Source organism: Pyrus communis, chromosome 4 (genome assembly GCF_963583255.1).
Source record: "Pyrus communis chromosome 4, drPyrComm1.1, whole genome shotgun sequence".
Taxonomy (NCBI): domain Eukaryota; kingdom Viridiplantae; phylum Streptophyta; class Magnoliopsida; order Rosales; family Rosaceae; genus Pyrus; species Pyrus communis.
The window spans coordinates 15,289,768-15,361,856 of NC_084806.1; the positions used below are offsets into that span (position 1 = coordinate 15,289,768).

General features: G+C 35.7%; 2 protein-coding genes and 2 pseudogenes across 2 annotated transcripts; 1 reads left to right on the top strand and 3 right to left on the bottom strand.

Moving 5' to 3' along the window:
* Window positions 1–2,908: 2,908 nt before the first annotated feature.
* On the bottom strand, window positions 2,909–16,132 carry LOC137732754 (uncharacterized; annotated as a pseudogene).
* An 881-nt stretch (window positions 16,133–17,013) lies between these two features.
* LOC137732755 (long-chain-alcohol oxidase FAO1-like) lies at window positions 17,014–19,209 on the bottom strand (annotated as a pseudogene).
* Window positions 19,210–20,318: 1,109 nt separating this feature from the next.
* Window positions 20,319–29,636, bottom strand: LOC137730532 (phosphate transporter PHO1-like). The gene is made up of 15 exons (XM_068469522.1): window positions 29,400–29,636; window positions 28,007–28,090; window positions 27,613–27,861; window positions 26,152–26,489; window positions 25,356–25,404; window positions 25,129–25,200; window positions 24,824–24,953; window positions 24,320–24,440; window positions 21,856–22,105; window positions 21,587–21,691; window positions 21,421–21,465; window positions 21,164–21,316; window positions 20,787–21,068; window positions 20,563–20,702; window positions 20,319–20,433 (listed from the first exon to the last, which is right to left on the bottom strand). Exons 1-15 carry the CDS (start codon window positions 29,634–29,636, stop codon window positions 20,343–20,345), a joined length of 2,346 nt encoding a protein of 781 aa, XP_068325623.1. The 3' UTR covers window positions 20,319–20,342.
* A 9,391-nt stretch (window positions 29,637–39,027) lies between these two features.
* On the top strand, window positions 39,028–39,837 carry LOC137732756 (secreted RxLR effector protein 161-like). The gene is made up of 2 exons (XM_068472033.1): window positions 39,028–39,162; window positions 39,250–39,837. The coding sequence occupies exons 1-2, from the start codon at window positions 39,028–39,030 to the stop codon at window positions 39,835–39,837; spliced, it is 723 nt and encodes a 240-aa protein (XP_068328134.1).
* Window positions 39,838–72,089: the final 32,252 nt, after the last annotated feature.

The window sequence follows — 72,089 nt, forward strand, 5'->3', positions numbered from 1 at the left end:
AACAGAACACACCTCATAATTACACATCTCTCTCTTCTATCTCAATGTGTCGTGCCCTCTCTCTATGGTCTCCATAATTGTTCAGTAAATTATGCCTACAACATGTTATCAACACACTCTTGACGCTGCGCCAAAGAGAGTTTTGATCTTCAATCAGAGGAGTATTATGTTTTAATCATTCTTTTTATGATTAAATTATTATTTTATTGATCTACATGCTATTGATTCAATTTAATTTTTTTGTGTTGAACGTGATACAACATATTGGAAATGCAATTCCGGCTTTCCGAGAAGGATCTTTCTACAAATTCAAACGCTTTTGTTGTTTTTTGCCAATTAGGAACACTTAAAATAAAAGAAGATATTTGAAATGACCATGAAACATGAAAGCATTCCTCATGATGCATGAACCCCTTACATTTATATTTACCTTCCGTTGTATATTGTATATGTTTCATATATTTGTCAATATATTATGCAATTATATTGCTATGTGGAATTTGTGAGTTAAAGCATATAAATAAATTAGAAGCAATTTGGGTTTTTCAAACCCTAGAAAATTCGAGAAAAAAAAACCAAAACTAGGATTTTTTTTTTCTTTTTTTTTTTTACAGCACCGCACTACCGTGTCACCATGTCGGACCACTGCGCTGCCCTGAAGCCTAGCCGTGTGGGGAAACGGTGTCGTATTAACACCTGGACAAGGCACACAACCCTTTGGGCTCGCTGCCCTGTTGGAAACCAACTAGGCTTCGGCCGGCCTGGGTTGCATAACCTACGGGCCTGAAGCCCCGGTCCAACCCGAGCCTATAACCCACAAGCCTTTGGCTTGTTGGGCTTGCTATCGCCCCAGCCTCGCAGGCTGGGCTTGTCCCACGATCCAAAAACCAAAGCCAGCTTGTGGTTGGGCTTTACGGGCATATCCCTGGGCTAGCTCCCGAATTGGGCCCTTGTCCCCCACACCAGTTTTTGGGCCAAAAGCCAGCAGCCTTGCTGCTAGGCTGCCTAATTTCTCGGACCATGGCCTACAGCCACATGTGGGCTACTTAGCAGCCAAACCCGAGGCCCAAAAGCCTATAGGTGTCACATCCCGACCCGTGGTTCACCACATCCCGGGCTCGCTCCACCACCGTAGCACGATATTGTTCGATTTGGACCCCGACCACGCCCTCATGGTTTTGTTTCTGGGAACTCAAACAAGAACTTCCCAGTGGGTCACCCATCATGGGAGTGCTCTCGCGCGTTACTCGCTTAACTTCGGAGTTCCCATGGAACGCGAAGCCAGTGAGCTCCTAAAAGGCCTCGTGCTAGGTAGGGATGTGAATATACATATAAGGATCACTCCCCTGGGCGATGTGGGATCTTACAATCCACCCCGTTAGGGGCCCGATGTCTTCGTCGGCACACACGCGGCCAGGGTTAGGCTCTGATACCAAATTGTCACATCCTGGCCCAAGGTCCACCACATCCCAGGCCCGCTCCACCACCGTAGCACGATATTGTCCGCTTTGGGCCTCGACCACGCCCTCACGGTTTTGTTTCTGGGAACTCAGACAAGAACTTCCCAGTGGATCACCCATCATGGGAGTGCTCTCGCGCGCTACTCGCTTAACTTCGGAGTTCCCATGGAACTCGAAGCCAGTGAGCTCCCAAAAGGCCTCGTGCTTGGTAGGGATGAGAATATACATATAAGGATCACTCCCCTGGGCGATGTGGGATCTTACACTAGGGCTTTGCCCTACCCACAACACCTAAGCCCAAATGCTATTGGGCTATGGTTTTTTGAATCCAATGCTAATTTTTGACATTTTAAATAATTTAAACCCGAATGTTATTATTAATTTTGCTTCCACGATCGATCCCGTTTGGTCCCGATCTATTGAATTAATTAAAAATGACCTGCAATCTATTAATCTGATAATTAATCCAAAATTATTGACCTGAAGATCACTTTTGGACATTATCGATTAAATAATTTATTTTTATACTTTGAACTGTTGACATCCTTTCGTAGTCCTGAAGAGCTCACACTTGAGTTTCCGAAGCAACTCAAATCGACTACACTTAAATCAGCATATTGTATTATGTGTTCTTGCATGAACCTCTCTTTTATGAACTAAATGTTCATAAACTAAATTGAACTTGTAGTTTCAAATTTGGTGCCTTTGAAACCCGAAGCTTTCTTAAAACAATACACCCATGAAAACCCGACGTTTTTCATGAAAACCATGTCTTAGAACTCGAATGTTGTAACCTTGATGCTTATGGATGATTCATTCCCATAGCATCATTCACAATCTTGTTCCTTCCAATTCTGTGGATTGTCGAACCATGACAAGTTCGATTTCCCTTATTTGGACGTTTCTAATAGAAACCACTTTATATGGGGTACAAGACATGAATCTCCACTTGGCTATCAAGAAGTTAAGAAACCATTGAAGCCAACAATGGCATGGAAAAGTTGAATAAGCCTCTGCCATGATTTTCATTCAAAGACTTATGCCTGAAGCATTACCCACAGAAGTACCTCCTGAACGAGGATTCCTTGGCTCTTTGGCTCGCTCATATGGACTATCTAATCATGAAAGACATTGCCTAAAGCACACCATGATTACGTCTATGAATGAGTACAATTCTAAAGTTTATAAATCCGATTAAATTTTGACTAGAGAATACTTTTCTTGTCCTTCCATGTTTCTAACCCGCTCCTGAAGCGGCAGTGTAGAAAGCAGAAGTTTACCAAATTCTGAGATCTGATTACTACCAAAAATGTGAGAGAAAGGTATAGACCCAACTTTGATTGGAGTCTACTGAATGGTATAGACTCAGTTCGGTTGGAGTCTACCGAACGGTATAGACTCAGTTCGGCTAGAGTCTACTGAATGGCTCAACCCAGTTCGATCAAAGCCTACCGAATGGTAGTGCCCTGCTTCGACAAGGTTGCATCGAAATGCATGCTCTGCTTCGGTAGAGGTGCACCAAACGGTATTGCTCTGCTTTGGCAGAGGCCTACCGAACAGACCTCTCCAGCTTCGGTTGGAGCCTACCGAATCCAATTTTGGGTCTATCTCTCTCACAATCGAATTTCGAGTTTGTTTTTACAACATATGGTAGAATCAGGGCATGCCAAGGTTTGGCATTATGCCTGAAGCGTGCTCCTTGGCACCTAAGACCTAAAACTTCAAGAATAAGGGATATTATTCCTAAACCTTAACCCTGCAGAATCTATTTCCGTCTTGATGGAATAGATCATTGGTTATGCATCTGTTCGTGCCTTTACCAATGTTGTTGAGGAGTACCATTCTTGTAGTCAATATGTGAAACTAATTTTGCTCCACCGAACTTTGTTGGAAGAGCAGAATTTTGACATGGATGACCTTGTTGCCCGAATTCCCTCAGTAAACCATTTACTTTGTGAACATTTTTCCATGTTCTTGTATTCAAGTTTTTTGTTTATTTTCGTTATGGATAATTTTATTGCTATTGTCCTCGAATACGAGTGAATTGAATCATGTTTCTTAAAACATGTGACCGAATTCAATTAAACTCCATGACAATGTCCATTTTCACTTTTGGGAAACGACCCACTAACTGAGCAATCTAATTGAAATCTGAATTCCGATATCAAAAGTCAAACTACAAACGCCCAACATGACCATAGAATCCAAGGGAGAAACTGCAGAGAAAGAAATAAAAAGACTTACGTCTATCTCCGGTATTGTAACCCCTAGCTTAGCAGACAAATTTTTCTTAAACACATTAAAGTTGGGAGCTAAGTCCTTTGCAACAGGGCCACCATTAACACCAAATTCATTAAACCTACATATACATATGTGCCATCAACACAAGGGAACGTGATATTGTTTTAAGTTTTAAACACATCAAAGTGCAACGAAATTTTTGACAATCTCAACAATAAGCCTACCAAAGTAGTGCATAATTCTTGCAATATAGCATACAAACAAATACACATCAAGGTTGTAAATAATATGTAAAAGTTAAAACAATAGCAAAACCAATGGGTAAAGCGCCCGAAGATACTGAAACTTAACAATATCAGGGCAGAAACCTCATGCGAGGAGGCTAACTTAATCTCAACATTGAAGACACTGAAATACCACATTTATAACGAGAAATGCATTACCCTTAACATATTATCTAGCTTGTCAAAAAGGCTAACAATCTTTTGAACCTTCTCTGTAGCATTGAGACCAGGATCTTTTAAAGCAGCAGCTTCAAATCCAGAAAGGGCCATTTCATAGTTTTCTAGATATCTGTTTACTTGAAACTAGAAACTTAATCTTATAATTGTACAAAACATGAGATATTGAGCAGTACTAAGGACCCAATCGGGTGGCATAATGTCTTTCTAAGACTCATGCAACCTATGTCAGTTCATACATCCTTCTCTTTACTTAACAAAAGAAGAAAATAATATATAATTTATCATTACTGTTTCCTATTATCTCCACTTGTATTAGTACAACTCTATCTTTAACCTATCTAGATGCTGATTCATAGAAAAGAAAGATTGAAGAATCATCATCTACTTGAGAAACTTATAAGTACTAATTCCAGACAAAACACGAGAAAAACTGAGCTTACAGTGGCACGGTTAAAATATAGGTCTGGATTGGTCTACATTCTTTCATCCTTTTCCTGATACGCAACATAAAACATTAGAACATCTTCTAACTGACAAAAGATCCATACTTACAAGAAATACGTCACATAGACAACTGACTCTGCGGTAGTTCTTACTTTAAGCACTTACGGCATTTTGGTATGCCTTCAAAGATTGTAGAAGTTTGAAATGGTCCTAAGCTCCGGACACAAAGAAACTTGTAAGACATGCATTTCCAAGATTGTCTGCCAATAAAGTTAGAAAAATTCAGTTAAACAGAATAAGCAATGATCTCCCAAAAATAACCAAAGAAATGAAACAAGGGATTAAGTGAATGAGTAGAAAATATTTATGCATGTACAAGATACCAGTCAAACTATGCTAATTGGAAGAAGGCTAGCAAACATCCAAGGTAAATGGCAAAGCAAACTAAGTGTTACATGCTATTCAACTTATCAAGTATAAATCTTACTCAAATCCGAAGAATATAGAACTTTTTGAGATGGTTGATTATGAGATCTTACACCATGAATTGCCATCCTTGACATCAAGAGTTATGGCTTCCTTGGCATGTTGAATGCTTTCATCAACAAGTTCTGCCTCATTGTCGGTACCTAGAAAAATGATGAAAATTAGGTAAGCATAATGATGCACACATCATAAAAAACAACAGGAAAAACAAGTTGAGAGACAAAACGGTTGCCTTGAGCCATTTTCCTTTCAAGCATCAAAAGTTAACAAAGTATTTGCCTGTTTAGACCCTGCCTCCAAACGCAATGTATGTATCAATCATAAAACTTATAGTACAATGAATCGAGAGGTCACTGCAATAAAACTACAAAAATCTAATCAAGAATAACCTTGCTTAGGGAAAGATTAAAGTAGTTCTTGGCTGAAGATAGATCTCATTTCTTCCAAATGCAGTTACCTAAACATAGCCAAGCATCTGCAAGAGATGGATTCAACTTAGCCTGCATCGTCGTTTAATCTATTTCAGGAAGTGAACTGAAAGCATTACAAACATGCTTAACAACAGGAAGTCACAATGCATTCTTATAGCTTTTGAGAGATGATCCTCTGCTTCTTTTCTATAATTCGGTAAAACATCTAGTATCTTTCCCCTCAGATATTCATATTTCGCATGTTGAGCCCAATGTAGTCCAAAATTGGAGCTTCAAAGTTGAAACGAGCATATCAACGAAAACCTACAAAAGAGAAAGGCACAAATCAGGTTTATAATATAATGGCACTTAGGTCAGCTTCAAATGGAATTAACAGAGATTAAAACAAAATGGGTAAATGGAAAAATTACCAAGAGGAGTGGAATCGAGGAGGTTGAGGGCAAGATCGGAATCGACGTTTAATTTGGAGATTTTGTCATTCGGGTCAGCTGGAAAGTAGGTGTCTCGGAGGAGGTAAAGAGCTTTGGCAGCTCTTACGGCTTTGGCCAGTGCGTCATCTTCCACTGCTCGACTGTTTATCGCTCAGACACAGTCACATGCAGAGCCAACTGTGAGAACGAGAAAGGACTCTTAACTCCAAGTTGTTCTTCGGAGGAAACTTAAACGATGTCGTCTGGGTGAGGATAGGGGAGATTGTGAGCTTGTGCTATGTGAAAATAAGCAGGAGGAGCACTCGGCTCTGAACATGAGCGAGATAGAGTGAGAGAAAGGGCGAGATGAGAGAGAGGGGAGAGAGACCGAGTGAGCCAGAGGGAAGAGAGAGACAGATGGGTGGGTAGCATCTGGACTCTTTTCCAACTAAACTGTAAAAAAACACCTATTTTTTTCAATTAAACCGCCAAAATTTTAACAATTGCGTGACGTAGTTATAAATTATGACGTCGCGCAAAGTGCTTTTGCGCAACGATCAAATTATGGCATTGTGCAAGGTATTTTTTTTTTAAATTATTATAAAATTTACTAAAAATTCACTTTACTCCCTTCAAACTAAATTTCTTTTACATAAAACCCACAATAATATATTTTTCTAAAAAAACCCAGAGCCAAACTACAATAATAAATTTAAAGCTACTTAATAAATATACATACCATTCAATTTCTTAAGTGTTATACATACAAAATAAATAAATTTAAATCTACTTAATAAATAAATAAATATATATACATACACACACACACCATTGAACTTGGCGGGGTACGAATTCTACAAAACTAATTTCAACAATCCAACCGTCAAACTTGTTTGCATATGCTTCAAGATCACATATGCAAAAAATCGCAAAAAACAAACATTCAGAGATCAAGTAACGGGACAAAACTTTTCGACGATTATAAACAAAAAATCACGATTTAAGGGTTATTTTAACTCCGATTTTGATTATTTTTTATAGCTACACTCCTTGATCCTATATGAATACGATGAATGAATTCGATCTTCAATTTAAAATATTTACACTAGTGGATACTACAAAATCTTATGTTATACTAAATGAAAGTATAAATAAACTCTTTAAGTGTTAGTGAATCTATTATTTTGATGAGATACGCATTCTACGAAACTATTTTCAATGATCTAACCGTCAAACTTATTTGTATATGCTTTGAGATTGCATACACCAAAAATCGAAAAAAAAGTAAACATTCAGATATCAAGTAATAGGACAAACCTTTTCGACGGCTATAAATGAAAAATCATGATTTAACGGTTATTTTAACTCCGATTTTGATGATTTTTTACAGCTACACTCTTTGATCCTATATGAATACAATAAACTAATTCGATCTTCAATTTAAAATATTTACACTAGTGGATACCACAAAATCTTATGTTATACTTAATGAAGGTATAAATATACTCTTAAATGTTAGTGAATCTATTGTTTTGATGGGATACGCATTCTACAAAACTAGTTTCAACGATCCAACCATCAAAATTATTTGTATATGCTTCAATATTGCAAACGCCAAAAAAAAAAAAAAAATAACATTCAGATATCAAGTAACGGGACAAACCTTTTCGACAGCTATAAACGAAAAATCATGATTTAACGGTTATTTTAACTCCGATTTTGATGATATTTTACAGCTACACTCCTTGATCCTATATGAATACAATAAACTAATTCGAACATCAATTTAGAATATTTACACTAGTGGATACCACAAAAACTGATGTTATACTTAATGAAAGTATAAATAAACTCCAAGTGTTGGTGAATCAATTGTTTTGATGGCAAAGGCATTGTATGAATCTAGCTTCAATGATCCAACCGTCAAACTTGTTTGTATATGCTTCGAGATTGCATATGCCAAAAATCACAAAAAAAAAAAAAACATTCAGAGATTATGTAACGGGACAAACCTTTTCGACGGTTATAAACAAAAAAGCACCATTTAACGGTAGTTTTCACTCTGATTTTGATGATTTTTTTACAGCTACACTCCTTGATCCTATATGAATACAATGAACTAATTCGATCATCAATTTAAAATATTTACACTAGTGGATATCACAAAATCTTATCTTATACTTAATGAAAGTATAAATAAACTCTTAAGTATTTGTGAATCTATTGTTTTGATGGGATATACATTGTACGAAACTAGTTTCAACGATCCAACCGTAAAAATTGTTTGTATATGCTTCATAAGCCAAAAATCACAAAAAACAAACATTCAAATATCAAGTAACGGGACAAACCTTTTCGACGGCTATAAACGAAAAATCACGATTTAACTGTTGTTTTAACTCCGATTTTAATGATTTTTTACAGCTACACTCTTCAACCTTATATGAATACAATGAACTAATTCGATCGTCAATTTAAAACATTTACACAAGTGAATATCACAAAAGAAAAAGGCAATGCAAGAACCCCAAAAGAAAAAGAAAAAAAAAAAAAAACTTTGCACGACGTAGGTGCACCTGTGTCGCGCAAAACAGCTTTGCGCGATGAAGACCTACGTTGAGCAAAGTTTTTTTTCCCCCCCTCCCCTTTTGCTTATGAATACAAAATAAATAAATTAAAATCTACTTATTAAATATATATACCATTGAACTTAATGGGATACGCATTCCACGAAATTAGTTTCAACGATCAAATAGTCAAACTTGTTTGTATATACTTCGAGATCACATATGCCAAAAATCGCAAAAACAAACATTCAGGGATCAAGTAACGAGACAAAACTTTTCGACGGTTATGAACTAAAAATCACGATTTAACAGTTATTTTAACTTCGATTTTGGATGATTTTTTACAGTTACACTCCTTGATCCTATATGAATACAATGAACAGATTCGATCGTCAATTTAAAATATCTACACAAGTGGATACCACAAAATCTTATGTTATACTTGATGAAAGTATAAATAAACACCAAGTGTTAGTGAATCTATTGTTTTGATGGGATATGCATTCTATGAAATTAGTATCAACGATAGAACCGTCAAACTTGTTTGTATATACTTCGAGATAGCATACGCCAAAAATTGTAACAAAAAACATTTAGTGATCAAGTAACAGGACAAAAGTTTTCGACAGTTATAAACGAAAAATCAGGATTTAACGATAGTTTTAACGCCAATTTTGATGATTTTTTACAGTTATACTCCTTGATCCAATATGAATACAATGAACTAATTTGATCGTCAATTTAAAATATTTACACAAGTGGATACCACAAAATCTTATGTTACACTTAATGAAAGTATAAGTAAACTCGAAGTGTTAGTGAATCTAAGGTTTTGATGGGAAACGCATTGCACGAAACTAGTTTTAACGATCCAAACGTCAAACTTGTTTGTATATACTTTGAGATCGCATACGCCAAAAATAGTAAAAAAAAATTATTCAGATATCAAGTAATGGAACAAACATTTTCGACGACTATAAACGAAAAATCACAATTTAACGATAGTTTTAACTCTGATTTTGATGATTTTTTTATAGCTACACTCCTTGATCCTATATGAATACAATGAACTAATTTGATCGTCAATTTAAAATATTTACACTAGTGGATATCACAAAATCTTATGTTATACTTAATGAAAGTATAAATAAACTCTAAGTATTAGTGAATCTATTGTTTTGATGGGATACGCATTGTATGAAACTAGTTTCAACGATCCAACCGTCAAACTTGTTTATATATGCTTCGAGATCGCATACGCCAAAAATCGCAAAACACAAATATTCAAATATCAAGTAATGGGACAAACCTTTTCCATGGCTATAAATGAAAAATCAAGATTTAACGGTTATTTTAACTCCGATTTTAATGATTTTTTTACAGCTACACTCTTTAACCCTATATGAATACAATGAACTAATTCGAAGACATTTACACAAGTGAATACCACAAAAGAAAAAGGCAATGCAATAACCCCAAAAGAAAAGCAAAAGAAAAAAAAAAAAACAAACTTTGCGCGACGTAGGTGCACATGCGTCGCGCAAAAACAGCTTTGTGTGATGTAGGTGTACCTACATCTCGCAAAGTTTTTATTTTTATTTTTATTTTTTATTTTATTTTTTAGTACAAAATAAATAAATTAAAATCTACTTAGTAAATATATATACCATTGAACTTGATGGGAAACACATTGTACAAAATTAGTTTCAACGATCCAACCGTTAAACTTGTTTGTATATATTTCGAGATCGCATTTGCCAAAAATTCCAAAAAACAAACATTCAAAGATCAAGTAACGGGACAAAACTTTTCAACGGTTACAAACGAATAATCACTATTTAACGGTAATATTAACTCCGATTTTGATAATTTTTTATAGCTACATTCCTTGACCCTATATGAATACAACGAATGAATTCGATCTTCAATGTAAAGTATTTACACTAGTAGATACCACAAAATCTTTATGTTATACTTAATGAAAGTATAAATAAACTCGAAGTGTTAGTGAAATTATCGTTTTGATGGTATACGCATTCTACGAAGCTAGTTTCAACAATCCAACTGTCAAACTTGTTTGTATATATTTCGAGATCGCATACGCCAAAAATCCAAAAAAACAAACATTCAGATATCAAGTAAGGGGACAAACATTTTCAACGGTTATAAATGAAAAATCACTATTTGAGTGTAGTTTTAACTCCGATTTTGATGAGTTTTTACAGCTACACTCCTTGACCCTATATGAATACAATGAATGAATTCGATATTCAATTTAAAATATTTACACTTGTAGATACCACAATATCTTTATGTTATACTTAATGAAAGTATAAATAAACTCTAAGTGTTAGTGAAATTATTGTTTTGATGGGATACACATTCTACGAAGCTAGTTTCAACGATCCAACCATCAAACTTGTTTGTATATCCATCGAGATTGCATAAGCCAAAAATCGTAAAAAAGCAAACATTCAGAGATCAAGTAACGGGACAAAACTTTTTGACGGTTATAAATAAAAAAATCACGATTTAATGGTAGTTTTAACTCCAATGTTGATGATGTTTTACAACTACACTCCTTGACCCTATATGAATACAATGAATAAATTCAATCTTCAATTTAAAATATTTAAGATAGTGGATACCACAAAATCTTTATGGATACCACAAAACAGCTTTGCGTGATGTAGGTACACCTGTGTCACGCAAAACAGCTTTGCGCGATGCCAGCCTTCGTCACGCAAAGGCTGTTTGCATGACGTTTTGTGTTTTGCGTCACGCAAACATACTTTGTGTGACGAAATTTGCTTCGTCGCGCAAGTTGATGTCGCACAAACGTGTTTTTGTACTAGTGATAGGTGAGCATGTGCTATGCACGTGAGTGTGTGAGTTGGATGAGTGAGTGCTCCTCCAATGGCTATAAGTCACCCTCCATTTCCATTTCTTGTAAGCATCAATTTAGTTACACCTAAATCGAATCCAAGGAGCTACGACTCTGAGTTTCTCTATCTCCATTCTTTCATCCTCTTCGAGCAAAGATCATCATCTCATTGATTTTCTGCTTGAACAAATATAGCTCTGATACCTCCATTACCACACACACATATCATAAAACACGAACATGGCCTCAAAGCCAGGTTCATTGCTTTAATCTGGGTGTGAATCTATGATTTCTGTGTTCTTCAGCGAATCGCTTTCATCGAGCTTCATCGTTGTAAAATCGTGTTTTAAAAACCTATAAAAATCGAAGATCCGAGTCTAATATAACTGGCTTAACGTATAAAAATCGAAGATCCGAGTCTAATATGACTGGATTAACGAGTTTTGAGCTTCACACTCCTGTTTTCAATGGTGAAAACTATGAATCCTAGAGAATCAGAATGCGAATCATCTTATGTCTCATGGACTTTGGGAGCTGTAGAAACTGGGTTTACCATCCTAGAATCATCTAAAGAAAGTGTTGTGGTAGTAGTTGATGAAAAGGAGAAGGGTGTGGCTATTGAAACTCCAACAAACTTTGGGAAAATTATAATGAAGGATGCTAAGGCTCTTGGTTGATCCAAGGAGCTGTGATCGGTCAAAATTTTCCCAAGATTTCCAATGAAGAAACCTTGGAGGGAGCTTGACACATCTTGCAACAAGAATTCATAGGTGATAAACAGGTTAGAAATGTGAAATTACAAAGGTTGTTCAAAGAATTTGAGTATACTAGGATGAGAGATGATTAATATTTATATGCATACCATACTAAACTGTTTGACATTATGAATTAAATGAGAGGCTTCGGTGAAGAATTATCTAGGGAGAGAGTTGTCCATAAATTGCTTATAAGTTTCCCTAGAAGTTATGATTCAATTTGTGATGTGATTGAGCATTCAAAAGATATTGAAACTCTTGAAATCCAAGAAGTTGTAGCTTCTTTGAAGGGTTATGAAGAAAGACTAAATATGCATGCTGAAAGCTTTACTAAGAAGGAATTTGCTAGTCTAAATGTTGGTTCTAAATTTCCAAAGCATAGTGGGTTCTCTGGTAATAAAAAATGAGGGAAGAATTGGAAGAACAAAGGGAAAAAGAGGGATAACAAAGCCAACTTTTCTCCTAAGCAGAATAATACTCATGATTCAAACAAAACAACTTGCAAACATTATGATAAGCTACACTATGGGGAGTGCTGGTTTGAAGGAAAACCTAAATGCACAAATTGCAATAGTGTTGGTCATGAAGCCATAAACTGCAGTGGAAACAAGATGGTGCAAAAGGCTAATTATGCAAATCAGGTTGATGAAATGAGAACTTTATTTTATGTTTGCAACTCTGTAACTTAGGTGAAGGTCAATAACACTTGGTATATTGATAGTGGTTGCAGTAAACAGGGAATGAGAATTTGCTTGTGAATGTGAACAGAAATCTGAATGCAAGAGTGAAAATGGGAATTAGAGAAATTGTGAGTCTAGCAGGAAAGGGCACACTTGTCATTAAATCCAAGTTAGGTAGAAAACACATACAAAAGATGATGCTGGTACCTGGTTTGGAGGAAAATCTCCTAAATGTAAGGCAAATGATGAAACATGGTTACTACCTGTTATTTGGTGGTGACACTGTTTGTAATTATGATAGTTGGAACTTGAATGGCTTGGTTGTTAATGTTTAAATGACAAGCAACATATGTTTCACTATAATTATGATGCTAGCTACATCACTGGCACTGAAAGCTGGCCTATCCCATTGCTCTTAGACTTGGCACAAGATGCTAGGTCACCTAAACACAAGGAGCCTGAAGTTACTTAGAAAACAAGAAATGCAAGAAATGGTTCATGGACTACCACTCTTGGAAGATTCTGAGAATATTTGTGAAGAGTGTATACTTGGCAAGCAACATAAAGATGAATTTTCAAGAGAACCAACCTGGAGAGCTAAATTCCCACTAGAACTGGTTCACCCAGACATTTGTGGTCTCATGCAAATTGCTTCAAATGCTGGAAATAGATACTTCATTTTATTCACAGATGATTGCACTAGGATGATATGGGTCAATTTTATGAGATACAAGTCTGAGGCATTTGAGTACTTTAAAAGGTTTAAATCAGTGACAGAATTGTAGTGTGGGCACACAATAAAGTGTCTAAGCAGTGAACATAGGTGGTGAGTTTATGTCTACTGAATTTAATGATTTCTGCAATGTCATTGGAATCCAAAGACAATTGACCATGTCATACACCCCACAGCAAAATGGTGTCAAAAAGGAAAAATAGAACTGTGGTGGAAATGGCAAAGACTGTGTTGCATAAGAAAGGTACACCAGATCAGTTTTGAGCAGAAGCTGTGCACACTGTAATGTAATTACTCAACAGATGTCATACTAAGTCTCTAGATAAGATTACTCATTTTGAAGTCTACAGTGGAAGAAAACTCGGAATTGCACACTTAAAGGTCTTTGGTTTAATATGCTATGTTCATGTTCCATTGAATCTGAGACACAAGCTTGAGTGTAAAAATCATAAGTGCATTTTTGTGGGATATAACACCAGTGAAAAAGGATACAGGATATTTGGTCTTATCATTAAGAAGATTATCTTACCCAAAGATGCAGTATTTCATGAAAATGGTAGCTGGAGTTGGGAAGCAAATTTTGAGAAGTATTACTGATATTCAGAAAATGAACCAGTTTAAACTCTAGAAGAACACGAAGAGTTGGTATCTTCTAGGATTGCTCCTGACACTCCACATGAAGAATTGAGTTTAAACATTGATTGTCCAAGTTCATAGGGGGACTTGAGTTTATCACAGAGCTATGACTTCACTCCAAATAAGTGGAGAACACTTAATGAAGTTCTGGCTTAGTGCAATGTATGCATTATAGAACCTAAGAATTATGAAATGGCAACTTAGGATGATTCTTGGAAGAATGCTATCCAAGCTGAGCTAGATATGATTGAAAATAATCATACATGGATGCTGGTTTATAGGCCCTCTAGTAAACCTGTCATAGGTGTGAAATGGGTGTACAATACTAAGTTGAACCTAGATTAGGCAATACAAAAGAACAAAGCTAGATTGGTTGCAAAAGGTTATTCATAGAAGTCAGGTATTGACTTTAATGAAACCTTTGCACCAGTTACCAGGTTAGACACCATAAGAACATTGATAACTCTTACAGCTTAAAAGGAATGATAACTATTTCAGTTGGATGTAAAGTCTACTTTTCTTAATGGTGTACTCAAGGAAGAGGTTTATGTTGATCAACCTTAGGGATTTGTCATTCAAGGTAAGGAGGATAAAGTGTACAAGTTGAATAAGGCATTATATGGCCTTAAGCAAACTCCAAGGGCTTGGTATGATGAAATTGATTCCTATTTTACTAAGGCTAGTTTTCAAAAGAGTCCGAGTGAAACCAACCTTATACACCAAGGTTGAAAACTCAGGAATTCTCATTGTCTTTCTATATGTTGATGACATTGTGTACACTGGAAGTAGTGTTACAACTCTTGAGGAGTTTAAAAATGACATGATGCAACATTATGAGATGATAGATTTGGGCTTGTTGCACTATTTGCTTGGTATGAGAGTTATACAAACAAACAAAAGCATTTTTATCCATCAGAAAAAGTATGCAATGAAGCTGTTGGAGACATTTGGCCTAAAAGACTGCAAATCTGTGGGAACCACTTGCAGCAAATGACAGGATATGCAAGAATGATGGAAGTGAGGTTGTAAATGAGTCTGAGTATAGAAAATTGCTAGGAAGTTTGTTACACCTTGCTGTTATTGACTAGACATTATGTTTGGTGCTAGTCTCTTGGCAAGATTTATGCATGATCTAACCAAGAAACACATGAGAACAACAAAAAAGGTACTGAGATACATTCAAGGTACTTTGGATTTTGGCATTGAATATATGAAGGGAAAATCTGCTCTTCTTATTGGATATTGTGATAGTGATTGGGTTGGCAATGATGATGACATCAGGGTATGCCTTTAATATGAGTTCAGGTGTGTTTTCTTGGGCTTTAATGAAGTAAAGGACAGTTGCACTATCTACTAGAGAGGCTGAATATGTGAGTGCAACAGAAGCAACTTCACCAGCTAAGTGGTTGAGGTCTGTTCTAAAAGACTTTGGGGAAGAAGTTGAACCTATATTGATAATGTGTGATAATACTTGAGCAATATCAATGGCCAAGAATTCAGTATTTCACCAAAAAAAAAAAAGAGGACATTAATAGGAAATTTCACTTCATCAGGGAAGAAATTTAAGAGAAGGAAATTGAGCTTGTTAACTGCAAATCCGGAGAACAAATGGTTGATATCTTAACCATGGCACTACCAAAGGAAAAGTTCAGCTACTTTAGAGAAATGTTGGGAGTCAAATTAGCTACTGGTTTAGAAGGGAGTGTTGGTGCTTAAGCTTCTGCAACTGCATTTAATCTAAGTTTCTTGTTTTTTCTTTCAATTTTGAAGTTTGTTCTTAGTTTGTAATGTATGGTTGAGATTAAAACAAAGCTAATAGGCTACATGTGTGCCACATGTCATAACAACTCAATTATAGGTGAGCATGTGCTGTGCATGTGAGTGTATGAGTTGGATGAGTGTGTGCGTCTCTAATGGCTATAACTCACCCTCAATTTCCATTTCTTGTAAGCATCAATTCAGTTACACCTGAATTGAATCCAAGGAGCTAAGACTTTGATTTTCTCACATCTCCATTCTTTCATGCTCTTCGAGCAGAGATCATTATTTCATTGATTTTCTGCTTGAAAAAAAAAAAAAAAAAAGCTCTAATACCTCGATTACCACACACGCATATCATAAAACACTAACACGAAGCTAAAGCAATGTCCTCCGTCGAGTGATCTTTCACCCTCTCTGTAATAATTAAGGAGTGACGGCGGATTGTAGCTAGTGGCGGCTCAGTCAAGGCAATTGAGGACTGATGCAGTGTGATTAGGTTTACATATACACCCTCAACTAACGGCTACTAATGGGTTTGCAGGTAGCCCAAAATGACCTGTTAAGTACACCACCCAAATGCTCATTTTAACGGGTGAATTGAATCGGGTTAACAGACATTTAGCTCTTTCCCTACACAAATCATGAGTCATTGAGAAGTTAACTGATGTTCAAACCATGGACATTCACTTTATATTGTTTCCTTGTGTTTAAACATGTGCATAACATACATTTCTGGTTTAAACCAATCATATTTTTCATATAATATAATCAATACATTGTATAACACTGCTTCTAGATATCTGCACTCAAATAATATAAATTTGAAGAAACATTTGAACATGGGTGCATGTATATGATCTTTCTCATGATGATACAACAATGTCCACACTTTACCAATACTCATTAACATCTGCTAAAATATTATTATAACAAGGATAAAATTTAGAAATTTTCTGCCGATTTGAAAAGAAATTGGTTGGTGGTGTCCTGTACCATGTGGCATGGGTATGTGTTTGTGTGTATGGGTGTGGAGAAAAATAAATCTAATGATTCAGTCAAACTTAGGAAAACTCCTCATTTGTTTGAGAATTGGCTATTTTCTTGGAGAGACAGTAAGCAATTGATTGGATGGTAATCATGGGATTGACACTAATAGCACTGGGAAGAACACTATCATCGTAAACGAATAAGCCTTCTGCTTCCGAGCTCTCCCCGTTCTCATCAACAACACCTTCTTTTGCATTGATTCCCATTCTACAGCTCCCCATCTGATGAGTTGATGAATAGGTTGTCCAATTCTCGACCAATGACTGCGGCCCTTCATCTGCAGTAACCATGTCGAAAAAAATCCTCTAGTTCCTTAGTATCAATCCCTTTACATTTGAGTCTCAGCCCATCACCGTGACGTGTGCCAACTTTACCTGCTCATGCTGCTATCAGAATCCTAAGTGACTGCCTTAGGCCTTTCTTCATGTTCTCCGTGTCTAAGGCAGAAAACTTATAGCTTACTTTTCCCCCATTCGTAACTACCCCAGAACCCTTATCTCCAATAATTGAAATCAAATGGGCAGTTCTTGAAAACTTCAGCATTCTATTCTTTATATTTTACCGAGACTCCCATGGGCACAAAGCAGAAAATGTTCCCAGCCCTAATGCCAGTGTTTCTATGATTGCTTTTGCCTTAGAGTTTGGTGATACCACTTTATGCACTGATGTAATTATTCCACCCTCATAGAACTCTAAATTTGAGTTAGGGAAGTGCCCCCAGGCCATTAAAACAGGGCGGAGATGAAGATTTCGACCAATATTGTTGTTTTTCAGTCCACTAGAGAGCATTAAAGGGGGTGTCAAAAGAGCTCCACAAGCTGAGACTGTAACTTTAGCCTCAATTTGCAGCCTCATTGTAATGCTATTGCTCAAAGCTTTTGCCATTACTCCTAAGCATTTCTTTTTCCTTTTATGTTTACTCTTGCCAGTTTCCAATACAAATTTCTCAGCTTTACATCCAGTTAAGATCACTGCACCATGATCCACTGTATCCACCAGCCATGTAGAATCAATCCCCTTTTTCTCTCATTTCCTGCAGCCCTAACCACAAGATCCATAGTAATGCTCTCCGAAGAATTTTGAGGCACAATATCAACTTCGAGGCCTAAATTCTCACACCCATTTCTTAGTACTTGATTTTGAAACCTTTCTTTTATACAATTCTCAGTAACATCAATTCTCTCACACCCATTATCTATTGCAGAAAGATACTTCTGTCCCCCAAAAAACTTGATTGTATGATCCTTATTCCATTCCTGAAGCACATTATCTGGTGTTTTAATGCAAGCTGACTAATTAACAGCAGAGCGACCACTAACCGTTGATCCGGCTTGAAGTATAATTTTTCCATCAGTAGTTACAAGAATGCCTCCTACTTTTGCTTCATACAGCTGATCGTGGGAAGAAGCTTCCAAAGAAGAGTAATCTAAATAAGTGAAGTAGTTTCCTTTTTCGAGAACGATGACCTTGTGGCATGAGCTTGCAAGAACAACAGCTGCAACACCTCATCCACAACCAGAACCAACAACTACATCATCACATTTGATGTTGTAAATGTTTTTTATGGAGTCATGTATAACTTGGAGGCCTTTCTGTTCAAGGGAATTCATAAGAATGGTATCAGTTTCAAGCATTGTTTCTATGATTCCTTTCTGAAGAGGTCTCTCTTGTTCTTGCGCTTTTGAAGGGTTCTTACGATCCTCCTGATCATCAGATTCTACATGGTATCCAATGGCTTGCCATATTGCGTTTTCTGCATTCTCATCGACCTGTGAGAAGAGATTAAAGATTGAAAAGTTTAGGGATTGTTTGGTATTCAATTTGAAACTAAATTATAGTTTTCAAGAATTATGAATGTTACTAAACTACATAGTATTCATTCCAAAAGAATACCAAACAGGGTTTTAAGCTATCTCAAATGTGTTGAAACTACTCTAAAATTAAATATGGGGATTTTGCCTAGCACAACTCATGGGATTTGAATCCATATATAATTACTGGAAAGTCTTGTTATTTTTTGTCATGTGTTTTGACATCAGTAGGTCAACATTAATATAACTCACCTATAGGAAAAACTATATACACAAGAACAATTAATGATCATATGCTTTTTCTCAAGTGGCATGGCATGAGTAGGGATAGGAGGATAAGGATTCAAATACAAACTTACACATGACCTCCATGAAATGAAAAGAAAAATAAATAACCATCCAAGAATTCTACAAGCTCACACATGATCAGTTGGTCTAGTTCTTTTTATAATACAAGTCTTCATTTAGTTGGAGGAGGTCTTATGTATGACACATGAAAATACGAAGATAATATATATACAAATATATATATGGACGGATCCGTGGCACCACTTTTTTCACAAACTTTTGACACAAGTTTATGTGGGTTCCACTCTGGAATGTATTTTAGCGATTTGAACCTTCTCTTTTTTAGAAAATCATTCATCGATCATTTGTAGTGAAGAAAATGGACGAATACAGAAAGAAATCCTAAACCCTTAATCCAAAAGTCATATGATTTCAGATTTGGTAATTTTTGGTATAGATGATTTTCGAGGGAGGATCTAAAAGATAGACGGTTAGGATCGTTGAAATAAATTACAGAGTGGGCCACCTAAAAACTTGTGTCAAAAGTTGTGTGGAAAAAATTGGTGTCACGGATACACCCTATATATATAGGGTTAGGATTGGGAGACCCATTTTTATGCACACTTTGTAGGGTCTATTTTGTAACTTTTTTCAACGATCTGAATTGTCTATATTTCAATTCTTCATTCATATATCATTCCTACAAAAATTTGACAAATGAAAACATTTAGACGTCCAATTGTAGTAAAGAAAATGGATGAATACGGTTATGCAAAGAAATACTAAAATGACTGTCATCTAATTCACCGGTCGTATTGTTTCGGATTTGAATGGCTTTTGTAGACATGATTTGAGAAAAACCCTAAAAAAAAAAAGACAATTTGGATCGTTGAAATACTCTATATATTCATGTTAGTCCTCCTCCTACCGATTAGAGAAAATTACCAATAGACCGAAGACTAATTGGTATACTTGATTCCGGGATTAGGTATCTTTCCTGCATGAAATTCTCTTTCTCACAAGATAATATGTTTTAGAGAGACAATGAATATCAAACTAAGTTTAAGGGCTTAATACTAGCTTGTAAGGATATAAATACATGTCATATTCCGAATTGTAATATCAGATGAATAGATGGCAGGATCTCACACATTGATATAAGAAAATGTGGATTCCTTATGCCTTAGCTTTACTTTACCCATATCAGCATTTCGGGGTTTCTATACATGTTAGACCGGATCATCTCAGCTGTCAGAATCTGTCTCGCGGAATGGTAAAGGAACTGTTTTCACTGCCCTGTACTTGCCAACATTGTTTAGATGCTCATTCTCTAACCTGTTTGATACAAAAATACAGCAAGTTGAGAAGCTTGTGGTTTTATTTCTGGTGCTTGTAGAGAAGGATATGACTCGGGAGTTATCCTATACATTGGATCAAATATTTTGTTCAAAAACAATTATGCACCTGTAAAAGTTCCAATGCCCTCGCCGGATAACCTCTAACGAAGCTAACAAAAAGTCCAGCAAACGTGACTCAACATCCGGAATTCTGTGAAATCCCATTACTGTTTCTACCCAAGCAACTCTCAAAACCACATTCAAGGCCTACATAAAATTTACACTAATTGTTTGAGAAATTGAATGTGGTTTATGCATATAAACCTCAGAAAGATTTAAAGAAAAACTTACAACAGAAGCATAGTAGATGTTCTTGTTCTTGAGAACGAGCTCATCTCTTAGCCATAGGTTCTTGGATTTTGGGTTGAAAAGCCCCCAGTCCTTGACAAAATCCCAGTACAACTGGTAGACTGTAGCCATCACAGAGGTGATCACTACTATATAAAACCATAGGTGGCTGTGCGGGTTGTTAGCGTATGTAATCCTTGCTCCGGCTGCCACCATGGCGGAAACATACTTCCCCATGTTAGCCAATTGGTTAACGTCGGATTCATCAACCCATCGTCTTGCACACTAGAAGTTCATTGCATTGATAGGTCACATGTTAGTGGGACTAAAGAATTATGATTTTTCACTGAACAGAAAAATAATTGTAGAATCTGCATTACTTGCATGGCACGCCAGTAGTACGGCAAGAACGAGATAACATAAAGCAGCTCTCTAAATAGCCTTCCACTTCGGCAGGTTTCATATTGGTGTGATCTGAAATTTCCGGCAAGAAAGTAACATGCTGTGGATTCCATGTGTCTTAGCAATGGGATCTACTAGCAGGGAGATATATATTAGGCTATGTAAATTAAAGACGAATTTTAGAGCAATTTGGCCTTAGAAATTTCTTTTTATCACTGCATATTACTATGATTACCTGGCTAGTAAGTTGATCAGCCATAAAAAAATCTACCATCAAAACCTGCATATGTTTCAATTTAAAGAGAAAAAAAGAAGATTAGAGCTTCTTTGTGCTAACTGATTTCAAAATATTGTTAACAAAATAATAATTGATGGGATAATGAGAAAAGAAGTAAATGTACCTTATAAAGTGGGGAACAGACTATGTTACGAATTACTTTGATGAAGCTGTAACGAGTTGGTCGATAGAAGATGTCAAACGGGCACACGAGCAGTGCAATGGAAAACTGGAACATTGAGTTGAGGATTAGCAACAATGCTTCATGATATGTGGCTCAATTTTCTTAGTTACTTTCTTTTAAGCTTGAATAATGAATATTATGTTTTATATAAGTCGTCCAAGTCCAAGCTATCTGCCTAACAAGACCTTGACGAAAGCAATGGAACTAACCAGAAGGAAAAGTCCAGGAATGCCATCAACATGGCTAGGTAAGAAGTTGTTTGCCCTTAATATAAGGTGCACAACCATGGCAGCAACCACTGCTGTCATGAAGGTTGTGCATATGAGGAAGGCGTCACGATACTTTAGGGCAGTGCTTGGTTGGAATTCAAATATGAAGTTGTAATTGATTCTTGTACTCTTCCACATGAATAGGTTGCATCCATACATAAACAAGTGCAGGCTGAGTAATGCAAAAACGCTGCACAAATTGACACCCTTCAGAGTTAGCACACTGATAAATGTTTCATTTATCATAAGTTTTGGGGGTGGATTGAAATGCAGACAAAGAAAATTCATAGCTACAGCCCCATCGTCACTTTGCAAACCAACAAAGGATTGGGAACTGATTAGAGGTTTCGAACCCAAGACCTCGTACACCTAAAGCTCTAATGCCTTACTAGAATACCACAGAACCCCGAAAGTTTAAACTGTTAGAGAATGAGCTAGTAAGCCAACAAAGTCTCTGTAGTTTTCTTTTAGCCAAGTTTGTTTCCACTAAAATGTATAAATCAACAAATTCTGCGTAGTTAAGCTTAAAACTTCATTAACTAGCCTTTAACGAGATGTTAAGGATATATTTCGCTTAAATTAATGTATTCAAGTGACTGACAATGCATATTTCATCGCCACAATACTGATAAAGTTATGGCTAGATTTATACAAGAAAGGCTTGGCTATTCATTTTACTTAGTAACTGATTCACGTAACTTCGTGCTTACGATCAAAACCGCTCGTATTGTAAATCACTCAGTAAAGATCATATTTACAAAGAGTCAATTAAAACTAAGGTTGTATAGTCAATCAATTATAGAAAGTAGATAGATGTTTCATAATTCATTTACTGAATCCTTTTTCTTACAGTTCTATGACTAAACGATCTCATATTTAATTGATTGTTTTGTAGAGATGATCTTTACATAGTGAATTTATAATACGAACGATTATGATTATAAACATTAAGTTCCTTGAATCGGCTACGTATAGGGATGGGCAACGGTTATGGCGGGCGGGTAACCGCGATTATTTACCCAGAACCGTTTAATTAAGCTTTTACCCACATAACCGTTTACCCGTTGGGTATTTATATAAATGGGTATACCCATACACATAACCGTTTATAAACGGTTAACCATACCCATAACCGCATACCCATTTACCCATAACCGCTTACCCGTTTACTTATTTTTTCTTTGCCCGTCTACCTATTTCTTTAACAACTTGAAAATTAAAAAGAAATTTGTCATAATTTTCTTTTTTTTTTTAACTATTAAATACCGTTATAAGTACATTAAACATGTATTTTTATATTAACGGAAATATTATTTATGAATATATGCGATGTCTCCCAATTATTTGATGGTCAATCTATTACAAGAATCATGCATGGTTGTAGGTTAATTAATATTCTTGTATACATACATCTATATATATATATATATACATCTATATATATATATATATATATATATATATATATATATATATATATATAAGTAGGCATCAGTCTGCTAATAGGCTAATTTGATAAATGTTCATCGATCCAAGCCATTTAATCGATTTCTAATTTTGGGGTCAAATATTTATTGAAAACTCAGGCCAATTAAATATATATATATATATATATATATGCATCATCTAATAATAACATGTTTCTAAATGCTCAAGGTAGTCATTATCTTGAATTGGTCAAAGCTCCAAAAGACTCCAAAACAAAACTGTCGAACACTAATGCTTTAGCATATTTAATCACATATATTAAATATTAGCCCGTTCTATCAACTATATTCTTCTCTCAAGTGAGGCATATATATCTATATATATATATTATGGCCCTTTATAACCAAATATATCGCGGGATACTAAACCTAGTTAGAAACTAATTTTTATTTTATTTTTTAGTTTTACATATATTAAAATAAACGGTTAAATGGGTACCCATTTATAATCGTGCGTAACACCTATAACCGCCCATTTAAATTTCATGGGTAAGCGGTTCTACCCATAACCATTTATTTATCTAAACGGTTACCCATAATCGTAACCTTCAAATTTACATGGACGGATAACCGCGGTTACCCATAACCAATGAATATTTGCCCATCCCTAGCTACGTAGTGAATTGAGGAGAAATCCCTCCTCTCATTGAGGAGCCAAGTTAATTTCGATATTACAAGTGAGTCTAGCTGATCTGTTAGTGATATTGTCCACAATATGGTTCGCAATAGTCCAAATGGTTTCCTTTGAGATAGGTTGTAATAGAAACTATATATTGCTATTCTATGATATAATTATTGGGATCAAAGCTACATAGTACTACGGTTATAGATAGCAAATTGATACCAATTTATATCTTGACTTCTAAATATAAATATATCGTTGTATAAAAAAAAATATTTGGGGATAAAGAATGCACCTGAAAACAGGGTAGACAGTTTCCATGTAATCCCTTTCTGTATTAGGAGAGAATATACCAGACAAGTGCGCTAAGATTGCATACACACAAAACAATGATACAAAACAACCTGTAAACAAACCTGCAACAACATAACCAAAAAAGATTAAACTTTATTAAAAGAGGGAGACCACAATCAGACCAAACAACTAAACTCATACAACTTTGTGGGGCCCCAAGAAACTTTGTGATCACCATTCATTCAATTATATATTGAGCAATCCCACCATCAGGATTAGTGGCAAGCAAAGCTTTATACGATACAATGGAATGAGGTTCATGTTGGCCCCAAGACTAATCATGCATTATATTGCATTACTTACATGGTTAAATGGTCATTGGACTAGCAGCTCTTATTATTTATTTGTCACTAGATATAGTGGATTATGAAAGACAGTTTAACAAAAAAAATGAAATGATGATTTATATACACACGTACATAAATATTAGAGAGAGAGAGATTACCAACAAAAAATGTGACCATATGAGAATCTTTGTTTTGTTGTGGCCTCAAAAACTTCATTGCCTTTTTCTTGTCATTACTGGCGAAGTGCTTTGTGAATAGGGACTCCACTTCGTCCATTAGTCTCACCACCTTTTCAAACCATATATAATAATGCACACAATCCCCATCAGAAAACCATTAAAACCCATTCTCCTAAACTAGTTAAAAGAACAAAAACAATAGGATTTAGAAATCGACGTATCATATTGCGGAGAAAATTTTCTTAGCTAGATTAGGGTTGCAGCTAGGGTATTTGACTGGTTACCTTATCAGAACTAATGAAATGTGATCTCTTCACTGCTTTCAAATAACTTGCTGATGCTTGCTGGTTTGATACCTATACATGAAAAAGTTTAGTTGCTCCAAGTTATAACTTACAAGTGTGTGAAGGAAGTTGTAATATCCAAAAATTATCATGTCTCATAAAGCTGAGATTTTTTATTTGCTAATTAGATGAGGCTGAAAAATGGTAGAATATCAATAATATCTTACCTTGTCGAATTTCTTTAGGATCTTTGTAAAAGCTAACATATTCAGTGAGCTGCAAAAATTGCAAATTTGATTAGATAGTTAATCGACTACTTAAAGAAAACATATTCCAAAGGTACAATCATTAATTAAGCTAAATGATGCGTAGATGCAGTGCTGCACTTGCACTGCATAAGTAGCTTTCACTATTAAGACAGTGTTTGATTCCTTCCACTTCTCTATTTTAGAAAGAGCATTATTCATTACTACATAGTATCACCACCTTGATAATTTTCATATCCATGTGTTATCACCCTATGCCCACATCAGCAGCATCATAAAAACAGTCATTTGTTATATAACTTTTAGAAAACTGTTGCTAATGCTTTGCTACTGGAAGATATTTACTCATATGCTTATAAGTAAAGTGATGGATTCTGCAAAGGTGTCATCTGCGCGTGCTTAAACATGTATATAAACCAAATATTATACGTACTTCCAAAATATAAATGACAGAATATGTGGTCCAAATTAATGGGGACGTCATTCGCTTCCAACAAACTAGATTTAAGCCACATTTACTGATCATCTTGCTGACTATTCCTTTAATCGACACGACACCCATCTTATTACACGGTTTATTTCTCTTGTTGTTAACAGAATCAGAAAACATACCCCAAACGTCTTAAGCTATTGGTTTGATTGCTTTTAACTGAGTCTGAAAAAGTAAATTTAGCTCAATCACACCAACTTCACTATGTAGCTTTTTTATCCCTAGCTGGTAAATCAAAGTAATTATATTAAAAGAAAGAGAGAGAACCTGTAAGTTTTAAGCAAACCAAGGCCTCTATAGAGCTCCACAAATGCCCCTCTAATCATCTTTTCAGCACACTGTATCTTCCTTCGATTGATGAACTCTCCAGGGCCTTCCTTTTTAGGATTGTTCACTAAATCTTCCCAAAGCATTGAAGTAACAGCTGTGATAGTCCTTGTTGGTGTTGTGTTTGGAATATCAATCCTCATGGCCATTTTAGGTTTGCCCTTCATGGTCTTACCCCTAGTTGCCGTGTTAATGAAGTTAACTCCATTTTTTTCTAATGCTGCAATTGCTTCACTAGTTTGTGTTTCTGTAGGAATAGTTTTCGATTCCGCCAAGCTCTCTGCATAAAGGTCTATTGCTAGTAATTAATGCATGCCAGCACAATTTTGATTTTGATTTTTCGAAAAATTCTTTACAATCCAATTCTTTTCTCAAACTCTCTCACGTCAAATAGGAGGCAAGGATTCTGTTACCTTTTGGTTACGTTTCGCATGTTTGCCCTATGCACATTCTTGTTCGTTCTTTATAAATTTTGATTTGATTAAAAAGGGACTGTTACCTAAATCTTATGTTAATTCGTATAAAATTAGTTTATAGTGGAACATGCAAAATATTTGAGACACAACAGAAAGGGTAAATTTTGAAAGATTTTCTCTATGCCGTTCTCAAATAGGAGAAAAGTTGCTGATACTAGCGTTAAGGATTTGGATTTGTCCAGAATTTATCTTTTTCCAGCTGTGATAGAGGATATTAGATAATTGCACTAACGATTAGACTTGCGACTTGAAAGCCAAAGTGCCATAAAGACCACGAACATTCCCATACGTTTAGTATACCATATAAAGTGGTTTATTTGCACATGTATATGCATTAAACCTACAAAGTTGACAAATTAGCACTTGCAAACTTGAAGGAGGATTGAGAATGCAAGCAATACTTGCAATTAGAGAAATGTGACCTCATATAGCACTACTAGAAAGTTGGGTATAGGACATGATTTTGTGGCGGCAGTTTTCCTCGTTAACAGTGACTTCATATAAAGAAAAAAATGATTTTGGGATTAAAGAAAGCCCTAATTTTCTTTTACTAAGCCACAAACTGAAGACTGAAATTAATTACTAGGGCACTGGCTTAAAGAAGCCATAACACCCTGAAGAGTGGTGACGGAATTAATTTTGGTTTGATTGAAATTGTAAAACGACCCAAGTTTTTTCCCTTCTGGGCATATTATTAGTTGGTCCACGGCCTTGTCATAACCTAAAAAGCAACATTTAATGGTTTATTTTCTGTATTAGTCTTATTTTGCAAATCTTAGCTACCTTGACTGCTACTAAACAGTCTCGAAATTTCCATATGTTTCCACTAACCTATCATGTGGAAGTACATGTAAGCAAAACTCTTAATATGGCCGGGAGTATAATATCAGCACAGAAAAAATAAGCAGATGCCCTATTTCGAAACAAGAGGCTTACCGGTACTGAAGTCGGAGTTCCGAGGAGAAGAAGACCATGAGCTGGGAACACTCGGCATGTTCGATTTTGTTCCAGAATTCTTCCACCGCCGGTCATTGAGAATTTGCTTGAGGTCCAGCAGAATCTGTAGCTGTTTGTTCAAAATCTCTCCTCTCTCAAGAAACTCAGTCTCTTTGGTCTTGTAAAATTGGTTCACTTTATTAAGTTCTTCATCTAGTGCCTCAAAAAACACCCTGACCTACATGAACACCAACCCAGTACATTAAATATTTCCCTAATTAAAGGGTTTCTATAATTAAAATATTAACTAAGGTTAGTCACCCTAGTTACTGTGGATAGGTTAATTATTTAGTTGTAAAATTTGTACCAATATTTTTTATTACCTCATCCTCCGAAGAAAACAACTGAGCGAGCTCGGTCTCGAAAATTTCTTCCTCCTCACCATCCTCCATGATTTTACTCTTCACCTGTGCAACAGAAAAAAGATCCATATTAATTTATGGGACCTCTGTCTTTCTTTTTAGTGTCCTTTTCATGGTGGTTTTGGATTTACTATCTCATGGTCACGATGGTTTCGTGATATGAGTATGTCTACTACTACAACCGTTCCATAATTTGCTTTCGTGTGAAAGATCGAAACCCTCAAAAAAGTGTGTAACCAGACCAAAAGGGCACAATACTTGCAGGACTCTGTTCCGGCCACTTTATTGACGTTCGTTTTTAACAAATTTTAATGTACGTTCACGGAAAAGCAAAAGAGCATGTATTTGATGTGAAAAAGATTACAGAAGCCGCTATAAGTCATCCCCGATCCCGGCAGCCCAATAGCAAATGTTCAGTGGAAAAAACCTCTTTTTATGAAGAGAAATTATTGTTTGGTACTATATATCAATTTGCAGAATATTGTCTTATTATTTAAAAATATCGATGACATATTGTTGTTTTTTCTTTTTTCTGCATTAAGAAAAAGCTTTTGGTGTTGGTTTCGTGAGAAAATGATAAACACACGCTCTTTTTAACCTCTGTCTTTTTACACACTTATTTAACCCTAATCGTTGATTTATTCAATTCAATGGTTAATAAAAAGTTAAGTGTGAGAAGTTGAAAATGGCAGTAAAAGGGTCTTTGAAAAAAGGCTAGGTAGCTAGATATATCCGCCACACTAGTTGAAGTGCAATGTTTGCGCCAAGCACCCATTCACGGCACCAGCAATAAAGCAAAGCTTTGGTGCTTCTGTCAATAAAGTGGATGTTATGGCTGATAGAGTACTAAATGAACGTAACTTTTACACACACGTAGAGAGAGAGAGAGAGAGAGAGAGAGAGAGAGAGAGAGAGAGAGAGAGACTGAAGAATATTTGAAGCAGAGGTATCGGAGTATCAGTTTAGGAATCAACATCCAGGAAGCACAGTCCAAAATCTTTTGCCTGAAAATGACGTGATCACTTGAGTATTTTGCAGGTCTGAACACAACCCACCAAAAAAATGACACAATCCAAAATACACCACTTTATTTATATTGGGGAAAAAACTAATGAAAAGAAGGGAGGAAAGAAAGAAAGTTAGGTTAACCGAGTGTTGGGAAAATATTCTCGGTTCCTTTTAGATTTGTAAACTTGTTAAAAATTTCCAGAAACTGGCCTTAAAATCCAAAGTAAGCAAAACACTTCCTAGCAACCACCTATAAACCTCAAAAAAAAAATAGCTCATTGAAAATTAATAAGCTAATACATATATAACTATTGACATGTTCTCTATGTGTGCATTAATTGATTACCTGAATTATCTCCGTTTTGTTATCGTAATTGAACAACTTGTCACTAATTTTTTTAGTGAAAAAGCAAACTGGATCGAAAATGGAGACACCGAAATCTCCAGCTGCGTCTGGGGGTTGTTTGGGGACTCTTGAAAGCTTGATCTTCTTTACTTGTTTCTTGAGCAACCAGTAGTTGACGAAAGCATCCTTCCATTCTGGTATAAGCTGTGCTTCAAGCTCCTTTGAGAACTTCACCATTTTTGTTGTGTGTGTGTGAAGGAAGAGGAGGAGAAGAGAGGAGCTTATTAAGAAGTATTAGAGGGAAATGAAAGAGGTTTATATAGAGAGGCGGGAAAGAGAGAGAGAGAGAGAGAGAGAGAGAGAGAGAGAGTAGTAAGAATTGAATGATTTGATTTTGGGACAAAAAATTTATCCAATAAAAGACAAATTTAAATGAATCAAGTATAGGTATATTGCTATTGGCCGAAAATAAAAAACAAAGATATATTGGTTAAATTCTCACATTAGTACCTAACACACAATTCACTGGCAGTTTGTATATAAAGTTATAAACACAGTTACTGCTCTCGTTTTATTAGTTACATATGAAAAGACATTCATTTTCTTTCAAATTTAAAAATGTAGAGAGCCACTTAGTACTATTGTCTAGTGGTATTCCTCTTCATTTGTAAGTGGGTTTTAGGTTTGATTCTCGTCAAAGGCGAATTTGAACAACATTATTACTAGTCTATTATGAGGCTAAGTCCACCCCCTTCCCTTAGTATAGATAATATCGTTTATTTAAAAAAAAAATGTAAAGACTTGTAACTGCTGTAACAAAATGAGAGTCCATCTTGTGCTTAAGGTTGTGTGTTCAAGTCTACCTTCTACAAGAGAGTTTCCTTGCACTTAAGGTTCTGTGTTCAAGGCGCTTTCAATAAGAGTTCCCTTCTGCACTAAAATTTTTGTGTTCAACATTTATAATATTGCTTGTTTGAAAAAAATAAAAAAAAATAAAAAAAATAAAAAAATAAAAACTGCTTAAACCCTAAACCCTTAATATTAATGTCTTCGACTGTGACTTTTACTACCCGGCCGTTAAGGATGTGGTCTTTCCAACTAGTTTTAAGATATAGGGCGTGCTTAATTTAACCTTAACATGTGCTAACGCAGGGTCCTTTTGATCCTTGAAAATAATACAAGTCTGAAAAAGGCCCAGAGAAGGCCCAAGGAAGGAACAAAAGACCGGGCCAAGGGGCCCATAAACAAGCCCAATAGAACTAAAGGAAGCAGCTCTGAGCACTATACACAACCACTTGATAGTTTGTTTGACTATTAGCAAGTAAGACAATCACCTTCTCATAAAGTACTTTCCGACCGTTTAAAGCAAATAGGCAAATTGACAACATTATAGCACGGAGACCTAAGGACAGCCTACCCAAACACAAACTCTAAGCCACATGTTGGCCATCAGCAAGGGCAGCATCCTATGAAGAGACATAAAGGTTGTCAGACCAAGCGCTTGGGCATGGGTCTCCTTAAACCCATGGTTGAGCAAGGCACTTGGTATGTGTTGGCCTAGGAAAACATGCAGTCAACTTTGAACAAATTTCACTTCATCTCCATGTGTCGACCAAAGAACAAAGGAGTAGCGAGCAAGTCTTGTCAACACATTTGGTTTACTTAATGCTCAACGGTGAGGTACTTGAGAGCCAAGGACTTTTAGGGCATCTTGAAGACCTATAAAAGGGGGACTAGTACCTCTTGTAACTAAATGGTCGGAGACACAAGAGAAGAGAGATTAGACTAATACCAAATGCCTCTTGTAACTCATGTACAATATATACGAGCATTACAGTTACGTAACCTAGCTTTTAGAAGTGAACCACTTATATCTTGTTGTCTTTTACTTGAAGTGTTGATCCCGAGCACATCAAGCATCAAGGGCCGACCACACTGGTCTTTGTTAACCCGCCAATTTTGAGCATTATCAGCATAAAGTTATAAGAAATATATCATTTACTTAACCTTCATACAATCAATCATTTATATGTCATATTTAGTTACAAACACACGCTACAAGACTTGTCGTTCCAACAATAGTGTCTAACTTTTTTTTTATCACATACCATTGAATTAAATGATTGTGGCCCCATAGGGTAAAGTTTTTTTGTTTTTTTGTTTTTTGGTAAAGATAGAAAATCTTTGTCATATGCGGCATGTTCAACTCATTAGGATCTTGGGTTTTAATTGAGATAATTGCTCAATAAAATTACAAATAATATGTGCTTGGGTAGTTATTTATACACCTATTTTTTCTTCTTACACATTATTCTTAGTTTTCGGCCGCCAGATCGAATGAATTGAAGAAGATCAATGGCAAAAAATTAAGTGTGGGAGGTAAAAATGGGTGTATGAATAATACTATCCTGTGTGCCTTTTGTTGTAGTCATATTTAGAATAGGAATGTGATTGTGTAAATCCTAGTAGATATAGGAATGTATCTTATATTCCTATTAGGAGTTTATTACCTATTAAGAGTTGTAATCCTAACGGGAAAGGTTTTTGCCTATCCTACTATTATAAATAAAGGCACAATGGGGTGACTCAAACACAGCTCACAATTAAATCACTCTCTCTTCTCTCTAATTGTCGCCGGCCCCCTCTCTCTCTAATCCCCTAGATTAGTTCAATCAAATAGGCCTACAACACGTTATCAACATGCTCTTACCAAAAGCTGAGGAATTGACGGATTGTAGGAGGAGGCTATCTTCCACAAAATTCAAAAGATTCTCTTTGTTTTCTGCCAATCAGGTACGCTTAAAATAAAGGAAGATATTTGAAACGTCCACGAAGCATGAAAACATTCCCCATGATGCATGAGACCCTCTACGTTATATTTTCCCTATGATATATATATATATATATATTTATATATATTTATATTTGTTTCATGCATTACGCAATTAAATTGCTATGTTAAATTTGTGAGTCATCACCGCAACAGCCATTTGGGCTTACTGCTCTTGTATGCAACAACTAGGCTTTGGCCTGGGGTTAGTTTCAACGGGCCTGAAGCCCTGAGCCTACTTACAATTTGACCCGACTGGCCAGCAAGGCTCTACGCTTGATGGGCTTTGTTTTTACCCCGGTCCGCAACCTATTAACCAGCCCAGTTGGATGGGTTTCTTCCCTTGGCCCAAAGACAAGGCTCTAGCTTCAGCTGAGCCTTCCATTTGCTAGCCCACAAACCAACTTTAAATGGGCTTGTCCCCACGCGTCCCTTTGGCCCAATACCAGCAACCTTGGCTACTAGGCTTACTCTAAACACTCGGCCCATGGCCTGAGGCCAACCCGTGGGCTGCTATTGCAGCCACACTCGAGCCCTTTGCTCACGGCACCTAGCCCAATTTTTGGGCTATGGTATTTTTCACCCAACTTTATTATTTTAGCATTATTTTGCTTCCACGATCGACCCTGTTTGGTCTCGATCTATTGAATTAATTAAAAGTGACCTACAGTCCATTAATTTGATAATGAATCCAGAATTATTGACCTGAAGATCATTTTTAGACATTAACGATTCAATAATTTATTTTTATACTTTGAACCGTTGACATACTTTCATAGTAACGAAGCTCTCAGACTTGAGTACTTGAAGAAACTTAAACCCACTACACTTAAATTAGTACATGGCATTCTGTGTTTCTTGCAGGAACCTCTCCTTATGAACTAATTGTTCATAAAAACTAAATTGAACCTATAGTTTCATATTTAGTGCCTTTGAAACCTGAAGTTTCATATTTAGTGCCTTTGAACCCTGAAGTTTTCATTCAAAACATGCCACATGAAACCTATAGTTTTCATGCATAAATTAAACCAATACATGTCTATAGAACTTGTATGTTCTATGATATATGTCTATACCATATGACTAATCACGTTTTTTTCCCTCTGTTTTTGGGACATGTTGAACTTGAACAAACTCGATTTCACCGCTCTAGAAGTCTCCAGACGAAACTATCTGAAGTGGGGTTCAAGGCGTGAAGCTTCATCTCACTACAAAGGGTATTAGAGCCACCATCGAGGCATCTACCGATGAAAAACTTGTTGACAAAGCTCAGAAAGGTAATGCAATGATCTTCATTTGAAGACACATCTATGATGCTTTGCAGACCGAGTACCTCACTATGGAGGACCCACGCATCCTCTGGCTTGCTCTAGCCGACCATTTCGATCACCAGAAAGACATATACTTGCCTAAAGTAAGACACGACTAGTAGCATCTTCACTTTCAAGACTTTAAGTCCGTGAATGAATACAACTGTGAAGTTTGTAGAATTTGATCACTGTTGAAATTCTGTAAAGTGGAACTAACCGAATCAGATCTCCTAGAGAATACCTATTCGACCTTCCAAGCCACCAATATTGTCCTGCAGGAACAATATAGGGCACATAAATTCACCAAGTTTTTAGTTTTGATCTGTGTACTACTTCTCACTAAAAAGCAGAACCAGCTTTTGATGAAGAATCATCAATCTTAACCCACTGGCTCAAACGCCACACCTAAGCATATGCGACCAATTCTAGCAGTCATAGATAATGAAAGAACAGTCGTGGTCATGGTAATAGGCGGCAAGCCCAACCACAAGCCCAAGGTTAATAGAGCGCCGCACCTAAGGGAGGAAATGTGACCCAACATCGTCCACCACTTGCCCCTAAGGCCCTAAACTTCAAGAACAAAAACAAAGCTCCCGTTCAGCCTGCTTCTACCTAACTGGACATGTGTTACCGCTATGGATCAAAGGATCATTGGTCACACGTATGCCGAACTTCCCTTAAGTCTATTGCCAAGTATCATTCTCGTCATGAGTCTAACTTTGCATATGTGGATTATCTGGAAGATGTTACTACATCAATGGAGATATTGCATTTGTAGGAGGTGTCAGCTCTTATGGACAAATAAATTGGACATGTTTTTAGGATGTTTACCCTTAGTGGTTGAACCTACTAGGAGTGGCTGGCCTCTCTCCCCTATTTTTATAAGTTTATGGTTTAATTTTGAACAATTTTTCTAAGTATTTGGAAATATTTGTTTGGTTTTGGTTTGCTTTGAATAATGGATTATTATGTTATGGATATTATTTCTCGAATTTCTTAATTGAATGAATGGACTTATATTTATATATGTGACCAATTCAATCAATTTATTTTTAGGTATGTCTAGTGGGGAAGTTAGTTGTTTAGCAGATAGTGCAACCACGCACACCATCTTGCGTGAACGACATTATTTTACTAACTTAATACCCAAGAAAGCTCATTTGACAACTCTCAGGCCCATCCAACTTGATTGAAGGATACGGAAATGCCCGTATCATGTTATCCAATGGTACTATCTTAAACATTATGGAGGCACTCTATTCTCCATGTTTCGGAAGAACTTGCTGAGTTTTAGAGATATTCAAGATAATCAATATCATATTGAAACCACTAAAGATAATGGTTCTGAATTTCTTTATATCACTTTGTACAAATATGGCCAGAAGCGTATTCACAAGAAGTTGGAACGTCTCCTGAGTGGGTTATACATCACAACCATTTGCGGTATAGAAGCCCATAGTGTGGCCGGCCCTATGCCTAAGTTCTAGGACACTTTGTTGTTTTGGCATAATCATTTAGGACATCTTGGACGTGACATGATGTGCCATATCCTCAAATCTTCATATGGGCATCAGATACCTCCCTACGTTGGATGCCCACCATGCAAAGCGTGTTCTTTAAGGAAGTTGAATACTCAACCCTCACATACAAAGATCATTCATGACCCCCCCTAAGTTTCTTCAGAGGATTGAAGGGGATATTTGTGGACCTATCCAACCAAAATGCGGACCATTTAGATATTTTATGGTGTTAGTTAATTGATCGACATAATGGTCACATGTTTGCCAGTTGTCCGCACACAATGCTGCATTTGCTAAACTCCTAGCACAAATCATTAAACTAAGGGGCTCGCCACCTTGATTATCCGATTAAGTAGATTTGACTGGATAACGCTGGAGAGTTTATGTTATAGACTTTTGACGATTATTGCATGTCAGTAGGGATTGATGTGGAACATCATGTACCCTATGTTCACACCCAAAATGGCCTGGCAGAAGCTTGCATAAAGCGCATTCAATTGATAGCTCGGACTTTGGTTATGAGAACCAAACTGCTGGTATCTACCTGGGGCTATGCAATATTGCACGCATTTATGTTGGTCCGCCTGAGACCCACCACTACCCAACCATATTCACCGTTACAGTTGGTCACTGGATACAAGCCTGACGTCTCGCATTTACGGTTGTTTGGGTGCGCCATTTATGTGCCAATAGCACCACCACAACGTACCAAAATGGGTCCTCAAAGAAAAATGGGAATATATGTCAGTTATGATTCGCCATAAATTGTTCGCTATTTAGAACCCTTGACAGCAGATCTCTTTACCCATGTTTTACGAATTGTCACTTTGATAAGACAGTCTTCCAGTCGTTAAAGGGACATAAGCATGCTAACTTTCCTGCAGAACGCTGCAAATTGTCGTGGTATGCTCCCATTATGTCTCATTTAGATCCCCACACTGCCCAGTCTGAAATTGAGGTGCGACGAATTATAGATCTTCAGAGCATTGCTCAAACAATGCTAGATGCTTTTAATGATCTAGCAAAGGTAACAAGATCACATATACCCGCTGCAAACGTACCTGCAAAGATAGATGTACCCCGCGTATGTCAACAACCTACTTGGGAAGGCTGGACCGTCCTTAAAGATGGGGAGGCTGCACCTTCCACACAGCAAGATACATTGGTGGCTAGCCAATCATTTGCTCCGACCTTGAAGCGTGGCAAACCCCTTGGTTCAAAGGATTCACAACCCCGGAAGAGGAAAATGGCACCAACTACTGACCCTAGTTTGAATCTAACCATCTCTCACTCAGCTGTTCCAACGCATAATGTTATTCTAGATTACAGTGATGCTTTAGACGAAACATGTCGACATCCCGAGAATTGTGAGATTTTGGTCCACTACGCAGAATTGGATGAGGTTTGGAATAGGAATGAGATGATCGTTAACGATGATTTTGTGTACTCAGTAGCTACTGACATCATGCTTAGTGATGATATTAAACCGCGTTCTATCGATGAATGCTGACGTAGAACCGATTGGTCAAACTAGAAACAAGCAATACCGATGTAAACCCACTTGTAGCCAACGGGCTTCATGCTTGCGAAACGTAAAGTGTTTAGACCTATCGTTTCTACACCACCACGTGTGAAGCCTGTTGGCTACAAGTGTTTTCGTGAGGAAGTGTAATAAGAAGAATGAAATAGTGCGATACAAAGCACGCCTCAGCGCCCTAGGATTGATTACAAGGAGACGTATTCCCCCGTAATGGACGTTATAATGTTCCGCAACCTAATCAGTTTGGTAGTTTCCAAAAAACTGAATATGCAGCTTATGGACGTGGTAATGATGTGAAATATTCTAACACTCAAATTAAAACCCTATGATTGTAGTATATGAAAGTAGGGATTGTTTTAGGCCGGGGATTAGAAGGGATGCTAATCTACTCAAATTAAACTCTAAAACACTAAACTAGACTCAATAACAGAAAACTAGACTCTAACAACTCAAAGCAAGCCAAAAAGACTCAAAACACACAAATTAAGTTAAATTGACTCAAAACAAGTACTAGAAAGTGATTTGGACGAAAATTAAACTAACAATACTCAAAATACTAAATAGGGACAGATTTTGACGAATTTAAACTAAACTAACACAAATAAGAACTTAAAGGGGTATTTGGACGAATTTTAAACTTAAAACAAACAAACTTGTAGAACTAAGTAAAAGGGTACGAATTTGGGTGAATGAATGGGTGAATGGCTAGCTAGAGGGTCTTTCTCCACACATGATACACTTGCATACAAATTGATTTGCATTTGCTTTTCCAATAAACCATGAACCTCAACGACCCATATTAACCGTGAACAGCACTAATTAACCCTCAGATTTTCCTTAGGTCATTGAATTAGATGGGATACGCATTGGCAACCAAATTATTCTTCAATAGTTCCCTACATGAACAACATAATAGAGATACAATCAAAGATCATTAAGCTTTGTGAACATCATAAGCATTGACAAGGCATTTGTAACTATGAACAGCATGATACTCCTGCCAGGAATTTACTTAACACAATTGTGACTAGCAACCTCCACTACTTATGAATATAAGTTCATAACTATTATGTGAAACTCCCTTATATTCTAGCATCAAATTCATGCATGCAAACTAAGCAGGCCCTCTTAATCAACACACAAGAATAAGTTCTTAATCAAATAGTTAAGTAAATCGTATTCACAATTTATGAAATCACAACTGGAAGTAATCAATTCATATTGCAAATATAATCATGGTTTCAAAGTCTCCTCTAGCCAAAATGAATTTAGTTCCTCATGTTCGCAAAACAATGATAATTAAATTCAAACATTGAAAACAAAGAATAGAATACACCTAGAAACGCTCCAACAATCCAACGTCTTGAATGGCAAACACGTCTCCAGGTGGCTCCTCATTCCTTCCTTATTGCGGCATAATGGGGATTTTTTGAATTTAGGCTATTGAGGTGTGGTGATCTGATGGTAGAGGGTGGTGATTTGATTTGTGTGGCATAATGCGGTATTTATAGGCTTGGGTTCACACAATTTATGAAGGGAAAAAGATTGCACAATCCTAGGGGAAAAGGACTAGGGTTACACGGCAAAGACCAAGGGGGAAAGGGATTCAAAACCTGTATCAAGGAAATAGGCCTTCTAGAAAGGGTATTGTGGCAGATTTCTAGAAGGAAAAGAGATGAAATATGTGGCACAACTTAGGGCATGAAAATAGGGCTTCTAGAACCTCATATTTAGGTGATTTAATGTGAAAATGAGTCCTCTTTGCAACTGGAATTAAGGTGGAATAAGATTAGGTTAGGATAAGATAAGATAAGGTTGGATAAGGTTTGGATAAGATAAGGTTGTTTGGATAATGTTCCTTCTTTGTAACTGATTCCTTATCTTCAATGCTTCCAAATTTGTTTCTCCAGATATTAAGCACTTTGCTAGCCTCTCTTGATCTTCAAATTCATCCATCCATCTTACTCCATGCATGTGCAATCCATTTCAAGCCCAAAACTGCTTTAAAATGCTCCATATTGTACTTTCTTGCCAACTTGTCAATTGAACCTGAAAACACACGAAAATAGCTTAAATCACTATAATAAATAGAAACTAACTTACTAAATGCAAAGAAACAAGCTAACAAAGTCGCATAAATATGCTCCTATCAGGTAACCGCGTATCTCTATGGGGATCTAGATACAAAAATATACATGAAAGTTCCAGAATGACTTCCATTGACTGGTTCAAATAGTTCTAGACCATGGAACACTCTCTCAATTAGGTTAAGGAGGTCACTTTATGAATTGAAACAAGTTGGGCGGATGTGGTATAACCATCTGAGTGAATATTTGACAAGGGTTATGTGAACAACGAATTATGCCCATGCATGTTCATAAAGAAGTCACATTCCGGATTTGCAATCGTTGCAGTTTATGTTGACGACATGAACCTCATTGGAACTCCTGCAGAGCTTGAGGAAATTGTTGCACACTTGAAATTGGAAATTGAGATGAAGGATCTTAGGAAAACTCGATACTGTCTTGACTTAGAGATCAAACATTGTTCGGATGGAATCCTAGTACATCAATCGAATTACACCCAGAAGGTGTTGTGACGTCTTAATAAGGATAAAGCGAAGCCTTTAAGTACACCTACGGTTGTTCAGACTCTAGATGCTAAACGAGATCCCTTCCATCCAAATGATGATGAGGAAGAGATTTTGGAACCCAAAGTTCCTTACCTAAGTGCAATTGGGGCTTTATTGTACTTGGCTCAGTGCACTAAACTCGACATATCCTTAGTTGTTAATCTTTTGGCAAGATACAACAATGCGCCCACACATAGGCACCGGAATGGTGTTAAAGATATTTTCTGCTACCTCAAGGGTACTACAGACTTGGGCTTGTTTTATACCCGCGAATCTTTGAGTGTTGCTGCCCTCTATGGTCCTCGGATTGATTCTTGCCTTATTGGTTATGCAGATGCTGGATATTTGTCTGACCCATATAGGGCACGTTCTCAAACGGGTTATGTCTTTACCGTTGGAGACATCGCTATATCTTGGCGGTCTACCAAACAAATGCTAGTTGTGACTTCTTTGAACCATGCTGAGATTCTTGCCCTGCATGAAGCATTGCATGAGTGCTTTTGGCTGAGAGCAGTTATGGAACATATTGGAAGCACTAGTGGTCTTACATCAGTCGTTGACCTTCTTACGACGATCTTTGAAAATAATGCAGCATGTATCGAGTAGTTAAAGAAGGAATACATCAATGGAGACAACACCAAGCACATATCGCCGAAGTTTTTTTTACTCACATCAGCAGCAACATCAGAACATTGAAATCAAGCAAATCCGTTCACAGGACAACCTGGCCGATCTCTTCACCAAGTCATTGCCCAAGTCTACCTTTCAGAAGCTCGTCCAAGGAATCGGTATGCGTAAATTATCTAAGTTGAATCGCCTGTAGTTCTCTTATTTAAAAGTTATGTTAAACTCAGAGGGAGTATCTTGAAGCATACTGACTTGATCTTAATGTACTATTTTTCCTACGATTAGGAGCATTTTTACCATTGGGTTTTTGCTACCTAACGAGGTTTTGATGAGGCACCTATCTTGGGATGATCATACTCCGTTAAGTTCACTACCTTCGTCTTGTTTGACGTTTGTTTTAGACATTATGAATACTTCTCACTTTTCTCCTTAGTCTATGGGTTTTCCCCATACCCTTGGGTTTTACCGTAACGAGGTTTTGTGAGTTTTACTACAAATGCATACTTTTCTTAAATTTGAGACTCGCGTTCACCCGTTGTGCCGATGACTTCATCAACTATTCTACCTTCTCTGTTGTAGATCTGATGCGATGGTTCGTTGAGTATTTACACACTCAAGGGGGAGTGTTGCAGTCATATTTAGAATAGAAATGTGATTGTGTAAATCCTAGTAGATATAGGAATGTATCTGATATTCCTATTAGGAGTTGATTACCTATTAAGAGTTGTAATCCTAAAGGGAAAGGTTTTTGCCTATCCTACTACTATAAATAAAGGCACAATGGGGTGACTCAAACACACCACACAATTAAATCACTCTCTCTTCTCTCCCAGGCTCGACTCCACTGTAGCACGATATTGCCCACTTTGAGCCCCGACCATGCCCTCACGGTTTTGTTTCCGGGAACTCCGAAGCTAAGCGAGTTCGCGCGAGAGCAATCCCAGGATAGGTGACCCACTGGGAAGTTCTCGTGAGATAACACATGAGTCGGAGTTGTCTAATGCAACCTATACAACTCATAGGCAACTTGTATGACTCATAAATCAATCTATGATAACACATGAGTTGGAGTTGTCTAATGCAACCTGTACGACTTATAGATTGATGAGCACCTTATTTTTTTTATATATACTGCTACCAATATGTAGTCATTTGGAATATTCCTGGATTTACTATTGATTTACATTTGATTTCATACTTATACGTGGTATGATTTCCTGGAAACTATACAGGTATTACAGCGAGGGATTATAACATTTAGAAGGTCTTTTTTAAAGCGTTATTTTCAGGCCCACTCACTCTTGTTTTTTTATGCCTCCAGGTTCTAGTAGCAGAGTTTTCGTATCGACGAGGATTCGTGGTAAATCTTGTATTGGAGATTACCTTCGATGGTATGATTTTCAATCCACTCTACTATACTTTACTTATACTCTGACGTCACGTGTGAAATAGGTTCATTTTCGCTCACATCGCACTCTCGTATTTAGGCACTTTTAAGTTTAAATTTATTCACATATTCCACATCACTATACTTTATGACCTCGTCACCTTCCAGGTGTCAGCTAACACATCACGATTTGGAGTCCTAGTGGACTTTCTAGGTCGGGGTGTGTCAATTTATTTTATTATTATGTATAATTATTTAATAATTATTCAACTGATGAAATTAATTTAGCATAAGTTGTTATGTTTATGCCACATGTCCGGCTTCGACTCCGCCAAACGAAAGATGCCACTTTTGTAAGCACAAACGAAAATGTAGAAAATAAGGGTATGAAAGATTGTACAGAGTTTTGGTGTGAGAATTGAAGAATATGATTGGTATTTATAGAAAATACTTCAAAAGAGTCGTTAGAATTTTTTAATTTTTTTCTTTTCATTTTTTCGAAATTTTTACATTTTAAAAAAATAATTATTAAGAAAAACAATAGAATGGATTAAAGTCATAATTTAAAATGAACAATCAGAATTGCACCAACTGTAACAGACATATTGGAAGGCCAATTAATCAACTTTTCACTACTACAAAATTACCTATAACTGGCGGTTCAAAAACTGACAAAAAACGTATATTACTGCGGATTTTAAGCAAAATCCAATAGAAAATGGATGCAGTGGTGAATATAATAAGCGACAGAATTGCCAGCATCAAGAAATGAATTTTCTGACAGAAAATACTCTAAAACCGACAGAAATTGTGTCGGATATAACCGACAGAGATTATATTAATAATGAATAAATAAAAGCATTCTCTGTCGGATAAAACCGACAGAACTTGTGTCGGCTATAACCAACAGGGAATATATTAATAATAAGTAAGAGCATTCTCTGTCGGATAAAACCGACAGCAAATATATTAATAATAAAAAAAAGTATAAAAAGGACATAGAGCATTCTCCCTTCTTTTTCTCATTGAGCATTCTTCTCCTCCTGTGTTACTGTGAACTTCACATCTTGCACAATCTGTATTCGAGGCAAAAAGCAGATTCAGAACCCAAATTAAAAAAGCCTACACCATGACCCACAATCAACTGGTTTCATGTAGATACCAACTATCTTTCAGTTCAAAAGATGGTTGGACATAATGAAACATATTAGAGAAAAATAAAAAAGAATAGTTTCAATCTAAAACATTTGTATCCGTTCTTTTCCGCAAATAGTTATCACCTAACCACAAACATCAATTAGCAGCTTTCGTAATTTACACATGTTTTCCGTGTCTTACAGTGCACATCCAATATCAACAGCAATCTACAAATCTTATTGGCTATACCAAGGTGTAACACTAGTTGTTTTAATATATATCAAAATAATCCTTTCAATTGAAGCTATGTTCCAATATTTTTTTTACATAATGTACAACTAAATAGATACTTACACATCCCCCACCACCAATGAAAATGTCCTGAACACTCTCTCTGATGGTCATGCCGCTCTTGACATCAATGTTAGGAGTGGGGAAGCGTAGCTTTGTGGGGCATTCATTATCCCTAACCTCCCTTCGGATCCAAAGGACAGTCAGCCGATACATAGTCTCCAAGAACAGAGACAATTCTAGGGAAACATCTCCCATCATCTCATAAGGTTTGGCAGGAAAAATGTATAGGTGAACAACAGAAGCAATGCCCATCTGTGCAGGGTGAAAATGCAGAAAGCAAAAATCCAAAAACCATGTAACGGGAGAAGGGAGAGTGCTCAACAAAAAATATAAAAAGGAGAAGGAAATGAGGAGAGGAGAAAAGGGGGAAGGAAGGGGGAAGGGAGAAGGCACCGATGCAAGGAAGAGATGGAAGGGTTTTATTTTGGGAAATTTTCATTACTGTCGGTTATAACCGACAGAATAACCGACTGAAACATTTTTTAAAATAAAAACCGACATAAAATTTTTATTACTGTTGGTTATAACCGACAGAAACATTTTTTTAAATAAAAGCCGACATAAAATTTTCATTACTGTTGGTTATAACCGACAGAAAAAAAAACGGCGGAAAAAATCCCCCCCAAAATTCCCTCCCAAAATTTTAAACCCACCCCCCCCCCAAAAAAACTTTGTTACGATTCTAAAAAATAAAATAATAATGGTTTGGTTTAATAAATAAATAAATAATATGTATTTAAATAGAATATGTTTTAAAAATTAAATAAATAATTGTTTAGTTTAATAGATAATAACTCATGTAAAATATGCGATAAAGAAACAAAAAGATAACTGTACAATGAAAATGTCATCACACAAACTAAATATTGTCTAATCAATACTTAAAAAACATAAATAAATTAGCACAAATTACTTTTTCCACTTAAAAATTTAGGCAAATTTAACAGAGATATGCATTCTACGAAACTAGTTTCAATGATCTAACCGTCAAACTTGTTTGTAGATACTACAAGATCGCATACGTCAAATATTGCAAAAATAAAAAAATAATAAAAATAAAAAATTCAGAGATTAGGTAACGGAACAAAGGTTTTCAACGGTTATAAACGAAAAATCACAATTTAAAGGTTATTTTAGCTCCGATTTTGATGATTTTTACAGCCACACTCCTCAACCCTATAAGAATGCAATGAATGAATTTGATCTTCAATTTAAAATATTTTACACTAGCGGATACCATAAAATCTTATTTTATACTTGATGGAAGTATAATATTAACTCTAAGTGTTTGTTTAATCTACCGTTTTGACACGGTATCATTCTACGAAACTTTTCTCAACAATCCAACCGTCAAACTTATTTGTACACACTCCCAGATTGCATACGTAAAAAATTGTAAAAAAAAACATTCAAAGATTACGTATCGGAATAAAAGCTTTCGACGGTTATAAACGAAAAATCACAATTTAACGGTTATTTTACCTTAGATTTTAATGATTTTTTTACAGGTACACTCCCCGACCTTGTAAGAATGTAATGAATAAATTTGATCTTCAATTTAAAATATTTACACTAGTGGATACCACAAAATCTTATTTTATATTTAATGGAAGTATAACATTAACTCTTAAGTGTTTATTTAATCTATCGTTTTGACGCGATACACATTCTTCGAAACTTTTTTCAATGATCTAACCGTCAAACTTTTTTGTACACACTCCGAGATTACATACGTAAAAAATCACAAAAAACAAACATTCAGAGATTAGGTAACAAAACAAAAGTTTTCAACGATTATAAATGAAAAACCACAATTTAACGGTTCCAATTTTGATGATTTTTTACAACTACACTCCTCGACCCTATAAGAATGCATCGAATGAATTCGATCTTCAATTTAAAATATTTATACTAGTGGATACCACAAAATCTTATTTTGTACTTGATGGGGAAGTATAACATTAACTTTAAGTGTTGATTTAATCTACCGTTTTGATATGGTACGCATTCTACGAAACGTTTTTCAACGATCCAACCATCAAACTTGTTTGTACACACTCCAAGATCGCATATGTAAAAAATCGAAAAAAACAAACATTCAGAGATTAGGTAACAAAACAAAAGTTTTCAATGGTTATAGACGAAAAATCACAATTTAACGGTTGTTTTAGTTCCGATTTTGATGATTTTTTGCAGCTACACTCCTCGATCCTATAAGAATGCAATGAATGAATTCGATCTTCAATTTAAAATATTTACACTAATGGATAAATCTTATTTTATACTTAATGGAAGTATAACATTAACTCTTAAGTGTTTGTTAGATCTATCAATTTGATAGGATATGCATTCTACGAAGCTAGTTTCAACAATCAAACCTTCAAATATATTTGTATCTACTCCAAAATAGCATGTGTAAAAAATCGCAAAAAAAAAAAAAAAAAAAAAAACAAAACAAAACATTCAGAGATTATTTTGGCGGCCGTCCAAAATTTTGCTTTGTTCGTGTCGGTTATATCCGACCGGGCCATGAGTGAAAAAAAAAATATTTAAAACTATAACATTTTAAAATTATAAAATCAGACATGATAGAGTACACCAGATGTTCATGTGTGTTTATGTGCCAGACAGTGTGCTTTGTGATGTATTGATAAAAATTGTTTAAATTTCTTTGCATCTTGTTCCTTGCCTGTGAGGGAGCATAATCCTTATTACAAAAATGATAGAGCTTCAGATTGTAGTCTGTTGTTATTATTCTCTCAAAAGATTTATGGCTCGTCGGAATTGGGTTCATTAGACTTTAGGATCATGAGTGAAAAAAAAAAAAAAAATTAAAATATGTGTTTATTTATTTATTTTTAATCAATATAACATTTTAAAATAATAAAATTTTCATTTCTATCCGTTATAACCGTCAGAATACTAAAATAATAACCGCCAGAAAATAAAATAATAAAATAGTCAATTTCTGTCAAAAATATTTAAAAAAAAGATTCAAAAATACTGTCGGTTATAACCGACAGGATTTTTTTGATATCCGCCAGGACTTTATGTCGAATATAACCAACATGATTTTTCTAATATCTGTCACCATCATCCACCACCTAAAGCTAATATTGTAGTAGTGTTTGTGACGGGCCCTAGGTGCAAGTTTCTATGGCGCCACTCTTCCTGTCGGCTGCTTATAGAGCACTTGCTTCATACACGTGCACACACACACACACACACACACACAAAAGGAGGAAAAAAAAAATACGTTGATGATGTCAGCTAGGCCTGGCAAACAGGTCGTGTATGTTGTGTTCATGTCGTTTTCGTGTAACACCTATTATCTTAACGGGTTGTGTCGTGTCACACCCGTTATCTTAACGAGTAAAGTGACCCGACCCGTTATGACCCGTTAAGAAAAAAATATTTTTTTTTAAATTTGCACATACCACACATTGCCACATAAATATTACTTCAAAACATTAAAACATTTGTCATTTAAGTACTATATCTACACTCGCAAATAAGAGCCTAATAAAAAAATAATACATACACTACTAATCTATTACAAATATTAAATGTGCAAGGATATGCAAAATGAAAGAGTTTTTGTTTTCAAGATTGTAAGTCTTTCTCAAAAGTTTACACCTCTATCTACAAAATCTTCAATTTACATCGATCATCATGAAATTGTATTGAAACTTTGGCTTGATCTATTGCCTTGAAGAGTTATGTTGAAGATGTTTTCAGTAAGATTTTCCACGTCAGAACTCTCTTCCGCATAAACTAAGTATAGAAAAACCAAACATTAAAAATCATTCAAATTATGAGAAGTTTACCAAAATAATTATGAAAAGAAATAAAATAATAATACTATACCATATAAAAATATATTAAAATAACTGTTAAATCGTGATTTTTTGTATATAACCGTCGAAAGGCTTTGTCCCATTACTTGATCTCTGAATATTTGTTTTTTGTGATTTTTTTGTTGATGTGATCTCCAAGCATATACAAACAAGTTTGATGGTTTGGATCGTTGAAATTAGTTTTGGAGAATTCGTATCCCAATAAAACGATAGATTGACTAACACTTAGAGTTTATTTATACTTTCATTAAGTATAACATAAGATTTTGTGGTATCCACTTGTGTAAATATTTTAAATTGAAGATCGAATTCATTCATTGTATTCATATAGGGTCAAGGAGTGTAGCTGTAAAAAATCATCAAAATCAGAGTTAAAATAACCGTTAAATTGTGATTTTTTGTTTTTAACCGTCGAAAAGCTTTGTCCCGTTACTTGATCTCTAAATGTTTGTTTTTTGTGATTTTTTGTTGATGTGATATCCAAGCATATACAAACAAGTTTGACGGTTTGGATCGTTGAAATTAGTTTTGAAGAATTCGTATCCCAACAAAACGATAGATTGACTAACACTTGGAGTTTATTTATACTTTCATTAAGTATAACATAAGATTTTGTGGTATCCACTTGTGTAAATATTTTAAATTGAAGATCGAATTCATTCATTGTATTCATATAGGGTCAAGGAGTGTAGCTGTAAAAATTATCAAAATCGGAGTTAAAATAACCGTTAAATCGTGATTTTTTGTTTATAACCGTCGAAAAGTTTTGTCCCGTTACTTGATCTCTGAATGTTTGTTTTTTGTATTTTTTGTTGATCTGATCTCCAAGCATATACAAACAAGTTTGACTGTTTGGATCGTTGAAATTAGTTTTGGAGAATTCGTATCCCATCAAAACGATAGATTGACTAACACTTAAGAGTTTATTTATACTTCCATTAAGTATAACATAAGATTTTGTGGTATCCACTTGTGTAAATATTTTAAATTGAAGATTGAATTCATTCATTGTATTCATATAGGGTCAAGGAGTGTAGCTGTAAAAAAATCATCAAAATCGGAGTTAAAATAACCGTTAAATCGTGATTTTTCGTTTATAACCGTCGAAAAACTTTGTCCCGTTACTTGATCTCTGTTTGTTTGTTTTTTGTATTTTTTGTTGATCTGATCTCCAAGCATATACAAACAAGTTTGACTGTTTAGATCGTTGAAATTAGTTTTGGAGAATTCGTATCCCATCAAAACGATAGATTGACTAGCACTTCGAGTTTATTTATACTTTCATTAAGTATAACATAAAATTTTGTGGTATCCACTTGTGTAAATATTTTAAATTGAAGATCGAATTCATTCATTGTATTCATATAGGGTCAAGGAGTGTAGCTGTAAAAAATCATCAAAATCAGAGTTAAAATAACCGTTAAGTCGTGATTTTTTGTTTATAACCGTCGAAAAGCTTTGTCCCGTTACTTGATCTCTGAATGTTTGTTTTTTGTGATTTTTTGCTGACGTGATCTCCAAGCATATACAAACAAGTTTGACGGTTTGGATCGTTGAAATTAGTTTTGGAGAATTTGTATCCCATCAAAACGATAGATTGACTAACACTTAGAGTTTATTTATACTTTCATTAAGTATAACATAAGATTTTGTGGTATCCACTTGTGTAAATATTTTAAATTGAAGATCGAATTCATTCATTGTATTCATATAGGGTCAAGGAGTGTAGCTGTAAAAAATCATCAAAATCAGAGTTAAAATAACCGTTAGATCGTGATTTTTCGTTTGTAACCGTCGAAAAGCTTTGTCCTGTTACTTGATCTCTGAATGTTTGTTTTTTGTGATTTTTTGCTGATGTGATCTCAAAGCATATACAAACAAGTTTGATGGTTGGGATCGTTGAAATTAGTTTAAGAGAATTTGTATCCCATAAAAACAATAGATTAACTAACACTTGGAGTTTATTTATACTTTCATCAAGTATAACATAAGATTTTGTAGTATCCACTTGTGTAAATATTTTAAATTGAAGATCGAATTCATTCATTGTATTTATATAGGGTCAAGGAGTGTAGCTATAAAAATCATCAAAATCGAAGTTAAAATAACCGTTAAATCGTGATTTTTCATTTATAACCATCGAAAAACTCTGTCATGTTACTTGATCTCTGACTGTTTGTTTTTTGTGAGTTTTTGGTGATGTGATCTCAAAGCATATATAAACAAGTTTGACGGTTGGGATCGTTCAAATTAGTTTCGGAGAATTTGTACCCCATCAAGTTCCAATGGTGTATATATATATATATATACACACACATATATATATATATTTATTAAGTAGATTTAAATCTATTTATTTTGTACGTATAATTGATTGGTACACAGAGTAGTACATCACGTGTGTCATTATAAAAATAGTGAGTTATGTCATATGTGTGATAAAAAGTTAATAACTTAAAAAAAGAAAAAAAATTTCTCATCACTTCTATTAATTTTCATTTTTCCCTCTTTTTTTTGTTTCCTTTTCAACTTTTCTTATAATTTTTACTTTTCCATCCAGCATCTTTCCCTAATTCCCTCACTTTTTTGTTTCATTTTCAACTTTTCTTATCATTTTCATTTTCCCTCCATTTTTCTTCAAAAATGGCGGCAGGAATGGAATGGAATGGAATCAAATCAATGGATGCATCATGCATCATGCATATTAATTAATAATTTTTATAATTTTTATAAAATTTAATTCAAAATTTAATATATATATATATATATATATATAATTATATAATTATTATAGATAGTTAATATTTTGGGGGTATAATTATTATAGTATATATAATTATTATAATTATTATAGACTTTATAGTTAATTTAATATATATATATATATATATTTTTTTATTTATTATAGTTTTTAGGGGTATAAAATTGTTAAATTGATGTATATAATTATTACAGTATTTTTTTAGGGTTATAAAATTATAAAAATAATATTTTGCTTATCGTGTATCGTGTTACCCATGTGTATACCCGAATCAATCCGTTATCTTAACAGGTGCTTATCGGGTTACCCGATAACGACCCGATTCGTTATCGTGTCGACCCGAACATCTGTTAATTTCATGTCGTGTCGTGTTAAGTTATCGGGTTGTGTCAGGAATTGCTAGACCTAATGTCAGCGCCTTGTTTTGGGCCTTGGGGTGGTGAAGTCTACTGCCAAGGCTCATGCAGCCATGCTTAAAGAAATAGGTGGAGGTGATTTTGGATATCTATGATTTAGCCATGGAAAAAACCATGAGTGAAAAAGCTCTTACGCTTATTTGCCATGCACCAAGTGCAATGAATGCTGGAATTGGTTCTGCTTTATAGCCATGCAAAATACATCCCATCGTTGTGTTTTGGGTAAAAAAAAATCCCTCGCTTGTCAAGAAAATATGTCCTGTAGTTGATAATCACCATCATTTGTTACATGCAAAATGCAAAACAAGAATTTTTTTTTTCTTCTTTCAAAATAAATCAAGCCACAAATGTATCATACTCTAACTGCTATTACCTGACTTTATTTAAAGACTTATAGCACAGTTAGTTAAAAATATTCACTCTTATTTACTAATTTTATTTTTTCATCTCCTAAAGCTTGCATATAACATAACAAAAATAAACTATTGCCTCGCCCTGTTTCGCTACTCTGGGCTGTAATAGCTTTAAATCTTGCTCTTTTTCGTTACAACGGATTCATGGAACCCAGAGGGACTCTCGTGGAGCTTTCGTTTCTTTTGTTATAGAACTAAAGAGCTTTCACCGGTGCTTAATATTCACGTGCACCACTATTGTGAGATCTATGTGCAATTGGCAGTTTCTTCTTCTTTGTATGGACAACGCATAACAATGTGTAAAGTGATAATATCCTCTCCTTTTCTTTTGCTCCAATCATCCCCCAAATAGTTGATGCTCCTTTTTCATCTCTTAATTGATTAACATTAAGTACATATTTTAAGTTGTTAGTGAATTCGATCCATCATTTCCATGTGTTTGATAAGGTCAAATCGGATAAAGGGTCTTTATAAGCATAAGGTATTTGGAAGATAGCGCCTGTGATAAAAATTTCGGATTCAAAACCTTGTGGCATAGTCCGTTAGCAAATTTAATCCAAAAATATTTGTTCCGTTAAATACATGGCTAAAATTGTATTTTCACAACCTTCTTCTTCCTCATGCTTTCTCTGTACTGTGTATTTTCACAAGGCCATGTCTGAGAAGTATGGATAAGAAGAAGGTCTGTAATTTCTTTTCAACTTCATCACTGATCTCGATGCCATCCCACTCAGAGCCCTGAATACACTTTCCACAAATCCATCTGCCACAGCTCTGGCAGTGACATCTAGGACCAATACCGGTGGTGTTTGTATTGCAATCGCAACACATCTTGCAACCGTTACTGGGCATATCAAACTTTCACAGACAAAACCCGCGAATCCTTGATCCTCCAGAAATCCAGGACCTAATTTGTCCATTTGATCTGGTAGTGAACGATCAGGTATTCCCATAGAATGGCAACAACCCAACAAGGAATAAGGAAGCAGCAGCTATTCCTCCTCCTCAAAGCTAGATTCTTTTTCTTCTTTTCAATTTCAGTATAATCAACAAATAAAACTAAACCACTCCCCCCCCCCCAAAAAAAAAATGATGGATGAATTGGAATAAAATGTATAATTGCTACTAAAATATTGCTTTTCACAACACAACGTCAAAGTACAATTTTACCCATGCATTTAATGGGCGTTTAACGGAAAAATCATTTTTAGACTAAATTTGCTAACGGACTACACCAAAAGAGTTTAAATCTGGTTTTTTTTTTTTTTTTTTTTTTTTACCACAGAGGCTACCTTCCGAAGAGTTTATAACCACATGGACCATTTATCCGATTTGGCCGTTTGATTATGATGCATAATTATTGAACAAAAAATATAATGATGCCTAACTAATATTCACTCCACACATGTCATATGTTACCTTATTAAGAGTAACCTCAATAAGCTCCCTAACTGAGCTTCTAACTTAAATTTAGGGAGGATTTAATAAGAATCAACTCTAATCATATTTCATATCCACCTCGTAAGATAAGGAGTCATCTAAGAGCTCTTAGTTGTAGGAAGGGAGAAAGAAGCTCTTAGTGGCTCTTTATAATTAATGCTAATAGTTTTAATGTTATTTTAAATTAGGAAGGGAGGAAGGAGCTCTCAGTGGCTCTTTATACTTAATGGCTAATTGTTTTAATATTATTTTAAATAAATAATTCATACTTATTAGATAATTATTGACTCAGTATGATCCTTGAAATTAGGGAATATGGTTAGAGTACAACTTTTTTAGAAAGCTCTTAAAATAATATTTTGATAGTTGTAGTTAAAACTTTGCTATAAAATAAAGAACATGATTGGAGATGCTCTACACATTGTCATTTGATACTACATATTTTTTATTACTTGGAAAATATTAGATTCACTCTATAGGCTACCTGGCCGCAGTTCTGATGTCCCCAACTTGGTATCTTATTCATGTCTCCTTTCTGTTTAATTGACACGTGTCCTCTTACTTAACCGTCCTCCTTCTTAACAGAGTTTTTAACTGTATTAAGTCTTCTTTTTTTGTGTTGTAAAAGAATCAAAGAAACGACATAGCCAAAACTCCCCTGTAACATAGCCGCAACCACCACCTATTATCACCACCGACGAACCTCATTCTCCCTCTCTATTCTGTCTCTTCGACCTTGTCAACGGAAATAGAACAATTTTGGTTAAATAGGATTCCAACTCTCGACTATATATGAATCATAGACTCGTGTCCGATTCGATTCATCGTCTCCAATTTGATTTGATTGATTGATCGATAATTATTAAAACGCTAGGAATCAGTGTGTATACTCGCTGACGACAACCATGTGTATATTCGCCGACGACGACCATGATTCCTGGATTTGTTGTGCGAGTTTGAGAAGGGAAGGAGGGAGAGAGGGGAAGAGAGAGAGAGAGATGGAGGGAGGGAGAGAGAGGGAGAGGGAGAAAGAAGGAGGCTTGACGTTAGCGAGGAAAGCAACTGCTTTTGACGGCAAGGTGGGGTTCTTGTTGCGGCAATCGGCAAGATTTATGGGTAGCTTATTCATTGGCGTGTCGTCACAGTCTTGTTCTCCGAGACTATCATCTAGTGGTTTATTCTTTTATCAATTCATATCCTATTACTAATTTATTTTGTAAAACAAAATAATAAGACTTAACACCGTCAAAATCTCCGTTAAGTAGGACACATGTCAATCAAACGGAGAGGAGACATGAATGAGACATGTAATTGGGGACAACAGATATGATACCGAACTACCTTGTCCACCTTTGCAACTTACATATTTTCAATCTACAAATTTCCTAATTGGAACAACTTAATTTTTCAATTATCATTTGATGATCATCTATGTTGGAAGTTGGAACCAAATTGGTGCACCGCCAAAGACGGAGGAGCTACGCCAGTTCAGCCACCAACAAGAAAGTAAACAATCGTAATCGGAGCTTAGGTACCAGTGTGGTACCAGCCAAAGGCTCTCCGATGGTCAAGTTAGTAAGCAATATTAAGACTCAAGCAGTGGGCAAGAGAATAAGCAAATAGTACTCGTTTTACCAGTGAATTGTGTTACGTGAAAGAATTTTGTTACCAGAGATATACCCTAGATGAAGGTATTTATATTAGTTTAAAGAGAGACCTTTTAGCATATAGACTTCGTATTGATCCGGGAGAATCTAAGACCAAGAATATCTTGGATTAGATATTGTTTCCTCTTAGAAGTGTAATCACTTGCGGTGGACCTAGATTGTAGGAATCTACAAGAATATAGGAAACTGGTGTGATCCCACTAGTAAAAAAATAAAAAAATAAAAAAATAAAAAATAAAAAATAAAAAAAAAAACTTTTGCGCAACGAAACACACATCGTAGCCCAAAGTCACTTTTGCGCGACGAAAAACACATCGTCGCGCAAAGTCACTTTGCACGAAGAAATTTTGCGCGACAAAATTCTAAACTTCGTTGCCCAAAGTCTTGCGTGACGAAAAACACATTTTCGCACAAAGTCACTTTGCGTGACGAAACTTTAAACTTCGTCGGACAAAGTCTTTACAAAAATAAATAAAATAAAAAAATTATTATTTTTTAAATCTTTGCTCGACGTAATTCAAATATTTTGTCGCCTAAACCACTTATTTTCATTTTTTTATTTTGTACGTATAACACTTAAGAAATTGAACGGGATATATATTTATTAAGTAGCTTTGAATTTATTATTGTAGTTTGGATCGGGTTTTTGTTAGAAAAATATATTATTGTAGTTCAGATTGGATTTTTGTTAGAAAAATATATTTTAAATTGACGATCGAATTATTTCATTATATTTATATAGGGTCAAGGAGTGTAGCTGTAAAAAAATTATCAAAATTAGAGTTGAAATAACCGTTAAATCGTGATTTTTCGTTTATAAAAGTCGAAAAATTTTGTCTCATTCCTTGATCTCTGAATGTTTGTTTTTTGCGATTTTGGGCGTATATGATCTCGAAGTATATACAAATAAGTTTGACGGTTGGATTGTTGAAACTAGTTTTATAGAATGCGTATCCCGTAAAAACAATAGATTCACTAACACTTGAGAGTTTATTTATACTTTCATTCAGTATAACATAAGATTTTGTGGTATCCACTAATGTAAATATTTTAAATTGAAGATCAAACTCAGTCATTGTATTCATATAGGGTCAAGGAGTATAGCTGTAAAAAATCATCAAAACCAAAGTTAAAATAACCGTTAAATCGTGATTATCGTTTATAACCATCGAAAAGTTTTATCCCATTACTTGATCTCTGAATTTTGTTTTTATGTGTTTTTTGGCGTATAAGATCTCGAAGTATATACAAACAAGTTTGACGGTTGGATCGTTGAAACTAGTTTCGTAAAATGCGTATCCCATCAAAACAATAAATTCACTAACATTTAGAGTTTATTTATACTTTCATTAAGTATAACATAAGATTTTGTGGTATCCACTTGTGTAAATATTTTAAATTAAAGATCGAATTAATTTCATTGTATTCATATAGGGTCAAGGAGAGTAGATGTAAAAAATCATCAAAATCGGAGTTAAAATAACAGTTAAATCGTGATTTTTCGTTAATAACTGTCAAAAAGTTTTGTCTCGTTATTTGTTCTCTGAATGTTTTTTTTTTTTTTTTTTTTTTTTGCAATTTTTGGCGTATGCGATCTCAAAGTATATACAAACAAATTTGACGGTTGGATCGTTGAAACTAGTTTCGTAAATTGCGTATCCCATCAAAACAATAGATTCACTAACACTTAGAATTTATTTATACTTTCATTAAGTATAAGATTTTGTGGTATCCGTTGGTGTAAATATTTTAAATTGAAGATCGAATTCATTCATTGTATTCATATAGGGTCAAGGAGTGTAGCTGTAAAAAATCATCAAATCGGAGTTAAAATAACAATTAAATCGTGATTTTTTGCTTATTCATATAAATGTAGTTGTATACATGCATCGTGCAAGCCAATTTATTTATTTTATTTTTTCATAAGTTTTTGTTATTTTTAAAAAAAATTTCGCGACGAATATCAATATTTCGTCGCCTAACCGTTATTTACTTATTTATTTATTATATTTTATATTGTTAAACTAATTTTTTTTTATTATTTTCTTTGCACAGCGAATACACATTTGGTCGCGCATATTGCTTATTTATTTAAATTTATTTATATTTTAAATTGTAAAATAAAATTATTTTCTTTTTTAGTATTTATAAAAATTATTTTTATAAATTTTACGCGACGAACCAATATTTTGTCGTGCAAAATTTTGCACGACCAACACTTGGTCGCGCAAAACTTTAAAAATTTGGGTTAGCACCAAAAATGGGATGTGGGAATTTTTTTTTTTTTAATTTTTTTTAAAGACTTTGCGCGACCAATTTTTCGTCGCACAAAACTCTAAAAATTTGGGCGGGCACAAAAAATGAGACACGGGAAATTATTATTTTTTTTAATCTTTTTTTTTAAAGACTTTGAGTGACCAATTTTTCGTCGCGCAAAGCTCCGAAAATTTGGGCGGGCACCGAATATAGGACGCGGAAATTTAAATTTTTATTTTTTTTTAAGACTTTGCATGACTAATATTTCGTTGTGCAAAGTGATACGGCTTTTAAAACCAAAATAACTCCTCCACCATTTTCTCAATGTCTTTCTCTACTCTTACCTCTCCTCTCTCTTTCCCTTTCCCCAAATTTGACCCTCTCTCTCACACTCACTCCTCCCTCTCATTCTCATTCACTCTCAATCTTTCCAAAAGGTATATTCTCCCCAAATTTTAATTTTTTTTTCATTAATGTGTGTATTTGGAGTTAGTTTTGAGTTTGGTGCGGGGTTTGGGGTCGAGTATATGATGAGGAGTGGAGTTTGGGGTATACCAATTTTAGGGGAGATTATACCAATTTTTTGTTATTTTATGATATTTGACCATATGTTTTTTTTGTAGGGAATCGTCAAGACTTTGACGGCTAAAGTTAAGGATTCGGACGCTATCGAAACATATCCCCCACCACTACTGTAACATCCCACATCGACCAACGAAGATGGGGTGGTGGGCCTTATATGTACATGCTCCCCTCCCTATAGCACGAGGCCTTTTGGGAGCTTGCTAGCTTTGGATTCCATCGGAACTCCGAAGTTAAGTGAGTTTGCGCGAGAGCAATCCCAGGATGGGTGACCCACTGGGAAGTTCTCGTGTGAGTTCCCAGAAACAAAACCGTGAGGGCGTGGTCAGGGCCCAAAGCGGACAATATCGTGCTACGGTGGAGTCGAGCCCAGGATGTGATGGGGGCTCGGGCACCTTGACTCAGAAAATCCACTTGGACTCCGAATCAAGTTGTGTTGGCCGACACCTGGAGGGCGACGAAGTCATAAAGTGTAGTGTAATGGAAAAAGAATGTGAATAAATTTAAACCTAAAAATGCCTAAACAAAAAAGTGTGTATGTGAGCAGGATTGCACCCATTTCACACGTGATGGTAGAGCATAAGAACGGTACAGTAATTACGGTGAGGGTTATACCACTAAAGATAACCATCTACTGAGAATTGTCAGAATCCTCGTTTACACGTAAGCACAGCTACTAATCCTAGAAGGGCGAAAAACAAAGTTGAGTGGGTCAGCAAAACAACGTTTTGTAAAGACCTTTATTTTCGAATATAGTAACCCCTCGCCGTAAAACAATTATAGTTTCCTTAAAACATACTACGCAAGTATGTAAACAATAATACAGCAGCATTATAACCAAAATTATGCCAAGTCATGATGTATCAAATGCCAAAATAATATAATCATGTGATAATCAAGTATAATCAATTGCTCATCAATTTATGCTAGCATACCGGAGTTGCATAATGCAACCTGTACGACAGGACTGTGATGCGAGATTTATACGCGCACAAATTAAACCCTCTTGTGACAATTGTAGTATAAGTATAAGTAGGGATCGTTCTGGACCGGGGATTAGGAGGGATTGTTAATCACTTGGATTTGACTCAAAAACGTAAAAACAAAGTTAAAAACGTTCACAAAGACTCAAAGGACTCAAAACAAGTTCAAAAGACTCAAAACTGCCTAAAAACACTAACTAGGCAGTTTCTGACCTTAAACCCAATGTTGGACGAAATTAAGATTATGGTTTGATTCAAACGTAAAAACACAATATAAAACACTATACTAGACTCAAAGAATGCAAAACTAAACTTTAAAACACTAAAACAAACCAAAAGACTCAAACATCACCCAAAACACTCAAAACTGCCTTAAAATCACTTTCTGGGCAGTTTTGAGCACTTTGGTGAATTTGGACGAATTTGGGAATTAAAATGAATCAAAACACTTATAGACATAAACTAAATGTATTTCTAACTAATCTAACACTTTAAAATAAATGGGGGATTGGTTTTGGATGAAATTAAACTAAAATAGAAACTTGGAAACAAAACAGATTGTAAAACGAATTTGATGGAATAGAATGGATGGGAACCTAGCTAAGGGGTTCATCTCCACACATGTTATACTTGCATAATAAAATGATTTCCAATTGCAATTCAATAAACCATGATGCTCAACACCCCAAGTTAACCGTGATGCACTAATTAACCTTCAAGTCTTCCTAACGTTATTGAATTGGATGGGTTAGCGCATACACAATTCAAAACATTCCCCACAAGTCCTCAACATGAATGCATAGAAGAGATACAAGCAAGAATCATTATGCTCTATGAAAATTATAAGTGTTGACGAGGCATTCGTTACTATGGATTGCATGAAACTTATGCCAAGAATTCGTTTAACGCGATTGTTTATAAGCAACCTCCACTACTTGTGAATATAAGTTCGTAACTATTAGGTGAAACTCACTTATATTCTAGCGTCATATTCATGCATGAAAATTAAGCGTGCACTCTCAATAAACATACATAAATAAGTTATCAATCAAACGGTTAAACAAATTGAATCCACAACTTATGAAACGCAATTAGAAGTAATCAAATCAAAATGCAAGCATAAACATATATTTCGAATCACCCCCTAACAAAGGGGGGTTTAGTTCCTCATGGTACAAAACAAAGAGAAATCAAAGAAACACCTAAACATTCCAACAACTCAAACTTGAATTGTATGAACGTTTAGGCACTCTTCTCTTCCTTTCCTCATTCGTACAAAACAAAGAGTATTGAAATTAAACATTGAAATCAAAGAAACACCTAAACATTCCAACAACTCAAACTTGAATTGTATGAACGTTTAGGCACTCTTCTCTTCCTCTTCGTTGTAGCACAAGGTCTAAGGATAGTTTGATAGTGTGAATGGTTTGGGGAGTGGTGGAGGAATGGAAGAGGAGTGGTGGAAATGGAAGGATGGTGTTTGGATTGTAAGGGAGGGCACGGCACAAGGGAGTTTGATGGTCTACATTCTGAATATGGAAGAATGTATATGAATTGAGGTGTGTATGGATGATTTTCTAAATATGGAAGAGTGTATTGTGCTGTGAATGGAATGAATGAATTGTGGCTGCAATGGATGCTTATTTATAGGTGAAATGGGGGGAACATGACAGCTAGGAACTTGGTGGAAATCTGGAATGGTGATGGGAGATGCATGTGGCTGATTTATGCATGTGATTAAAGGGTGGAAATGCATGTGCAATGAATATGTGGCTGCATGTGCAAGGGGACAATCTGAAAATGCATGTGAAAGCATGTGTTGGCTGCAATGATGAAATGGATGGGAGTGCATGTGGCTTAATTAATTAAAGGGAGTGCATGTGCAATGTTTTAAAGGATGGAATGCATGTGAATATGATGGAAATCTGATGGGAATGGGAGATGCATGTGCTGATTTATGCATGTGATTAAAGGGGGAATGATGATGAATGCATGTGAATTATTTATGAAGGGAATGCATGTGCAATGAAGTGGAATGACAGCTAGGTTGAATATATTTAAAGGGAGTGCATGTGGCTTGGTTGGAATGAATGAAATGCAATCTGAAATGGGAGATGGAATGGAATGCATGGCAATGATGGTGTTTGTGTGAATGATGGCAGATTGTGTGGATGAATGATTAGGGTCTTGTAAGGGTGGAAATGCATGTGGAGTGCATGGTTGTGTTGGTTGAATTAAAGAATGGGAATGCAATCTGAAATGCATGTGAACTATGTTGGAAAGAAGGGGAAGTCACGGCTATGGGAGAATATGAATGGTTTTAAATGTCCTAAAACTAAAGGGAACAAGGTTTCAACACTTTGGTCTTCAATTAGGTCTTCAATTTCGTCCAACACTTTGGCTCCAAGCATAAGCTATCCATCCTTAGCCCAAAGTGCTCCAAAAGTCTCCAAAATGCATCTTTTTGCTCCTTTAGCCCTTTGGACCTACAAACACACGAAAATAGCTTAAAGTACTAAAATAACTAAAGAAACATAACGTAAATGCACGAGAACAAGCCATTTAAGTCGCATGAATATGCTCATATCAGACTGGGTGTAATAAATATGCTCTAGTACTACGATCACATGAAGACTGGCGTTGAGGTGCGGTCACATACGAGTCGGAATTGCCTAATGCAATATGTACGACAGGATTGGCACCTAACTTGGATCCAAGGTGAGCAAATGGTGCGGATTTGAACATACACGTGAAGGACTGGCCTTGGCCTTGGGCGAAGTACTAACATCAGGGTGCAGCAGATGAGTTTGTACAAATATGTATGAATGTCATGACAATTATATCCCAACATATAGCAGCATTTATCACATTTGATATCACAATAACGAATACTTGGCAAGTATAAGTGTAAAAATGAAGTAAATACGCATTTATGGAAATTATAACTATGTATAGGTATAAAAACAAACTGCCCACTCACCTGGAGTCTGCGCTACAACTCCCTAGCATGAATATCAAGGCATCACGAACGATAGTCGCCTAGAACAATTATCCAATCACGTCTTAGAATTCTTATCAATAGAACATGCAACTCATGTAAAACACATCCCTAAGGACGTTCTAGAATGATTTGAAACCCATTGACTAAAGGTCAACCGTTGGTCAAAGGTCGACGGTAGGGTCCACAACCCTACATAACTCGATCGGGAGTCCAAGTGGACTTTCCGGGTCGGGGTGTGTCAATTTGGTATCATAGCCAATCCCTGGCCAGAAGTGTGCCGACGAGGATGTCGGGCCCCTAAGGGGGTGGATTGTAAAATCCCATATCGCCCAGAGGTAACGATCCTGTAAGCCTGATATGTATATTCTCACCTCCATATAGCATGAGGCCTTTTGGGAGCTCACTAGCTTCGGGTTCCATCGGAACTTCGAAGTTAAGCGAGTTTGTGAGAGCGGTCCTAGGATGGGTGACCCACTGAGAAGTTCTCGTGTGAGTTTCCAGAAACAAAACCGTAAGGACGTGGTCGGGGCCCAAGGCGGACAATATCGTGCTACGGTGGAGTCAAGCCCGGGATATGGTGGGGGCCCAGGCCGGGATGTGACAACGACGACCACAATAGACTTGTATAAGGATTTTATTATTGTACTTTGTTAATTTATGTGTACATTTTGAATATATTATATATATTGGATAATTTGATCACTATTTTTCGTATGTAATTATATTTTGAATATGTCAATTTAAATTAAAGTAATTAAAAAAAATAAAATTATACAATAAAATTAAATTCAAAAAGTAAAAATTCAAAAAATCTTGTGCTACCAAATATTTCGTTGCGTAAACAATTAATATAAGAGAAATAATAAAACAAAACGTCAAAAACTGTAACATCCCACATCGACCAACAGAGAGGGGGTGATGTGCCTTATATGTACATGCCCACCTCCATATAGCACGAGGCTTTTTGGGAACTCACTGGCTTCGGGTTCCATCGGAACTCCAAAGTTAAGCGAGTTCGGGCGAGAGCAATCCTAGGATAGGTGACCTACTGGGAAGTTCTCGTGCGAGTTCCCAAAAACAAAATCGTGAGGGCGTGGCCGGGGCCCAAAGCAGACAATATTGTGCTACAGCAGAGCCAATCTGGGATGTGACAAGAATGGTATCAGAGCCACTCTGCTGTTTGGCGCGAGTGTGCCGACGAGGACGTCAAGCTCCTAAACGGGTGGATTGTAACATCCCACATTGACCAACGGAGATGGGGTGATGTGCCTTATATGTACATACCTACCTCTATATAGCACGAGGTCTTTTGGGAACTCACTGGCTTCAAGTTCCATCAAAACTCCGAAGTTAAGCGAGTTCGGGCAAGAGCAATCCCAGGATGGGTGGCCCACTGGGAAGTTCTCTCGTGAGTTCCCAGAAACAGAACCGTGAGGGCGTGGTCGGGGCCCAAAGCAAACAAAATCATGCTACTGCGGAACGGGTCTGGGATATGACAAAAACCTTGTGCAACGAAATATTTGTCGAGCAAAATCTTAAATTAATTTATTTTAATTCAAAAATTAAAAATTAAAAATATTTCCTCGCACAAAGCTTTGCGCGACGTTAATCTTCGTCGCGAAAACTCTATCGTCACGAGCTTTGCGAGACGAACCATGAACGACCAAACTTTGGGCAACAAGCTTGTTTTGTCACACAAAGTATTTTTTGTAGTAGTGTCCCCAATCGGATTAGAAAATACTAACAAGTGCCTTATATGTACATGCCCACCTTCATATAGCACGAGGTCTTTTGGGAACTCACTGGTTTTAAGTTCCATCAGGACTTCGAAGTTAAGTGAGTTCGAGCGAGAGCAATCCCAGGATGGGTGACCTATTGGGAAGTTCTCTCGTGAGTTTCCAGAAACAACCTGCTGGGAAGTTCTCTCGTGAGTTTCCAGAAACAAAACCGTGAGGGTGTGCTCGGGGCCCAAGGCAGACAATATCGTGCTACAGCAGAGTGGGTCTGGGATGTGACAAAAACCTTGCGCGACAAATATTTCGTCGCGCAAAATATTAAATTAATTTATTTTAATTAAAAATTAAAATATTTCCTCACACAAAGCTTTGTGTGACATTAATCTTCGTCGCGCAAACTCTGTCATCACGAGCTTTGTGAGATGAACCATGAACGACCAAACTTTCGTCGCGCAAGGGTTTGCGCAACGAAATTGTACTTTGTGCAACAAACTTGTTTTGTTGCATAAATTAAGTATTTTTGTAGTAGTGTCCCCAGTTGGATTAGAAAATACTAACAAATGTAAAATAAATCCTAAAATTTTGTCCAGTAAACTTCAAGGGTCTGTTGAGCAAATTTGTCTAGACTAGTTTAATTTTGACGAAAAAATTGTGCGACAAAATTGTACTTTGTGCAACAAACTTGTTTGTTGCACAAAGTATTTTTTGTAGTAGTGTCCCCAGTCGGATTAGAAAATACTAACAAATGTAAAATAAATCCTAAAATTTTGTCAAGTAAACTTCAAGGGTCCGTTGAGCAAATTTGTCTAGACTAGTTTAATTTTGAAGAAAAAATTGATGGGAAATAAAGTTTGCCCAATGAAATTTGGAATATTTCGTGAAGCAATCTTTTATTTTGGTGGCATATTATTTTTTGGTAAAAATTAGGAGGAAATTTTTAGGTTTGCCCAACGAATTTAGAAGTGTTGACCAACGAATCTTTGTATGTTTGCCCACCTCAACTTCCTTACAAAAATTCACGTAAAAGGAAGTGTTTGGTTATCCAATAATGATGATATAAATAAACAAATAATGTTGGGTTATCATGAAATGTTCTCGACAATAAGCCAATGGCTAAACGATATCTGATTTGTGTGTATTTTTGCAAGGATAAAATTTAATTGAAGATTTGAAAAATGAATAACTTAGATCATTAATATAAATTGTGGAACGGCCTCAATCGAGTGGACAACCGTATTCGCTTACTACCTAGTTCGCACTTGGGCGTTATTATATACATGAGAACTCAAGTGCTAATCAGTGGTAAGTTGATACAAAAATAACCACTCATTTATATCTACTCTGCAACGTCATCTTATGATCCGAAACTTTAAATTTTTGGATCATATGGGTTATGGAGATTTCTAGAACCAAAATGAGGATTTCAATTAATTTAATTAAGAAAAGTCTTACTCAGTGGATCACACTCAGACTTAACACAAACTTAATTAACTACCTCAACAAAGCCAAGATCGTGTCAATAAAATCGATATACCACATTGAGTTGTCTGTTTTCCTAATCGAAACGCCTATAATTTACTCAAAAACAGTATTGCTCCCAGCGTCAACAGAGCAACAAACAGGTCATCCAGTGGTCATTTCCACCCCAAGGTAGTAAAAAATTGGCAAATGATTATGCCCACAAGTTGTTATATTAATCCTACTGATTGAGTTAAAAAATGCCACCACTCAAAGTTTGTGAGACGCAATTTGGAAGCATTCTATTTCTAGATCAATACCTAAAATTGTCACTTTTTTCCTTTCTTAGTGGAGACCCGAAGTGTTTATAATGCTTGAGTGCAAAGTATCTATTTTCAGAATATTCCCATGTAAAGAAATATATTGGTGAAGCATAATTGGGGTACGAGAAAGCACTTATAACACAACCTCAATCAGTTAAATATGTGGAACCTGGATCTTCCATGTTCTCCATTATTATTAGCTAGCAAGTTTCATTATTGCTGACTTATCCTCTGCAAACATATATGCCCAGATTCATGGTTCTGAGTAGGTCTTGGGAATCATTGGTATAGCTACCACCTTGTTAGATAGGAATTGGCAGATGTAATGATATGTTTTTTTAGTGATTGTTGAATTCTCATCCGAATGAGTGATTCAAGTTGACAGTTTGATGATAACATAAATGATTTACTTCTGTTACTAATAAAAAGTTTATATCGTCAAATGGAAATTTGGCACTTGATCAAAGTTTATATAATTACAATCTATCAATATAAACATCTTATGTTAAGAGAATATTTTCTTTAGACATTGTTCCCAAAATGATGATCGGTTATAGAAATTTAGACACCAACCGAAGGTATCCATCTCTAATTGTGTATGTGCGTGTGGTTGTAATTCTTTGACTTACTACGTGTTCTTACAGTACGATAAATTGTAGGTCCTTCATTCACCAGTCAACATGTTATAGTGATTATTATTTGTAGGGAATTTAATTAAATAGTTGTCATTTTATAGGTGGTCCAATATCTTAATAGATAAGGTGTTGAGTTTCTACACATGCATTATGGGTTCGAAACTCTCCTCCCCCTATAGATTAATGTAACCATTATGAATCCTCTCTCTCTCTCTCTCTCTCTCTCTCTTAATAGTAAACATAATTAAAAAAAAAAGTAGTGACTAACTAGTAAGGAGTGCACAACAATGTTTTGAAATGCTTAAGCAATCAGTGAATGACTTAGACATTTTGTGTCATCTTTTGTAAATCCATGAGTTACTTCTATGCTATAAGTATATGTGGTGCAAATATGGCCGGTTGCTGTTGTTGGAGTTTGAGACCCTCTTGTCCCACATTGGTCAACAATATTTTTTCACTAGCCTTTATATAGGCTTATTCCTTTTTCTTAGTAATTAGAACTTGGACCATTTGAAAATTGATTGAAGGCTTGGGCCTTATGGTTGTGTGGATTAGGCTTGATGATTATACTATAATATTAATATTAATTAATCAAGACAAGACCCTTGGGTCTTGGGGCACTTGGGGCCAAGGAATTAAAATTAATATGATCAATTAGTTTTAATTTTTAATTAAATTAATTAAAAACGTTTTGATTAATAGACACAACTCTTTAGAAAGAGTTGTATCTCTTTGGAAAGAGTTGTATAGCTTCAGATACATCCAAAAGGTGTTTGAAGAGATATGAAAGAGCCTATATAACTGGAGTCCTCATTTCCATCAAAAATCATCTTTTCTTCCTCCTTATCTTCCGTACAAACTTTCCAGAGAGTAAACACACAAAGCAATTCGCTAGAGTTCTATAATCCAATGCGGGTTGTAGAATTAGGTAGTTGTATCCTGGTCGAGCAGACGTTGTAGAACCACAAGCACACGAGTGGGACAGAAATACTGTTCGAATGACATAGCGTTTGCGCTAGCCTCTACCTTCAATTCATTCAAGTTAGTATCATATTAATGTTTTGTAATTATTGTGTTATTGCATTCTGTATTACAAGTATTTTTGAATAATAAAGTATAAATATTTCGGTTCTATATTTCTATTATTTTATTGTTTCTAAATTGTTCTCCAACAGCTGTAGGTTAATGTTAGTGGTGATAAGATATACAAATACAATGCTAGTGGGACGGCATCAACTTTGCATGCAATGACGTCAATACAGATCATAGCAAGATCTTTACATTTGATTAAGCACCATTAGGGGTTCATAAATTAATCGTCCTCTTAATCACCTTCCAATGTCGAACACAAGAATTAGTAGCATGGTGGCTCTTCTGGGCCATTGGAGCATGTGTACGTATACATATATAGATTCCATATACACACTCACTCTGCCAACTAGCTAGTAACCGAGGAACTCAAGATCAGGATTGAGACTATTGGGAAGTAGTTTTCTACAGTGGACGTGACAAAGACTGGTTTAGTGGGGTTTCCTGGTCAAGGGGTGCAGAACTATTTTGCTTAACACTTAATTTTCCCGGGTGTGGATGACGTCGGAACATACATTTTTATCCTTTCTGTGTTCCCCACTATAACGAGCTAGCAACCACAATTCTACTATAATAATGAATTGTGTAGGTTAGGCTTTTGCTGAAAAAAGTACGTAATTTAAGCCAAAGATTGCCCATCATTTGGGGCATGGGGCATATATCGATGGTTATGGGTCTACCCTTTAGATCAAGGGAAAGATAAGGTCGTCTCCAACCGAAGGGTCCAGAGGACCAAAGAGTCGAAAAACACCCGAAACTGTCTCCAACCGAGGGCTAGGCCAGAGGGCTCGTGGGCCCCATGAAATCTGAAAGGGCCAAAGGGCTAAAGGGTTGACCCAATCCAGCCAGCCAACCATCCCCGGGCTGGCTAGAAATGTGAGCATTCATGTCGGATATAACCAACAGGAATATACATATTCCTGTTGGTTATATCCGACAGGAATGCTAGGCCAAATTTTCAAATGCAACGGCTAGCTGACGTCAGCTAGCTGTTATTTTTGAATTTTTTTTTAAACAATTTTATTTATTTATTTTATTTACAAAATTTTTTTCCTATAACTTCTATTTTTAAATTCTATTTTTTTCTATAACCTCCTATAACTTCTATTTTACAAAATTTGTTTCATATTTTTTTTAAATTCTATTTTTTTCCTATAACTTACTAAGCCATTATACAATATTAAATTAAATTAAGTAACATGAAACAATATTAAATAACATTAAATTTAAATAATAAATTATGTTTGGCCCTTTGGCCCTCAGTTAGAAACAGTTTTTTGTGACAGGGCTAAAACGAGCCCTATGATCCTTTGGCCCTCAGTTGGAGATGGAAGCAAATATGATCCTATACTGTTCATTAAAATATTAATTTCTTGGAAGGCCAGAGGGCTAAAACGAGCCCTCTGACCAACCTTCGGTTGGAGATGACCTAAATAGATATTAAGGGCTGTCCTAGAAATCGAATGACACATGAAGTCAACTGCCCCAAAGGATTCGCTTAGTGTCAGGTTCTTTAGAGGACTGCTCTTGAGAAGTATCTTTTTTTTTTTTTTTTCCTTAAGAAACCTGTTTATATTTGTTGAGAAATATTTAGCCAGAATAATTTAGTGCCTATCTTTAGGTGCCCCCGGTCTCGTGAGTGTATTACACTCTCTAGCCTTTTGAATAAATTATAATGAGGTATTTCCTTAATTAGAGAGATCTAATTCTCAAGATGAAAAGAAAGATACCATTTGGCTAGAAGTTGGCTTGCAATCTAATCCAGTATTATTCATAAATGTATATCGTTCAATCAAAAATAGTCAACTAGAATAATGTTTAACATGTAGTAGTTACTATTGTTTACAAATGTGATTATGTAAATCCAGAAGTAGATGCCAATAGGATTTGGGATAGCTAATCCCTTTATGACTTGTGAGACAAGAAAAGCCATGCCTAACTAATATAAATAAAGGCATAAGGCCACAAGTGAGAGTGTGCAGTTCACAACCATTGAGCTCTCTCTTTAATGAAGATAAGGTGTCGCTTCAAGTGTAGCCAACTACCCCTACAGTGCTCGAGTTGATTCTTTCCTTGTTGGTTATGCTGATGCTAGGTATTTATCCGACCTATATAGGGCAAGATTTCAAACAAGTTATGTCTTTACCATTGGTAGGACCGTAATATCTTAAAGGTCTACTAATAAAACTTTAGTTGCTAAGTCTTCGAACAATGTTGAGATATTCGCCCTCTATAATTAAGGCTGCTCGTGAGTGTACATGGCTAGGAGCCGTTGTGGGGCATATTTTAGGCACTTGTGGATTGTTGTCTGCTAGCTGTTGACATCCCAATAACAATATTTAAGGATAATTCTACATGTATAGACTAGGTTTAGAGAGGATACATCAAAGGAGACCATACCAAGGACATTGGGACGAAGTTCTTCTTTTCTCATAAGCAAATAGAATATCACAAGATCGAAATCAAGCGAATTTGTTACCAAGACAATCTAGCCGATTTTTTTACTAAGTCATTGCCAAAGTCCAATTTTAGAAGTTCATCCGAGGAATTGGATGTGTAAACTGCCCGATTTTCACTACTAGAAGTCTAATTATGGAATTTTGTCGAACTCCGGCGGAGTATTTGGTAGATACCAAATTGACCTTAACGTACTTTTTTTTCTTTAGTTCATGAGCATTTGTCCCACTGGGTTTTGCAAGCATCGACTTTTCACTCCTCACCTTTTCTCCGAGACTTTGGGCTTTGTCCCAATTTGTGTTTTACCGTTGTCAAGTTTTTGATAGTTTTTTGTTTCTTTAATGCAACGTTAATTTAGATTCGCGTGTGTAACTGTCTATGCCTAGCGAAGACTTCAACAATCATCCAAGAAGACTTGATGCTACTACTTCTTAAGCTTTACGCAAGCACTTAGGGGGAGTGTTGTAGTTAATATTGTTTAGGAATGTGATTGTGTACGTCTAGAAGTAGATTCCAATAGAATTTTTAATACCTAATCTTTTTATAACTTGTATTACTTGTGAGGCAAGAAAAGATCACCTAAGTAGTATAAACAAAGTCATAAGGCCATAAGAGAGAATATGCAATTCACAACCATTGAGCTCTCTCTTTTGTCTCTCTTATTGACCCTCTCTACCTTGATCACCTTACAAATTTTCCTTCAACATAACATTTTGATTATCCAAATTATGGTTTCAATGTTTATCCAAATGTATATAATTCGTCTACCTATTAATCACAATTACATGGCCAAGTGGTTTCTAGTCGGCCTAATTTTGGACAAAGATGTTCCATAATTGAAACTAAATATAGCCGGATCGGATTAGATGGCACTAAGATGTATGCATTTTTTGTTTCCTTACGAGAAGAATTTCTTATTGGGAGATTTTTTTTAGAGCAATCGATAGTCTACACTAATCTACATAAAAAAAGCGGAGGGTTTAAACTTGACGCAGTGAGTTGAAGAATAAGACCTTAACCATCAGAACAATTCTGGCCCACTTGTAATCCCTTGTTGGAAGTTAATTACGTATGTGGGTAAGGGTCCATAGTATAATTAAGAGAATTCAGGACCAAGGCTTAGGGCTGCCCATTTTCCTTGCGGTAGATTAACCTAATCTTGATAAAAATGTTAACCATTTTTTTATTATTTTTATTTTTTGGCTATTGCTCGTTACCTTCACAACTAAATGCATGATATATAATTAAAAAATTATAGTTGTTCTGGTTGAGTGTCCACTTTCCAGGAGAGGAGAGGAGAGGAGAGACCAATATCGATTTGGTAACTACACCAAGGCCTTTCTAAGTCACCTTTCCATTTGAAATGTACTTTTATTAATATAAACCAAGAACTTAATGCACCCTCCACTGACGCATATGAACTTCCCTTTTTATTTTATTTTTTATCATTCCAGTTTAGGTGGTGGCTCACTTTCTTTCTCTTGTTTTAGCTTTTTCTGTTTGCTTTAATCCTTGGCTGCGTAGACTGTAGTACTGTTTAGGTAGACTATACGGTGTCACAGCATAGTGCGTAATCCATTATGTTTTGCATCGAGAAGTTAAAGCCTGCGTGGTTATTGGTTAGCGGATGCCAAATTGCCTCTCTCTGGTTAACAACCGAAGGTCCACACGGAAGCGTTCCGGATTTGTCCTTGACTTCGCATGCAGAAAATGGATTAGACGGGGCATCTAAATCTCAGATTCAAAAATGTGAAACCTATACGTATTGTTCTTGTACAAATATTAATTCATATGGTGTCAATGCATGCTAGCTACTCTGTTTGGACATATACGTACCCTTTTTAATTTTGGAAGATTCAATATTACAACCGTATAGTACTATGTTTTTATAGCATTTATCACATGACATGGTTATATACTATTACATGACGAGTTATATGGAAAATATAATAGTTCTTTTCTTTTCTTTATATAAAGAAACAAGTAATATGAAGACATCATAAAATACATGATCTCAGATACAAAGAAATAAAAATATTTAGCCAGTTAAACAACCAACTTTTGAGACAATATTCTTAATAGTTAAAATTAATGAATTAGTTTGATTCATGTCCATCGTAATTATGCTATATATTTTCTGGCCAAGAAATAAAAATAATTAGCAACTTAAACTATAAACCTTTGCGATGGTATTCTTAATAGTATAAATTAATGAATTAGTTTGATTCATGTCCGTCATAATTATGCTATATATTTTCTGGCCAAGAGTTTGCCGTGTTCCCAATGAGTCAATGCCATGCCAATAAGTGTTACACGCGTTAATTAAGTGAATGCAGCACTAATTATGCTTTTTGCAAGGAGATCAAATGGTAAGCAAGTATTGGTGAAACTAAGTTACAATTTGACCCCACCACTATCTTTTCTTTTTCTTTTCCTGGTATCCATTTAACTCTAGATCTTGCATGAGATTTGGTTTTCTCTATCTACCCACACACCTATTTTTACCTATTACACATTTTTTGTTGATTTTTGTACTTTGATCTTCTTCAATTCAATCAATCCGACGGCCAGAAGCTGAGAAAGGTAAGTGAGAAGTAAAAAAAGAGTGTATAAATAACATCACCAGGTTTTTATTCCCATCTTGAGTTAGCCTTATATATGTTGTTCTTTTGTAAATGCCTCTTTATAGAGAGGACTAAAAACTTTTTTGAATGTGCATTAGAACCGTGTTTTGTTTTGCTTAAATAAAATTAGAACCATCTGTGATTTAGAATAGCAGAGGGAACATTAACATCAGGAGTGACGTTTTGCATGCATTGTTTGTTTTGTTTTCATTTACCGACCTTAAAAACATTATACATAAGGGAAACATGAGGTCTCATGCATATGTCTCGTGATCATGCCACTATTTGCTATTACTTTACCATTAAATCTACGTTGGTTACACATTTTACACTTGAGAGGTACCTATGAGTTTATCATCTTAATTATGTTTTAGTGTATCACTAAATCTACACCTGTTACATAATTTAAACTTCATAATTATGTTAGTTTTAGAAAAGAAAAGAAAAAAAAAATCTTGTTTGATAAATCACATCGGGAAACTCCGACGAAGTGTAAATGAGTTGAGCATTGATCTTCTTGTATGATATCAACATAGAGTCATTATTTGAAATTATTTTAACTAAATGGTCATTGAAATTGTATTGTCATTGTTATCATCTCTAGTCAGTAATTGTCACTCAACATTACTTGCAATGAACACCCTAATAAATAACTCAGAATCCTTGATTGGAATAATCCTTCCTATTTTTTCCCAGACGAGAAAAAAGTAAACGACCTGAATATATCTGAGAAAATCCCAAAAGGAAAAAAGAGAAGGTAGATTCATCCTGATCTTAAACCAAATAAGTTGGAAAAGAGCAACTAGCAGCCTTCCGTACTTGACCGGCGTCCAGTCAGTACTATTAGAATAGAACTAGACATACCTTCTCTCCTTCTCTCTTGGGTGCTCAGACCTATTGACACAATTATGAGTCATTTGATAAAGACATTTGATATATACTGATCATGAACCAACAATAGTGCAGAGACTTGCAGTCCTCATTGATATCCGAAGCATTCACGTACACCAGTACTTTGAAGCATTCACGTGCGCCAGTACTTTGATTCTTTGGGGCATAATTTCATTCGGTCAACTTGTCCAAGTATCATGGAGACGTATTCAATCAAAACCTGCAAAAATCCTTATCAAGCCATTGTCACCCTCGGAAAGTTTTTTGTCCTTTATTCTCGAAGAAAGTTTAGTTTTCATTATAAAATTAATTGACAATATGAGAAGTAATCTAATTACTTATAAATAACTCAATTACTTATAAACACATACAAGGTCTTTCCTCCCTCTCATGCATGGTAAATTTTAAAGCCTAATACATGAACAATACAAACAAGGTGCGTGGAGCGCGTGTAGCCGTTAGACTTTACACGTGGGACAAAATGTTCTGATACCTTGAAGAAAGTTGAGGTTCTACTATAAAACCAATTATCAATATGTGGAATAAGTCAACTGCTTATAAGCACATGCAAAGTCTCTACTCCATCAATGTGGGATTCATTCTCAACAATTCTTTGTACATACCCATATTATTATTTTGCTAGCGGGTTCAGAACCTTAAAGGGGACAAAACTGAGGAAAGTTGAGTTTTCACCATAAAACTAATTGGTAAATGAGACTAACCAAATTACTAATAAGCACATATAAAGTTTTCTCTTTCCCCAA

Bases quoted from the DNA above. Each gene is read 5' to 3' on its own strand.
- LOC137732756 (XM_068472033.1), top strand. From the start codon at position 39,028: ATGAACCTCATTGGAACTCCTGCAGAGCTTGAGGAAATTGTTGCACAC. The intron at 39,163-39,249 runs GTACATCAATCG...ACGGTTGTTCAG, and splicing joins ATTGTTCGGATGGAATCCTA to ACTCTAGATGCTAAACGAGA.
- LOC137730532 (XM_068469522.1), bottom strand. From the start codon at position 29,636: ATGGTGAAGTTCTCAAAGGAGCTTGAAGCACAGCTTATACCAGAATGG. The intron at 28,091-29,399 runs GTAATCAATTAA...TCTGTTGCACAG, and splicing joins ACAAAACGGAGATAATTCAG to GTGAAGAGTAAAATCATGGA. The intron at 26,490-27,612 runs GTTTCGAAATAG...CTTTATGCAGAG, and splicing joins TCAGTACCGGTAAGCCTCTT to AGCTTGGCGGAATCGAAAAC.